This window comes from Ascaphus truei, chromosome 1, assembly GCF_040206685.1.
Source record: "Ascaphus truei isolate aAscTru1 chromosome 1, aAscTru1.hap1, whole genome shotgun sequence".
In the NCBI taxonomy this organism is placed as follows: Eukaryota; Metazoa; Chordata; class Amphibia; order Anura; family Ascaphidae; genus Ascaphus; species Ascaphus truei.
This window is the reverse complement of record NC_134483.1, coordinates 455,098,992-455,171,080: the sequence shown is the minus strand read 5'-3', so window position 1 is coordinate 455,171,080 and position 72,089 is coordinate 455,098,992. Positions and strand designations below refer to the sequence as shown.

Here is a 72,089-nt window from a genome sequence, read left to right as displayed (position 1 = left end):
TAAAGTGTAATCTTGTATCTGGATCTGAGGATCGTTGCTTTTAATTATGAGTTTGCTTGGCAAGGTTTGTGACGGATGGGGCAATGCAGCTCTTACAAGGAAGGTTAAGCCCAGATATTTCCCTGATCCGTCTGGATGCATGTACAGGATTTCCCTGTATTGTAGATCCATACTTCTGTGGCTAATCGGGCCAAAAACCTGTATAGTAATGTGTGTGTGTAAAAGGAAACTTATCAAAATGTGGCGCTCTAAATTATCAGTTAATACACAGTGATACTGGTGCAAAATATATGCGAAAAAGTATATATATATATATAAACAGTGATACTTATACAAATCAATGGTAAGATGCAGCTGTGACCCGGTAGAGGTTGCTCGGTCAATCCTCGTGATATGGAGTATGAAGAAATGTCCGGGAAGCGCAATATGTGAAAAGAAATACAAGTCGTGATAGTGCAATATTGTTAAGATTAAGATCTGGATTTAATATCTTGGCTCAATAGTTAATACTCACAAACGTGAGAGAGTATAAGGCACATAAAGGTATCTTTTAGATGCTGCTCACTCGGTGGACAGGAGATGCAGAACTCAATGTTCCCCCAGATATGTGGACTCCCAAGGACCTTAATAAAAGATACAACTGGACATAGTGCAGACCGTCTGTGCAATTTATAATGGATAAGTGAAAAAGGGAGTTACACTCACATGGTATCAGTTAAAAACAAGCATTTAGATCTCTCTGGATCTCGCTGGCCAGATGGATGATGTCTCCTCTTCCCCTCTCTCGTGGCGTGCGTTCCAGCGGTGCGTTCCACTCAACCGGAAATGATGTCATCCGCTACGTCCACTTCCTGGTGTTTCGGCCGGCACTGAAGAAAAACGTCACTCTACGCGTTTCACCACATAGGTTTCATCAGGAGTGACGTTTCAGTGGATGGGGGCGGTGTATATACCCTAATTCTGGGTCTCATTAGTCAGAAAAACACCTGATACTACTTTAACTCATAGTATGCATCTGTGGCTATAATGAGCTATACAAAATGCTATCTCTCTATTGCACACATATGAAATTTATAAGTTAACTCATATATGTTGTGCAAATAACATTTTGGTATACAGTTCTTAAAAATACAAATCATTTATACAATCGTTTTAAAATACATCAGGTTTGTTAAAAATATATTTGGTTAAAAATATATATATACTATTTAATCTTCAGTGCAAATATTAACAATAAAAAATGTATAAACTTTGAATATAAAATACACTGCATAAAAACACTTTAAAATAGTTAAAAACAGGTATTACAAAGAAATTATCTCTAAACTGGAGGTATATATGTGGAAAGTGCTGGGCAAGAGGCATATTTCTAAAAATGAAAAGATAAAATGTTAGTGCATTATAAAATCACAGGAAAGGTTTAAGATCAAATTCTAAATTCAAACCGGATGGAGATATAGTTTTTAGTTCGAACATCCAGAAGGATTCCCTTTTAATCAATGCTTTATTTCTGTTTCCTCCTCTCCAATGGGGCATAACTTGTTCGATTGCTTTAAATTTTAACCCCTTGGGGTCCGCATTATGTACCATCAAGAAGTGGTTTGGAACACTATGTGTGGTCATTTTTCGTTTAATATTTCCTATATGTTCCAAAATGCGTGTTTTTAGGGGTCTTATAGTTTTCCCTATATACTGTAGACCACAATCACATTCAATCATTACATTGTGTGTAACCATTTAATATACGGTAAAATGCTATGTTGCACCATAAAAATGTGATTGTGCACCATATAAAGCCTGGCCAAGGTCTCCGGACATGCGGGGCTGGTAAAACCCTTTGTCCCGAGAACTGGCTGGTGCTGGAGGGGGAGGAGAGGTGCAGGGAACAAAGTGAGAGTGGCCAGGGATGGACATTGGGTCAGGGGGTCATCCTTAAAAAGCAGAGCATTTGGCCATTTCCCCAGACATCCAACAGGGGAATATCCTGCCAGTCAGGGAAGCTGTTTTCGAGTGCATGCTGGGTAAGCGCTGCTCCGATTGGCCCATTGTATTTCCCCCCCGGCCCCTTAAAGCTACAGTTCAAGCAATATCCTACATGTCTATTTATTTTAAATAAATCAGTTCTGTACTATGAGAAATACTTGTAGCATTAAAAAAAAAAATAATAATAATAATTTCTAAAGACATTTTAAAAAGTATTATAATGTAACAAGCATGTTTTGTTTCTATAGCAACCATTTACAAAGTCACATCCCCTTCCGAAACAGGCTCTGACACACCCCTTTTTGAGACCTGCCCTCACTCTTGCAGTGAACCAATTGTATCTAGTGACTGTCTGGTCAAATGATCTTCCCCACAGAACTTTGCATCTTGGGTCCTCTTCTGCTGCACTGACTGCCATTTAGTGAAACCCTGAGCCAGATCTTCACCGATTGATCACAGGAGAATGGATCAATCAGCAACTTAGCTAATCACTCGCCAGTTTGCAGATTGTATTGATGCACATTTTTTTTTTAAACGGTAGCTTGAACTGCTGCTTTAACTTGCCTTTGTCCTGCCTCTAGCCCTGATTGGCCAATATAGGCAAGCCCTTGTGTTCTGATTGGTTCCTGTGGAGCATCCAAACTGCGATTGGTTCCAGCCCCGTAAACCATGCTTTTTCTATGGAGACGGGGGAAACTATGAAAGGGAGAGCCAATATGGGCTCCACAGCCTTAATCAGAGCTGGTGGGCAGGAGGACTAAGGGGTGAGCTCTGAGGCTGTGCCAGAGACACCTGAAACCGAGGTGTGAGATTTGAAAGTGTTTGGCTGGAACTTGCATGCAGTGCTGCCTGGAGACTTAGGACCATAACAGGAATGGAAGCTGCACCGGGTAAGCCATTGCAGTGGCACCAACACCTAGGATTACTAGGATCCCACATGTATCCCCTATTTTGAGTTAGTATAGCTCTGTTAAGTGATATTGTGGTGGGTCTGCTGGCTCCGATCAGAAGAAATGCATTTAATTTGATCTCTGTGTCCTTTCTGGTGCTTGATACCTGTGAATCGTTCTGGTCTCCCATGACAAGGTTATATTTCCTTCAATGTTGGTGATGCCCTAAAGTTGCAATCCCTTGTAATGGTGTTCCTTAAACAAATACATCATTATAATTATTCATTACAATTCATCATAAGATTAGTGAAAGCAAACATGTTAGAGTTTTTGAACATAAAACAATGTTCCCACCACTCATAAATGACAAATAAAAAAAGCAGTAAGCCAAATAAATTTAATAAAGAAAAGAACACAAAGCCCCAAGGGGTGTAGGTCAAAAACAGTGTATGTTATATGTGACAAGGGAGAAACGGAGAGGGGAAGGGTAGGAAAGGGAAACCTCAATGATGGGGTAGAAGGGTAAGGATAGGAGAGGAGGAGGGGGGCGCAAGGAAAGGGGGGGGGAGTGCAAACAAAATGGTGATGGAGGGGAAGGGGGGGCAATGTTTTGGGTTAAGACCCCTTCTTCAGGCATGTTCCCAAAGGGCAAAAAGGATGTCCAATGGTACTTCCCTTTAACCCTGTTAAAAACTCCCTACGTAATAGTGAAAAAACGTAAATAATGTCAATCTAAAAAGGCGAACTAAATGAGTCTAGCAACTCAAAAAGAATACTGAGCGATTTAAGGCTCCCGAACCACGCTCAGTGTAAGCCTCACTCAGTAAAAGGATGAGCTCCAAAAATCCTGGGTAGAACTCCTTACAATATCCTTAGCAGATACCTTCTCCCACTTCATTGAGGTTTCCCTTTCCTACCCTACCCCCTCCCTTGTTTTCTCCCTTGTCACATACTGTATAAACGTACATTGTTTTTGGCCTACACCCCTTGGTGGTTTGTGTTTTTATAAAAAAATTATTTGGCTTCCTCCTTTTTCTATTTGTCATTTATGAGTGTTGGGAACATTGTTTAGTGTTTATTGATTGTGTGGAGGAAATAGGATTCCTCCTTGTTCCAAATTGCACCATTTATTATCTAATATTAGCCACTTTGAGTGCTGTCTATTTTTTGTTTTGTTACATTTGGGTGTTTTTGGTTTCTTTGGAAATTAAAATATATTATTTTCCTCAGAGTCAAGCACTGCCTCCGTCCCACACCGTTTCTGTTCAGAGTATATATATTATATCTATATCTATTATATTAGTTTTTTATCTGTGCCAACTCCTGGCCAGCACATTGTTATAACATACAAAACAGAGCAGCAAGGATTAATTAAACCCTTCCAGCCATGTCTCACCTTTTACAAAAACATTATACAATTATTTAAAAATACTTGTAGGTGTGAGATTTTTGTTAAAAAGGTGTCAACTACAATTACTCCTTGAACATGTCACCGCCATTTTTTAATTTGGCTCTTTGAAATCTCTGCAGCTTTAAGCACAGATAAAAAGGTTCCAAAATTTCATTAATCTGAATCAACATTTTATATTCAAAGGTGCACTGAATTTCTGCTTACATTTGGTCTCATAAACAGTGGAATGTTTGTATAGCGCTATCTGATAACTCCGCAATAAAACTCGACTAACTCTTGGCATCCTCGTAAACTACATTGTAGATAAATGAACAGTACTCAACCTCCCACCAACAGCTACTTCACTCAGTAATTTACCAGGCGTCCAAAGCTCAGGATGATGTAAAGAAGTCATCGTGTTGGCCACCGTCATCACCACCCGTCACCCTGTTCAATTTCAGCAATTAAATGAATAGTGTTTTATTAAAAACAGTCACTATGTTTGTTTTATCTTTCTATTTTATGTTGTTAGAAACCGCAAGAAAAGCAAAGGCATGCCTCCCAATTATCCCAACAGCCTATAAATGTTCTAATAATATTAATATTGTTCTTAAATACACACAAATCAATTTTGACAGAAAATTAGGACACAAGTCCAAGACCTGCCGATCAGTGTTTTTCAACTGGGGTTCCTAGGAGCCCTTGGGTTCACGGAGATGTTCAGGTCATTGGAAAAATTGCTATTAGAGACTGTTGGGGTTCCTTACAATGCATCTGACCTCAGACACGTTATTAGTAGGGTTGCCAGGTGTCCGGTTTTGAACGGACAGCCCGATATTTTGTACCTCTGTCACGTATAAAATGAGGTAGTACCGGACATGTATGTGTCCGGTATTATCTCTCCCTGAACAAGCGGCGCCGGGGCAAGCATCCCGGCGGCTGCTGGGGGCCGACGGCCGGTCAGAGTAGTTACCGGCGGGCCCGTCTCTCGCCTACCCGCAGGATTCTCATAAACTGTCTGTCCCACGCCGAGGCCCCTGAGGCTGACGTGTGCCGGAAGTCAGCTTGTCTCATCTTGCCGACGTCACAGAGATAGGGCGTGCGTCAGCATCAGACACTTCGGCATGGGACAGATAGTGAGGGAGAAGCCTACAGGTAGAGGAGAGCCAGGCCTGGAGGTAACTATTCTGACCGGCCGCCACCATCGCCACCCTCCCCCCACCGGCCCCCTCCAGCAACCACCCACCGGCCCTCACCAGCAGCCACTCACCGCCCCCCGCCAGCAGCCACCCACTGGCCCCCTCCCGCAGCCACCCACCGGCCCCCGCCAGCAGCCACCCGCTGGCCCCCTCCCGCAGCCACCCACCGCCCCCCCCCCGATCTGAGACCATCCTCAAGGTAAGTCTGAATTTTATATGTATTGTGGGGTGGGGGAGAGGGGGGGAGAAGTGTATTTTTATTTGTATTGGCGGGGTGGGTGTATTTTTTATTATGTATAGGGGGGGGGGTCACATCTTTTACCATTGGGTCAAGTATTTTTGGAGAAGCCACCTGGCAACCCTAGTTATTAGTGAGGGTTGAGGTAATGCAGAATTTCACATTATAATTATAGAGTTCCAAAATAAGTTAAAGAAACAATGTTGTAGATCTTGCAATTTAATCTTAGTGTGTGAGGTACAGGGATATAAAGTAACTAACACCAGATCACAAGGAGGCGACACTTGGATTCAGACCCAATTGCCTTGGTACAAAAGCAGTGACATTACCACTTACAGTACTTGTACAATAACAATCCTGTTTTTTAAATCTGGTCTTTTTCCAGGTTACATCTCGTACTTTGAATGATTTTATGAAAAAACATGCATTGCTTGTCAAACCAGAAATGACCTCTATCCTGTATTTTGTATTACTCACATCCACGAAATCAGGTCAAACAGACTGCTCACTGTGCTGTGGGTCACGTGTCACGATGACCTACATGAAGTACAGCTAGAAGGAAAGAACTAGAGATATGGAATCAAACATAGAACAGGGCACTATTTCTACATGAGAGCCTCCCAACAGGAAGACGATCAAGAGTAAATAAGCTCAGTACACCTCACACCACAATGCTGTACAAAGTGTGAGACACACACACAAGAAACAGAAAATGTGATGAGGAAGAAAAGTCAGAACAAGATAGAAAATAATTGTGATGGGAGAAAAAAAATTGTGTAGGCCGAGCACGCGCATTTTAAGTGAAACTTCTTTGTCTTTTGTCACTGTTATGTCACAGAAATTGTATTTGTGTTGGCGATGTTTTTAATTAAAAATCAAAATACAATTTCATTGACAAAACGCTAAGAAATTTGACTTAAAAACGCACGTGCTCAGCACCCCCCCATTAGCTATTTCCACTAACTGTGAGTGTGTGTGACGTGACAATGTGGGTGTGACATGGTGTGTGTGTGTGTGAGACAGTGTGTGTTACACAGAATGTGTGTGTGATCTCGGCTCAGTGTCCTCTTTTTCTCTAGTGCTGCGGCTCCTGCCCAAGCGCGATGTGCTGACGAGGTCCAGAGGCCTCTGCACATGCGCGCCGGAGACCGGACGAGAATTCTTCTGCGCATGCGCAAAGGCCCGAGGACACTTCTGCACTGTGCACATAAGCTTGATCGTGGCATCTGCAAGCCGACATACCTGCACACGCGCAAAGGCCCGGGGATCCTTCTGGGTTGTGTTCTGCGCATGCGCCGAATGCCAGCTACTGCGCTTGTGCTAGTTGCCGTGGATGACTGTGCGCATGTGCATACTGTTGGTGAGGTAAGTGTTGTGAGGGCTGCTTCTGTGCATGTGCGGTCCGACGGCCTTATATGCCAGCAGTCACATCCATAACCTACTTCTGTCTCATGAAAAAGAGAATTGGTGTCTGCAAAGAAGTTTCACTTCACAAATCCCTGAAGGCTCTAACAAAAATAGTTTTGTACTCCCAGTTATGAATATCAATGAACAACAGCCTAGAACTATCATACATTTCCAGTTTTGCCCTGATATAAGGCAACTTTTCCCCCCCAATAAAGTTAAGTTGAAAAGTACATACACACCTTGGGGGACTGAAGCAGCCATGTTGATTGTGGCAGGAAGTTCAAATCGAGAGACAGACACAGACAGTGTGTGTGTGTGTAAACCTTATTCTTTCCAGCTACTACTGAAATGAGGGTCGTCTTATATTCAGGGTCCTCATATAATCGGGCAAATACGGTATTTTGTACTATCTATGTTAAATCAGTCACATATTAAGTCATGAAGTAAAAAAAAAAAAAAGTATATATATATATATATACCCCGTTATAGCACGATCTGCTTATAACGCGGTGTGAGCGTGGCTCCCGTTTTTAAAAGCTAAGCTTTTTTTTCTTCTCAGAGCTTTATTGCTAACGGACAGACAGACGGACTGTCCCCTGAGCAATAAGAACCTCTTCCTGCTCTGTCACTACTTTCCTCTCTCCTGCTTCAGAGGATCCTTGCCCTTTGCTTGCAGTGTGAGGAAGGATGAAGCTGGCTGCCTCCCTCTCATTCCTCCTGGTCTTCCTGCTCCCGAGGGGATTTGCAGACTGCCCATCCCGCTGCGATGTATCCAGGTGCCCGAGCCCCAGTGGTTATGTCCCGGACCACTGCAACTGCTGCCTCATCTGCGCTGTCACCGTCGGATCAACAAGGACAGTCAGGTCCCACGACGTGGGGCCTCCAATAATCCCCTCACTCCTTACGCATCCGATCCACCTTGTGAAGTACGAGCTCCAGTTGGAGGGTCTCATACAATGTCTATAGGGCCCTGGCCTGGTCCCTGACTGCAGGGCACTGCGTGGCCGTCCGCTCACCAGTGTGACTACAATGGAGCTAATGGGGAAATCTATCTAGGCCTTACCTAAAATACACAAACTAGAGGGGGACTCATGGCTTAGCTGGGGCCTAAGGGCAATACTAGGTCTAGTCCAGGGAAGCACAGCTCCTTGGACACTACCTGCTCCATTGTCCTCCTTCTTCCGACTGGCACAAACAAAGCCAGCACTCCAAACACATATCCTGCTTCTTGAGCCTTATTGGCTCTAACTGCCCATGTGGTGCCTACCCTAAAGGAGCCTGGGACTTGTAGTCCCGTGCGGCTCTTGCAGAACCATCTAACATGGCCGCCGCTCTCTGCGCATCTCCTGCATCGCGCATATGCAACATCCAAGATGCCACCGCCTGCATCGGAGCGGTCCCCGATCGCGGCACAGCAGCTCAGAACCACCCAGCTACCCGCCAATCCCTGCACCGGAGGTAAGAAGGAGCTCGGTTACACATTAAGTTATGTTACATATTCCCCACATGACATTGGGTACTAATTGAGTTTAGCTCCTCAGTACAATAGGAGAGGAAACTCTTCTACACGGACCTGGTATAGAAGTCCCTCCCACTAGCTGCAGAACAGTCTTTTTCCGGTCCTATTGTAGCAGTAGGTTTTTATTTTATTAAATTGGGACTCCCCAGGACTGTGTTAGTGCAGATCAATCCAGGAGGGTTCGTCAGCCTCTCTCCCCCTTAAGCTCTAGCAGAAGCACCATCTAGAATGGCCAGCCAGAGGCGCTGTGACCAGGCAGAATCCCTACAGGATGCATGCAGTTTGGAGCGCATGGCCGAGGAAAGCCACATGGATCCCTCTGTGTGCAGAAGGTAGAGAAACAAGGAGCATGGATGCTCCCACGCATCGTCTCTTAAAGAGGCATGATGCTTTGATGTCACGTGACATCGCCATGCAGATCCAGCCATAGTATATAGAGGGGCAATAACAACCAATGGTGCCTGATCTTCCTGAAGGATTTTTGAGGACTCAGGAGACTGCTATTTCTCATAAAATGAGTATGAACGTTGGATCAGGCAAGGGGTCACTGCCCAAAACTTCTTGGTAAGTTCCTAGATAGGAAAACAATTGTGGTACAAAACAGTGACTAATAATGGAGTGAAGTGAAGATTTTTTTGGATATGTTGTATTTTTGATTCAGTCCTGTACCTCAGGGTTCAGTCGGAAGAAATGCTGTCCAAAACAGCCATGGACTCCTTCTGCATAAGAAAAAGGTGGCTAAGAAAACCCGAATGTGTGGTTTGCAATAAGTCAACCCTCGAAGCAAAAAAGTTATGCGAAGATTGTTTAAAGTCTGTGGCCATGGAGCCCAATGATCAGATGTCTACTTTCCTATCTTCTATGAAGGATACTGTTTCTCACACTTTTGATTCAGCGGTGTTACAGGAAACTAAACAGACACAGAAGAGATCAAGGTCCCAAACAAGCCCGTATAGGAGAGAAGCATCTTCGTCTGAGGGATCTAATGTACTACAGCAGTACTCAGAAGGGGAGTACTGGGATTCATCTGATCATGATGTATTCAAAGTCTTAGTTTAATTTGGATCTAGTCGTTCCAATGATTAAAGTGATGCAAGATGTTCTGGAGCTGGAGGATCCAGTGGATGAGTGTCTAAAAAAGGTTAAACTTCTCCGCAGCTCTTAAGAGTCAAGAAATGTTCCATTACACTTAGTTATAAAGGAAATTATAAAGGCTGAGTGGAATCATTCGGTTAAAAAAATAATTGGTAACCCTAAAAATGTTTTTTTTTTTTTTAAATAAAATGTACCCCTTCTCCAAAGAAGTAATGAATTGGTAGAACCCCAGAATCCGGATGCTGCAATCATTTGCATTGCAAGAAAGACCACATTACTAGTGGATGATGCAGTGTCATTTCACGGCACAATGGATCGAAGGATGGAGAGGGTCCTGCAGAAGTCCTTTTTGGCAGAGGTGGTAGCAACAACTTCACTTTCCAGAGCTATGCGAATAAGGCTAGCCAATGTGGAAGAGGCTTTGGAAAGTGGTTTCAAGAGAGCCTCAATTCTGTCGGCCTTATCAGAAATCAAGTTAGTGATTAAATATCTGGACGTAGTGCCCCTGTCAGCAAGAAACATGGTCCGGTCTGTGGCAGCGAGAAGGGCACGGTGGCTGAAACATTGGGTAGCAGATTATACTTCCAAGAACACCTTTTTGATCTCTTCACTTTGAAAGTGAATTTTTGTTTGGGAGAAAACCATAATAGCTAAAGTATCTGGAAAATAATGCATTTCTTCCTCAGGAAAGAAATGATTTTTTTATGCCCTAGCAAGACATAATGCCTTACAGAGAAGCGAAGTCCTACCGGCCGGTAATTTTGCATGAAATGAGGTAAGCCCTGCAGTGTGCGGTTGGAGGAGGACTAGCTTAGTTCGCTACTGTATGATATCACGTCTGTAGGGGGGGGGGGAATCTACGGGGAGAGTAGGAAGTGCAGATTAACCCAGGGTTGTAGAAGATAGCTGGAGCAGGAATTCAGATCCTCAGAGCAGTGGTCTATAGAGAGTCCAGAGGGGAACAGGTAGAATGGTAGACAGATGAACGACTGTCAGGACAGGTGGCAAGCAGGCGAATAGTCAGATGGACCAATGAACAGGACAGGAGCAAGCAGCAGCGTGAATCTAAAGTGAGTGCAGGAGCAAGCAGCATAGAGGATCTAAAGGCAGGGCAGAAGAACACAGCAGAGTGGATCCAAAGTAGGTGCGCTATGGGTTGGGGGGGGGGGGGGGGGGGATGGATAGATGCTCCTATCATTTGTCCTGGGCCCCATGACTTCTGTTGGCAGCCCGGGCTCTAATATATTTAATACACTTGTTAAAATGTGTTATTTATCCAGTAAGACTCGCCTACTACACAAAGCTTTTTTTTTTGTTGCATTATTTCCCATTTTTGCAATTATTGATCTTTGATGACCAAGACATTGTGAGTTGCCCGGCTGTTCAGAAGTCCTACTTTTTAGTTGTCCAATATCTCTTTGCACGCTTTCCAGCATTTTTATCATCTCTTGGCAGCGCTGAAACATGAGAATGAGAACATAAAAAACAAACTATTCTGGAGAAATGTACGAGTTGTCCACCATACTTGATGTCAAATCGATTCATGGGGGAAGATTTTCTGAAGTGTGAAAGTCATATTTGCTCATTGGTGGCTATTGTTAAAAGTGGTCTTGAAAAGATGTGTTTTTGGAAACATTGTAAATTGAGACCATGAAGTTTCTCCAACTTCCGCTTTTCAGTTGTTAAAAAGGTCCAATCCCATAAATAATTTAATAGTCTAGCTGGCCTCCCGAAACAAATCTAACCATGGTAATAGCGAAGGTTTGGCCATTGAATTTTTTTGGGAATGAGTTACAGGTTGAATTTCTTAGGGGCCTCTGAATGGGGAAGCGTTTCTCAATCTGGCAAAAGGAAGTAACCAGAGGAAATCTAACTCCTTCCATGTCTCAGCTCACCAGGTTTACAAAGCAACTTGAACAAAATATTTACAGTAATACCTGTGTGCGTCAGATTTGGGATGTATCCTCTTAAATATGTCACTGGTAATAGAACACCTGGGAGGAATTGTGGATTTAAGTGGCACTCCACCCTCTCTTAAGTGGCACTCTCACAAGTAATGTTTGCTATTATCGGGTGGGTAAACCAAGATAAATAATAACCTTGTTCCTGTGACTAAAAAAACATAATGTGGTTTTAACTCACATTTATCACAGACAGTAGTTTATGTTGGTGACATGCAGGACTGCACCGTACAGTTCTACACTGAGCAAGGAAACCCTAAATAATGAAACAATTTTTAAAGAGGGGGATAAGAATGTGTAAGCTTTATCTCCAGATCTTTAAAGCTGTACTCACTCTCCTACTCTAGTTTTTTCCCCCCCTTCAGCAACATTAAAGGATCCTTTAACATTTAAATTTACACACCTATTCTCTCCAGTTTTCCTGCCTCTCTAATCTCTACAACATAATCAATACAAAATGGATATAAAACTATTTCTCTGACATCGGTCTGCTTCCACAAATCTATTTTCTGGCCTCACATTGAATTTCACATTACCTATACAATTATCCTCACCTCTCGTCAAGGTCATCTCCGTCCTTCTTGACATCTCTCAGGTAGCGCTCCCTAGCTCTGAAACTCACTTTACAATGAAGCATTTACATAACACTGGACAAAGCAGCCTACTACTGCAGGGGTGGCCAATTCAAGGGCCACCGTTAGGTTAAGGATATCCCTGCATCAGCAAAGGTAGCCATCTCAGCCTGAGCCACTGATTGAGCTACAGGTGTTGAAGGAAGGGATATCTTTAAAACCTGATCTGTTGGTGACCCTTGAGGGCGAGAGTTGGCCACTCCTGTACACACACCCTCTTGCCCAGACATTTCCATGGTCTTGTACCTCTCGGCATACCTGTTAGATCATACACTTATTTGTCCGTGTATTAGGTCTTATATAATATAGAAAATGTTGAAGCCAAGTAACTAAAAATGCAATATCACTGTGCACAAAATTTGCACTGCTTAGAAAACATTACAATTACTCATTTTCCTCTACGGTCTCGCGCATACCCATGTCACATGTAAAGTGCAGGTCCGTTAACTAGAACAAATGTAGCTCCACCCACCACCCCCAACACAGAAATAAAGTAGTGCTCTGTGAATGTCTTTCTAGTTTCATCCACTTGGATTTGCTGCTACTGATTAAAATAAATAATAAAATGACACTATATAATTATAAACAGTCTTCTAAAATGTCACAATGGAAAAAAAAACAACCACACAGACTTCCCTCAAGTAATGCAGTACACCCACAACAATGATCAATAGGCAGACTTGTCAGTTCTTCAGATTTGACGAATTGCTTGATGATTTCTGAGAATATTGAAATCCTGAAGATATACCAATTATTCATTGGATTCTTTACCCTAACAGATGGCCACAGTATGTGCGTCCTGTTGATGAAGTGACCAACTCCTTCCGTGCCACCAGGTAAATGGGGGAGGTGTATGGGTTTGGGCAGCTTACATCATGCACTAGAAGCATTTCTGGTACTGAGTGGTTTAAATCAAATATTAATGATTTCCATTCTCTTGGCTTCAGACAAAGTTGCATCAGATGCACTAGAAAGCACTTTACTCTTTTACCTTCAAAATCCTGCCAATCTGATCAGTGATGAACACATCACATTTTTGAATATTTTCAATTTACAGAAAATTGCCATAAATGCCTTTGGGCCATGATCACATTTTAATAAACGCTGTGTAATGTTAGGCAAAACGTCATTTTTTTTTTAAATTATGCTCTTCATCATGCGACAAAAACTTGTTTGAAAATAGGCTTTAATTATTCATTTATCAATGGAAAATTGTTACTAGACAGTAGATGGATTAACATGAATAATTTCTCATTTACAATATTGCTTGTGCCATATTTAAAACAAATGTAATATTTAAGAACTCTTTTAAATACAATAAATTCACATAAAAGTTCACAATTGGCCTAAAATGCTCAGTGTCATGTTTTGTTACTGTATATGAAGAATTACAAGGCAGAGTATAGACACCAGTCCTAGAGCCTGCAGGCCAAGGAACCAAAGCAGGACTCCAAAAAATAGCAAAAGCACAGGCTCCACAGTCCTTTCACCAAAATACATCCTGGAGAAACCGGCTCCAATCAGAATTTTATTGATTTCACCAAAGAGCGTCCCCATTTTTTTATAGTCATCCTTGATCACTGTTGAAGGGTTATTCTGTGCTGTTGAGACCTGCAGGACGAAAGAGGTAAAAATAAATAGATGGGCTGTTATTTCATTCTGCTTAAGGGGAGTGTATTGTGTATATAATATAGAATCACAGTGAAATAATCAACTATTTTTTAGCGATGACTGAACCAGCAGGGTTATTCAATTAAAGGCATATTGATCACCATGGCACAATAAATTATTTTGTGATTGCAGAAGGCCGTTGTGTACTTTTGTTTCCCCTTTCTTATATTAATATTATTTTTGGACCACATCAGGGGGTTTCCCCAAGATGATCGCACCAGCCAGATAAGTGTACCTGTTTCATTTTTGTTTTTGGACTGCTCAAGCTTTTCTATTTCCATACCAAAATATTAATGCAGCAGAAAACAAACAAAAAAGAGCCATGTATTATGCAGTCCTTGAGCTCTCAAAATCCATGCACATTACTTCTAGTTTTGTAACCATCACATTAGCAAAGGTGAAATTAAGCTCACTATAGCAAAGCATTTTGCTTGCGTAGCAATCTCTTATTCCTGGATGATCCGCTGACCGAAGAGAACGTGCATCTCCCCCTTATTAGGTTGGTCCATTTGCAGTGGATAGTTCTAGATAATACCTCAATAGCAAAGTAAAATAATAAGACAAAATGTGTTTGTGAAGCTGTAGAAACATTAGTACGTTTTAACATGACTGTGTTCTGCGCTGTTGCAGGAGAAGCAAAGCGTTCTGTTACGTGATGCCTCTAGAACGGGACAACATTCTTCCCCGATAAGCAGACTAACCAAAGCCCATTATCAGTGCTCCAAAGAAGCCCATTGAAGGCCTTGTGAATATTTAATGGAGTCAATGGTTTTAAAAAGAAAATTAAATAAACCACAAATCAATACCCTTACTGTAACTTCATAATCAATCAGGCTTTCTGGGCTGGTAATTCAGACTTGGTGGGTTTATTATTATATCTACTGAATTATTTCTGTTTTCAACCCTGAACGAACGGTTATGATGTATTTATTGTGTTAAACATTGGTTGGTTGGGCGTGGGCATATAAAGTCAGGATGAGAGATATTGCAGTTTTATTTCTGTTTTGTCTCTATTACTGCTGTTTAAATAAAAACGACACCCTTTTTAGAAAAGGTATCCTCAAAGCATTCGAAAATGCATACATGTACTCCGCAGGGTTTAATGATAACATGAGAAGTTATTCCAGTTTCTCAGAAATTAGGAGGCAGCTAACTGATGTAATGGATGATGCAGCACGGCTAAGTGAATTTACAGTCATTACCAGTGCATGTGGGCTCCTGCTTATTCTAGAACAGCAGTTGTTTTATATAGCCGTCATCTTAATCATCAGGTGAAGAATAAGGTGGAGAATTGGGAATGAAAAGAACAGGTTTATTTTGCTCCTCAATAAGCAGAGACCAAAGGAATGAGTGACAAATCACACTTCTACCTTCCTGTGTCCTCATTGAGGCACCGATCAAAAGCATGTGCATCCTTAAACATGAAAATACAAATATTTATTTTTTAAGCTGTAGTCGGCCTAGTAAAGTTAGAAAGTAGACATACATTTGATTACTTTATCATTTGCTAACCAACCCCCTTCCAAGAGTCCCAGCTACAGATGAATACTATAAAAAGCTTTACAAATTATATAAAATGTGTCAAACACACAAACAAAAACCTAAAAATCAATAAAGTAACAAAGGCTTCCACTTTCCTTTGAGACAGGAACCCGAGACACGAGGATCTACTCATTGTTTTTTGTCGATAGATAGACATATATATATATATATATATATATATTTTTGTTTAGGATTGCTCATTAATTTGTAAGACTTTATCATTTACAAAGATGGATATGGGCATTTTGTTTATTTACATTGACTTATGTTGCCAAGTGTCTATCTAACATAATACGAGTCACGAGATGGTACATAGAAATGGATCAACGCTGCTTTTAAAGAGGCAATCGAACCAGTTTTTTTCTCCTGCATTTTTTTTTTTTTTTAAATACATGATTGAATCAGGTCTTCGGAACAGAATCCCGTTAATTTAAGCTCCGGAGGACCCCTGCTTCTGGAGGTACTTACAGCCATAGTGGGTGCCGGTAGCCACTCCAGGGTTCATTTGGCTTCTTTTCAAAGCTCTGCGGGCCAATAAGAAGCCGTGACATCATCTCGTGTGGATTCCTATAGACCCATGTGACCGGGGGCTTTAAACTGCAGAAAACAGCAGGAGATACCGGAACCCCTTTCGGAGGTACGTCTCTCTGGAAGCAGCGGGTCCCCAGAGCTGAAATTAATGGGGTTCAGCTCTAAAGACCCCCTGCTTCAAATCTATATTTAAAAATAAATAAAACCGGCTTGGAATACACTTTTAAAACTAGCAGCTTATTTTCCCTAATGCGTGTTTATATTACATGACAAACCCCCACATAGATCATTTTACCTAAAGAGTATAATGTATGTATTGTAGAGCTGTTTTTTTCCATTTATTCAGAGCAGAAACAGGTTGTCAACAGGTTATATTTCTACTGTACACTGCAATAACCCCCCCAAAGCACACCTTCGTCTCAAGAGTTCAGCACCGCTGCTAAACAAACCATACACATTGTATATGAAGCCACAGCTTCCTGAGGACAAAAATATAACGCATAGCAGACAACACCCATCACTAAATACATGGCAATTCATCATAAGAGCGATTCTTAAAATTTCCCTTAAACCTCAAAGGAAAGTGAGTAATAATTTCACATGTATAAGGAAACCAGTTACAAAATGCACGAAACCAATGTGTGCTGTGACGGCACAGAATGCTAGTCTTCCAATTGAAGTTCAGCCTACACATTTTAAAAGAACTTGGGCCCAGATTTACTAAATGGTGAGATAACCATAACAATTATGGCTTAGCAGTGGAATAAATCTGGACCCAGGTCCTTTAATTTTGTGTGTATCTGTATCAATCTGGGATGCACGTCAACAGGAGAAAAGCAACAGAATGATTATTGTAAAGACAATAAACATGATATGGACGGTCAAAATCCAGCGTGTAAACACTGATCAGCCAAGAACTGTACATTATGTATTCGGACTTCACCGTGATTCATCATAGAACAAAACGTGTTTAACTGAAACATTGCTTATGGAGACGCGTACAATGTTTTTCCATCTGTAAAGATCCTGGCAAACTGAGTATTACTATATTTACACCGACCGGGGTGGCAGACTCCAGTCCTCAAGGGTTATCAACTGGTCAAGTATTAAGGATATCCCTCCTTCAGCATAGGTGGCTCAATCAGTGGCTGTCGACTGAGCCACCTGTGCTGAAACCATGATATCCTTAAAAGACGACCTGTTGGTGGCCCCTGAGGACTGGAGTTGGCCACTCCTGATTTAGACTGCAAGAGCGGACAATTATTTTACATAATTGTTTTAACAGTTATGTTTATAAAAAAAAAAAAGAAAAAAGGCCTTCTTTTGCATACAACGTGTAAGAATTTAAAACAACAAGGCTGCTGTGTTAAATGCCTCTTGTGTAATTGGTGTTCAGACTAATGCTGCACGATTTCCTGAGCTATACACGAGCACCAAGCAAGCACAATGGGGGTAATTCATTCATCTGCAATTAGGCGAAACTCACTGACTTGCATGGGAGTTTTCATGGCATAGTGCCCGATGGTCACTGTCAAAGTTGAATTTATAAATAACCTCTTATCTGCTTTATATTCTGTCGTTATATTCTTATCATGGTACGGTTTTCAGACTTCAATTTACAAAACAAAGTGGTATATTTGAAATGGTAAACAACCAAATAAAACAGGATAGAAAAGGGTTACAATGACTTCATGTTTGATATCATTTCAAATTCAACACCTGTTGCAAACTGTCAATACCCTTCATTTAACGGAAACTGTGGCCACAGTAAGGCAGAGGCTAAAGTAGTCGTGCGCGCCTGCCAGAGGCGATTTGTAGCCAAGGGGGAGACGTGACACGGAGTCGTGGCGTCACAGAGCTGGTTTTCCCTCATTGGCTGAACCGCTCACGTGACCCGGCCGTTGCTCTGGCGCACGTGTGCTCTATAGCTGTCCTTATTGGAGGTACGGACCACTGACCATGGCCGCGGCCAACGATGGCGTTATGAATGCTTAAGCTTCCACGTGAATGGATATTATTGCATTTATTTATTTATAAAATATTTTACCAGGAAGTAATACATACCTCTCGTTTTCAAGTATGTCCTGGTAAGTATGTCAAGTATTACTTCACGACTCACCATAATTGAATAGGGGTCCAAGATGTTACTTATTACTGAGCCCCCATATCATTAGAGGTGGCAGGCAGCTTGTTACAACAAACTATAAAATAGTATTCCACAGAGGAAATCATTTCAATCTCAAAATGCGCTCTGCTTGTGTGTGAAAGCCACACTTCTTTCTTTGCATTTTCAAAACTAATGAAGGAAACGTTCAATCTATGTGTGGTGCATAAAGTTGGACAAGGTTTTTGGGCGGAGAGGACGTCTGCTGGTTGATCTGGTGGGTAAGAGAATCATCACATTAGTGCATTATGCTGTTTATCGTGTTCACAAAATGGTCATAAGCGGTTTGTGTTTCCTATTCATGCGCACAGTCAACTTAACCGACACGCACACCTACATATACACACCAAGTCACGGAAAACAAAAAAAACAAAACAAAAAAAACAATTACATATATACATACATTATTCTTTCGCAATCAGCAGAGCTCTCAAATATGGAGGGTGGCTGACTGACAGGCTGCTACATCTGGTGAGTATTGCTTTTCAGCTCTCCCTTATCTGTCACTTCCAGGAGAGAGGAGGGGACGTAGAACAGAAATAATTTTTTCTTAAATTCAACATTACCAGCAAGAAGCAGTGAGCTCCTCTTGGTGTCCGCATCTTGCTGCCGCCCCCGAGACAGCCTACCCCTGCTTTTGGGTGCCTTATCCAGTGTCTGGCCTCAGGGCCGCTGACAGGGGGGAGTGCCGGGACAGATGTCGGGGGCCCGGGGCTACAGGGGGCCCGGCCGCCGGTCCTCTAGTTGCCCCCAGGTCCGGCTCTCCCACGCTGAGCTTCTGATGCTGGCCCTCGCTGGGCCTCTCCGACGTCGGCGCATGCCGGAAGCAAGCTGGACTCAGCTTCCGGCGTGCACCGGCATGAGGGACCTGGCATCAAGCTCAGCATGGCACAATCAGTGAGGGAGGCCTTTAGCTGGGGGAGAGCCGGCCCGGCAGCAACTAGAGGACCGACAGCTGGGCCCCCCTGCAGCCACCGGCCCCAGCTAGAAGCTCGAGACCATCCCCAATATATATATTTTTTAATGTACTGGGGGGGGGGGGGGAGGGGGTATGTATGTATGTATGTATATATATATATAGTTGGGGTGGGTTTTTGTTTTATATATGTATTTATTTATTTTTTGACATGTATGTATATTTGGGGGGTGGGAATTTTGTTTAAGTATTTTTTTTACATGTATGGGGGGGGGGGGGCGGGGAGGAGGGAGGGGAAGAGGGGAGAGAGGAGGCCCGATCATAACTAGTCCTGGGCACTGGGAAATATCTCTGCGGCCCTGTCTGGCCTAATACATTTTAGTCCGATTCACAATATTTAAACCCCAGGGAGTAAATCCTTTGGTTGTCAGATTTACTTCTAAACAGCAAAACAAGGGTTTTGCAACACAGATCCTTTAAATAAGAATAAGACATTGTTCACTGCTGGACAGAAATATTTGCCAGGGTTCTATACCACATTGGATAAACATTACCCGCTTGCACCAACATTATTTCACACCTATGGGTTTCAATAAAAAATAGTGTTCCTTCGATACTGTTTTTTTTTTTTGCCATTTCATACTGTCATGAATAGATTAATTCAGTCAAGCCACTATTTGTAATGATTTGGCTTCACAAATGGTTATCTCCAGCTTATTAAGTGTCGGAAGTTGAAACAACATTCTACAAAAACAGTGAGTCAGCTAAGCACACGAGTGGTTTCAAACAATTACTGTATAACTACAGCATGAGCCTTTTATGATGACACTGAGCGGGACGATTTGCGAAAGCCTAAAAGTATATTGATTTGTATATTTTGAACAATGTAAAGGATTCTTCAGAGTAAATGTATAGTGCTTGCCTATGGACGGAATATTCACTTATTTATAAGTTCTAGCCATGTTGAATTTCCCTTGATTGAAAAATGTATCAGTACAAGTGGAGAGAATAACTCTTGTGTAGGATGGCCAGCAGGACACCTCCAGTGATGTGAGCAGAAGTGGAGAAAGCTCCAGTCCTATTCAGAATGGCTTCACTGATCTCCCCCTACTACCCTACATAAGTAAAAGCAGGGTATGATGTAAGGGCAACCTAAAGCGTAACTACTACCATATATCACATGAACTGCAAGACTGGAAGTGCTGGCTGGTTATACAAAAGAGAAACCACTTCAAGTATCATGCAACTTTTTAATGTTATTTTTTTAAACGCACTATATTTTTGTACTGAAAACTAAGAAATCTAGCTCAGTTCATATGCCAATCATATTGTAAATGATTCTGGAGCATCTCTGGAAAAGGAGCCAGTCTCCTCCTCTGTAACAAAGACCCACTTAATGGGCAGCCCTGTGTTGCAAGATATAATAAAACTGAAACAGTACTCTGCAATAACATCACTGGTTTTTAAAAATGTTTTAATCTAAAAATGATTTATGAAATCTGAATTCGTTTGAAAATGTAGGCCTCGAAATCGAACTGAAAAACGTAATGTCATATCACAAAATATACAATGTACGCTCTAGTTATGATATCTTACACAACTGAGGAAAAAAAACACAGCAGAAGTATCCAACTTGCAGTGCTCCGGACGGACATATTAAGCAAGTCACAATGGCTGTCTTTAATTAGGGTTGTCAGGCGGCTTGTCCAAAAATACTGTACTCAATGGTAAAAGATGTAACTCCCACACCTCCGAATGCATATATAAATATACCCCCACGCCCCCGAATACATATAACAAATACCCAGAGACTATCGGTGTTTGGAAGACATCCTGGGTAAGCTAACGGAAATGGCACCCAGCAAATAGCGAGCTAGGATACCTCTCTCCTTTAACCCCTGTTTTGGCAAGTGTAAACCTGAAGCTATCATGTGGCTCCCCCCGAAATAAGCCTGCTTTAACTCCTTGGTGCATGCGATCCAGTGTAAATTGTCCTCGTCTACGTGACATTATAGAGACATGTTGGATACTACTAATGCAATGACAAAGGTGTCATGAGTATCAGTGGACTACTATGAGAAAGAAGCATGGTTGCAGGTAAGCCATATTTGGGCTAGAGGGGCAACTGAGAATGGATTAAATGGATCGTGGTCATATTAATCTGTTTGTTAGAAAAATCTGTTTCCATAGCTTCAGAACTTAAGTCTAGTGTTATAAATAACTTCACTGTAAATAAAAAGAACTTCAATCTTACATTTAGTTCCAAAAGATCTGAACAAGCTTAAAAAAAAAAATCATGCTGCCTTGTCTCACAGCAACGAGAACAAAAAATGCTAGCAAACCTGTTAAGTGATGTCCAGGCCTCTGTTTTGGTAAATGAAAGTACACAGATCTCTACAATACCAGGCAAAGCAAGCCTTTTTATTATGTTTTAAAATGTTCTTTCCCCGTGAGAGACAGACAGACGTGCACTTTTGGTAAAACATTGCCACTTCTAGACAATCAGCATGGGTTAAAGTGGATTTACCAGTCTCCAAAAGAAGAAACCTCGTGTTTTTTTTTCTTTTACTTCCCCAGAACCAGGAACTGAACACGTTTTAGAGTTCCAGGAACCTTAATAAAAATTAACATTTTTATGTTTACTGTATGTTAAAAAAAGGAGGCAATTATATGGTCCCATAAATTGGTGGCTTCCTATTGTACCTGTGAAGTAAAGCGGACTTGGGGGGGCCATACAGATTTCCCAAAATGGAAAGAGAGACAAAAATATTAGCATCTCCAATTCTTGTAGCTAAAAAGATCTTGTTTGGCTCTGGACAATATGAATGTTCTCGCTTTTAATTTATTGGAATTGCTGAAATATTCCTTACACCTATGGAATAGAACGTATAATGTGCCTGTTTGGAGACAGACTTTCTGGTGTAAATTTAAAAAAAAAAAAAAAAAGGGGGTCAAGAAGAATTCAAATACAAAAAGATAAAACATTGTGCGAGTAAGACAAGAGTTGGAGTTGAAAGCAACAACAAAGGATTCCAGCTGGGCCCAGACCTCACCTACACTTTCACCAGTCCGCAAACTTTCCAAAACTCGGCATGAATGTGTCAGAACGTGGACATCTTATTATCCTCCACAACAGATCTACAACACATCTTGTAATTGTTTTCTAGCACAAGGTAAATGACAAACTCCAGGTAAAAAGTTGTAAGATTTGTAAACGTTCAGTGTCCGTCTGAAGGAGCAGCACTGCTGTGTTGGGATCATTAACCTCCACTACATTCACACCCCCACCGCCCACCTTTTAATTTTTTTTTTAAATTAAAGAAGCATTTCCTCCCCCCCACCCTGATACCTTTCCCCCTCTCTCTCTCTGCTACCATCTCTTATCTCTGTCCTTTTTAAATCTATTGGTTCGGAGATACGGTTGTTACTCATGCGATACCAATAGACGCGCAGGATATTCACTATTTTGTTAGATGATAGAAACGTAATTTGTCACATGACTTGCTTAGTATAATCTTGTTTAGCATAAATGTACAAAATACCCTGCTGTAATTATGATGACCAATGTTACATGGAAAGAAAAAAAAAAAAAAAAAAAAAGGAAAAAAAAAAAAAAGTCAAACCCTGCAAAAACCAATAAGACAAATAAAGTTACAAAAAATCCTATGAGGTTTTTTTCCAATAACTCAGTTGTGTAGTATTCGATACTCAACTTTTTTTTAAATGTATTGGATTGCTATAGCAACTGTTTAGGAAGCTACACCACCACTTCTTGAAACCGGCAGCCATATTGTTGGCCCTGTGAAACAGGCTCTTGCTGATCGATCAAGGGAGAACTGATCGATCGTTAGCTTGGATAATTGCATTGCTGCCTTTATTAAAAAAACAGGATTACTACTTTTGAGCACATTCCCATGTCTCAGACAGTTCCGTAACCCTGCTTTTTACCATTGTCTTAACATAGTGCTTCCACTGCCAGGGAATCTGGGAAATGACATGCACATAAAATGTTTGCCCTACATTATCTGTTTCTACATTTTATTGTGCTTTTACATTTGCTTATGTTGTTCCCTGAAATAGTCCTGTACAAAGTCCTACAAACGAGATTGCACGGACAAGGACATATGGTTATTTCTTTTGTTTGCTTGCCAGCCAGAATTAATGACATAACTTTACCATCTGTTTAGCAATTCTGGAGCATATAAGACAGTAAGTAGCCTGTTTGTGCAACGGTGTTTTTGTGCTCCATGTTTCTATTTTTATTCTTCCAGAACGCTTGAAGCATACAAAGAATATGAAATATAAATCTTCAGTGATTATAGGGTTCAAAAGCCGGTAAAAGCAAAAGAGCTTACGTATAATAAACAAACAGCATGAGATAGATATCCTTGCCTCAGACAACGTATAATTTGGACTGGGCAGTGTGTAGCAGAAATGAGAACATTTAACATAACATTTGATATAAATTATACTGCGAGTAGGGGGGGGGGGGGGAGAAAAAAAATGTACAGAAGAAAAGGAGACGAGATCATGCAAGACAACAGATTTGAATGCATGTAAACTGCTTGAAATAAAGGTAATTTAGCTTGATTGAAGGCTTTATGTAGCAAGAAATATTGACTTATTTTTACCAACATAAGGACAGCACAAGGAATCTACATCTAAACCTTCAGCAGACAGAGCAGCGATACTCAAGCGGGGTTCCACGGAGTCCCTCCCCCCCATAGCCCACTCACAGTCACGCTCTAGAAGTGCGGCACTTCGCCCGCCGGATGTATGGGGGGGGGGGGGAAGAGGGAGATGCAGGGGCTGGAGAGATACAGTGGGGGGAGAGGGACGGGAGTGAGGGAACATAGGGGACGGGCAAATATGAGGGAGATGCCAGGGGTGGGGTGATATATGGGAGATGCAGGGGGGTGGGTATTTGAGGGTGATGATGGGTGCTGGGGGAGATATGATTTTTACCCGTATGGCCTGATTTAAAAAAAAAATATGTATTGGGGGAGGGGTGGGGGTCTTTTAAAAATGTATTGGGGTGGCGGGGTCATTTTTAACATGTATTGATGTGGGGTGGGTATTAATATGTATTGTGGGGTTACATGTATTTAGGGAGGTCGTTTTTTTTGTATGTATTTTGTGGGGGGGATTGAGAGAGTGGGGTAATTGACGGAAGGTAGGGGCGAGTGAGAGGAGAGGGGGGAGTGAGTGAAGAAAAGGAGGGAGTAAGAGTGAGACGTAGGGGAGATAAATAAATGCGAGGTGGGAGGGGGGCGGGGGAGAGTGAGTGAGATGGAGGGGAGAAATACATGGGTACAGGGTGGGAAATAGAGGTGGCTCGTGAGGTGTGAAATTAACCTAAGGCCGCGCTTATAGTGCAGGCGACACTGACGTCATGCTGCGGTTTCTGGAAAAATCAAATTGAAGTGACTTCCAGCGATCGCGACGAAGCCATCGCGCCGTCCTGTTGCTCCTACTGCAAGCGCACGTGACGGCGTCAATACATTTGTTGACGCGACATCACTAAGCGCGGCCTGATGTGTCAGCCAGATAGGGGTTCCCCGAGATTTTTCTAAATACTTTAAGGGTTCCTCCAAACAAAAATGTTTGGGAATCACTGGGGCAGAGCATACAATGTATTGCAGCCCTCACGGATAGCTGAAGAGTTAAGATATAGAATTACGATGGCAGTCTTTCTTTAAAAGGCTATACCTGTGTGATTATCCACAGGCTGTTGTGACATTAGACTTTTGTAGCCTTTAATCATTTGCAGCTAAGGAGTTAATTCAACGTTCTTGATAAATTTAGCATCTCATTTAATACTGTGAATAATGCAAAGTAATTTATCATGTTGCTCTTACTCTCCTTTTTTCCCCAGCAGTGATCGCATACTTCCATTGTGACCCAAAGGCTGACTTTGCAAATTTTCTAAAATGTACTGATAGTAAAATATGATCAACATAATGGAGTTAAAGGAAGCTGCAGTTATATCAGATAGGAACGAGTGCCTAAGGCCTCGGGCATGGTCAGCGCCCCATAGCCCCTGCAGCCGCAATGAGAGCGCAAGTCTTGGCAAAATTTTAAATTCAAGCGCTCAAGGGAGCGCAGGGCCGGTCATGTGAGCGGTTCTAGCGAACCAGCTCCGTGACGTCACAGCCCCCCCCCTCCCGACACGCCCCCGGACCAAGACCAGGGAAAGCACCCGCGCGCCTCAGCACGGCTGCAGTCCTATGGCCGCAGCCCAACAGCGAATCTTATTTTACTGTTAAACTTTGTGCCTATGCTTACTCAAACAGCAATAAAAACAGACTGAGGTACACAAACAGGAAAGAATGTAGTTACATGGCCAGGTGCCTCCGCTATCCTGATTAAACTGCATCTTCTGATCAAGTGCCCAGAAATTCAGTGACACCACCCTTCCTCTTAGTGTAAAGCAGTTAGCACGGTGTGAGCTCCCTGGCACTGTAGCCAGCTTCAGGCCACTGCGTTTACGTTCTCGTTGACATAGCCTTCCATGTTTTCATGTATTTTCCTACAGTTAAAAATTATTTCCAAGACATTTTCCTATGAGATAGATATAAAAAACATCTGACACTGCCATAGCGAGGTGAAGTTTTTGTTCTACAGTATTCATTCTACTGTATAATGCAAGGCATTGGGGGACACGACTTTGGGAACCAAGCTGGTGATTGACAGCTGTGCTTTGCAAGAGGTTGTTCAGCAGCTGTGGTCTTTCCTGCGCCACCCCCAGCAAGGGTTCGGTGCAAGCAAGTTCCATTTTTATTTTTTAGTCTTGCTTATGGGCTCACTATCAGGTCAGCTTGGCTCTGTACAATGCATCTGATCTCAGATGCGTTATTAGAGAGAGTTGGTGTTCCTCAGAATGTCACAATAGAATGATGGGGTTCCATAAAAAAAAAAAAAAAGGCAGCTTATAAAAAAAAAATTAAAAACTGCTTCAGTGTTAAAGCTGCAGTTCAAGCAGTCGTTTAAAAAAAAAGTTTTAAGTGACATTTCTTTAGTGGCATCTACAGAATCGATGGGTAAAAAAAAACTCTCCTGCATGGGGAATTAGATTGTAAGCTCCTCGGAGCAGGGACTCCTTCCTTAATGTTACTTTTACAGTATGTCTGAAGCACTTATTCCCATGATCTGTTATTTATATTTGTTATTTATATGACATGTATTACTACTGTGAAGCGCTATGTACATTTTATGGCGCTATACAAATAAAGACATACATACATACATACATACATACATACATACATACATACATACATACATACATACATGGGGACAAAAGTCCATCATGGAAGTGACATAATGGGCTGCTGTTGGTTGCGCATGCGCAGACGCGGCCTTTACATGCGTTGAAACGGGAATAAAAAGCAGTGACAATGCAGTTAAGTACGGCTCGTCTGCAGACGCGGTAGTTGGCAGCAGTCGCCTCCAGCACCACATGCGCATAAGCGGCGAGAGACAGAGACACGGACATATCTATAGTAAATACATCAGTACTCAGGAGTTACATTGGCCACGCTCAGTAGCACTTAGATATAGTGGTGGGTGTTGGAGTTAGAGCGTGCTGGGAATGTGTGCGTTAATTTAGTTCCTGACTGGCAACAGTTGTTTGGAGGTAGGTGGCCCCTCCTCCCAGAGCTCACCCCTCCCCACCTTTTTAACTTGGGAGGGTCTAGCATTTTGCTGAATGGACAGGACTCACTGTGGTTGCAGAGGTAAAAGGAAGGATAGCAGTTTAGTGGTAGGACCTGCACATTTGGTTATACCTTGACGTGGTATACGGGCTTATGACGCTTTGGCCAAAGGGTTTAACTAAATAACCAAGTAATTATTATTATTGAAGTATTTAAACTTTATACTTATTACGTTTTGTCAATTGGATATAACATTGGGTTCCCCTGTCTTCTGTTGTATGCATTGGCCACGCTCAGTAGCACTCTTTTTGACAGACAGGACAGACAGGACAGACAAGACAGGACAGACAGGACAGACAGGACAGAGACAGGACAGACAAGACAGGACAGAGACAGGACAGAGACAGGACAGAGACAGGACAGAGACAGGACAGAGACAGGACAGAGACAGGACAGAGACAGGACAGACGGGTGTTGGAGTTAGAGCGTGCTGGTAATGTATGTGTTAATTTACTCCGGAATTACACAGATTCAAAAATCTAATTACTTTGTAATGCATAAGGCTTACGTGCGAAATATTCATAACTAATCATGTTTTAAAACATTTAAATGCATTAAACGGCCAAGCACGCACGTTCCACGTGAAACCTTTGTGTTTTGTCACTGACAATTTTAATTATACTCTCAAAAGTCTTTCAAACAAAAACACCAAAATAGCATTTCACTGTCTTTTGTCAAAGAAGTTTCACTTAAAATGCGTGTGCTCGGCACACACTCTTTCCCCCCCCCCCATTCAATATGTGCATCAATACAATCTACACACTGACAAATGATTAGCCAAGTTGCTGATCGATCCGTTCTCCTGTAAATCGATCGCTGAAGATTTGGCTTGGGGTTCACTAAATGCATCCAGGGTAATCTTCTGCTGCACTGACAGCCAAAGTTCTGTGAGGAAGATCATGTGACTAGGCAGGCACTAGATTCAATTGGTTCATTGCTAGAGGGGGCAGGTCTCAAACAGGTGATGCTGTTTCAGAAGGGGATGTGACTTTGTAAATGGTTGCTATAGGAACAAAAATGCATGTTACATTAGAACAGGTGTGACGATGGAGGGGATTTGGCCCGGGATTAAAGGTGTTACACCCCATTTGGCCACCCCTGACCGCACCGGGAGACAAGGGGTTAACTGGGGTGATGTCCAGAAATGTGATGTAACCCTTGTTATGACAGGTAAATGCATGTTCCCCTGTTCCATTGTAATGTCTGGTTACTCAGTGTTTGCATCACACACACACACTAGAATCCATCCGGGAGCACAAGGGTTAATAGTTCTTTAATGATTATAGCTCTTTGTGTAATTTTCCCGCCTTTTCAGGCACCATTTTGCAGGTCCCCATTGGCCGCCATTAGGGCTCAATGCATTTCAATAGGAATTTGTGCTGTTTTCGTCCTGTTTCCTGTAGTGACCAGCAGGTGGCGTCCGAGAGGGAGAGCGGCGGTTTCCCATTGAAAGTCAATGGGCTCATTGACTTCAATGGAGATGCCTCGAGGTAACCTAGTTGGCTGCCGTCCAGACCGCAAACCGCAAAGCGGATACAATGTCCTTCAAAAGAGCTAAAATCACTGGGTCAAGTTCAACGTCAATTAGCGGGGGAATAAACAGTTCTAGGGCACCTAGGGATAAAATTCTTTTTGCCCCTAGTTCCTAGGCGTCCCCCCACTCGACCACCAACGGGTCCCCGAATCCTGGACCCCCGATAAGGGTCGAACCAGATAGAGCGGGTCGCGCCATAGGCTTTGCCGGCGGCGGCAGAAACGGCTCAGAAAAATGACTAAGTGAGAAATGCTGAATTTTAGGAATCCATATCTCCGGTTCCGGAGGGTTCAGCGGATCAGGGTTTGGGGTATCTGTAGCCACTGCTCCGGCATCGCTGCAGAACCATCCTTGACCCGCGTGGACCAACCCGACGGAGTATGGACCCCCTTGAAGTTCGGGACTTTTCCCATAGACTTCAATGGCAGAAAACCCCCATTGACTTCAATGGCGGCGATTTACCATTGAAAGTCTATGGCGGAGCTGCCCGTTGTTTTCAATGGGGATTTAGTGAAAAGCTGAGATTTCTTTTTCAATGGAGATTTTTGTATTAAAATGATTTAATGTGCATTGGTGTAACTCCGGTTTCTTAGGTCGTAGCCAGTCGCTTTTTGGACCATATGGTGTCCCAGTTCTGGCAATGCGAACTGGGAAGTTTGGACCTGCTAAACCTAACGGAACCGGATATTTTAATACGTTTATGTTTTATGCTTAATAGTGTATCCTAAGGTATGGATAAGTTCAAAAGGAAATTCTTTTGGGCCATAAGGTAGCAGATGGCCCTGGAGACCCCGCTATGTCTAGGATTTAAGTGCTGTTCAAAGAGTTTTATCACCCTCACTGTTTATCCGAAGCCCAAACCAGGGCAGGTCTTAAGTGTTCCAGTTAACACCTTTCAACAAAGGTTTTCCTGCCAGAACTCCAAATGGTAGACTTTCTGGCATTCCTGACGTAAATGTGGGGCTTCAGAAATGAGACCCCCAGAGTTCTACTGCGCATGTGCCAACTAGCAGGGGGGCATGGGTCAGAATGCTTTCCCACGTTAGTGAGTGGCTGGAGGTAATTGTAAACCAATCCCCTGTGCTTAAGGTTAAGAATAGAAGGAGAATGGTTTATAAACTGCTGTCCACCCATATATCTTTTGTCTTCATTTTTGGTCGCCATGCAATGTCTTGGGCTGATTGCTGGATGAAACTGCCAGTTCAGATGGGACTGTTTTCATTATTTTCATCTTTTACGTAAGTGTCTATATTTTGCCTGTTATTGTATAATCTGTTGTGTTCACCTTTATCAAGGAATAAATTCTATTTATCATATCTAAGTCTCGTCCCAGTTCAAACCCAGGTATATATATATATTTATATATATAGTTTTTGGTGTACAATTACAGCCTGTCGCAAGCTCTCGTGACAACAGGGGAGCGCAATTTTTTTCCCCTGCACCCCCCTGCCCCCTCTCCTCGCGCCCCCTGCTTACCTTGCTTCAGACGTCCTGGCGTCATGACGTCACACAACCCAGCGGAGTCATTTGACGCCACCTTGCCATGGCGATGCGTGACCAGGAGCGTCCGAAACAAGGTAAGTACAAGTTTAGAGGTCCTGCAGCTCCTCCGGCATTAATTTAAATGTATTTGGGAAGTGTGCGGGGGCCTCTGTAAACCCCACGCCCCCCACTTTGCACACCGCTGCATTAGAATACATTTTTTAAAAAAGTCTTTAAAATATATATTTTTTAAATGCTACAAGTATTTTCTAATAGTACAAAACTGATATATATATTTTTAATAAAACACATGTAGAATATTGCTTGAACTGCAGCTTTAAAGGATTACAGCAAATAAGCCACATCACTACACCAAATATTATGTATACAACCAACACTGGAGCCAAACAAAGCAGCTAAAAATAACATGGCAGAAGAAAGAATTAGCTCAAGTGGGGAAAAAAATTGCATGGCACTATAGCAACAAGTAATACACACTAAAATCCTGGGGAGAGAAATTAAAGGCAAAAGATTGCCATGCCAACAAACGTAATACTAGTACAGTACAAATATAAGAGTTTGACGGCCACCAGGCTGTGTACAAAGACTGTGCTGCGTGTCAACTGAATGTTACCGTGCACTGCTTCCAGCAGATCCAAATTAAGTTATTTTAGGTCATACTATGTGCAGAAATAAAAACAGTCATGTCTCTTTATAGCAAATGAGGGGTAGAAATATGTGACTTCATTTAATCCCTTTCTCGGAGGAACTAGTGATGCATTGCTGATCCCACTGACAGGGAAGGTGTGAACCTCAAAAATCCACTCGCCTCTTTTGCAAAATGCAACACAAATACAGAAAATGGTGCCCATCTGGTCAGACCATTTTTCCTATGGCTACAAAATCAGATTCTTAACAGCATGAATGCCCTTTCCCTGAAACATGCCACCACTGCAGGGTTGCGCTGTCTGTGCCAAGTAGGTTTTTAATTCTGACTGGATTTGCCTCTAACCCGTCCCTCTAGTAAATGCTTGGAGCAACCTTCCAATCTGGCAATAAGAATAAAGTCCCCAGGCTACAGTACTTGAATGATTTAACTTTATACACAACAGCACTTTCATACCATCACAACAATAAAGTTTAGTCTAGGTCTCTAGGACATTACCAGTAGCTCTCGGGAGTCAACATTTCACTGCACATAGACATGGAAAACAATTTATTAACCCCCCTCCCGTCCCTTGTTATCCTTCTGCTCCGGCTGGCGATACACCCCGTTTTGTCAATGCAGAGTACACCAGGGCAGTCATTCCTAACCGGGCAGCACCAGGAGACTTGAAGCAGCAATGCCCTCCACTTAGCCCAATTTATAGTTTTGTGATGTCAAGGGGCACCAAAAAAGGCTTTAAAAAAAATGGCTCAAATTAATAGGAAGGACAAGAGTGACAGAGTAGCAACGACTGGCAGATACAAATAAAAAAAAAAAGGCAGTTGGTCAATGTTATAATATTCCACTATGTAGACTTTTAAATATGATTTTATTTTTGGGTCCAACCCACAAACCTGGGTCATCTATCCCAACATCAACATTTTTGCACAATACAAGATATGTCATGTGCCACAAAATATCCGTGTCACATACAGCACACTGTGTATGAGACAAGGGTTAATACATCCAGCTGATTCACTCATATCCAAACACGGTGCCAAAAATTAGCTATACCTCCCCTCAACCTGTCACACACGGCCACCACCAAGGATAATGTGTGAAGGTCTCGACTCTAGGGGTCCTTGGTCTCCTGTTTGCTAGAAGAAAAAAAAAAAAGTTGAACGATTTTCGCAAAATGTGTCCTAAAATTCGTTTAATTTACAAAAATGTGCTAGATTCATTTATAGCTTAGAGACAGTACTTATTCAAATCTAAAATGTAATATACAAAAATATTACAGGTGCTTAGTTACAGAAAAAAAAAAAAAAAGAACAAACATACAATATAGTAAATGCAGACAGATGAATTAAATAACAGGGTAAAACAGAGAAACTATATGTTAACAATGCACATCAGTTCCCTCCCAACAGTACTGCAGCGTTTGGAATAAGATAATTCACGTCTTGCTGGCATAAAAACACACCTCTTGTTGAATTTTTATTTCAAAATAGAAAGGAAAAAATTTAAACAACTTACCGTAATTTTCTTTTCCTGGAACCATGGCAGTGGGCACATAGGCATTAGACATACATAGGGAGGGTAACTATGTGCCCACTGCCATGGTTCCAGGAAAAGAAAATTACGGTAAGTTGTTTAAATTTTCTCCTTTCCTGATCATTCTGGCAGTGGGCACCATTGGGACATACCCAAGCAGTGCAAATTTTTTAGGGAGGGATACATCAGAATAGACAACACCAGTTTAATGTCTTATCAGTTCAACCTTTATTAATACACTTTACACTTTATTTCACTACGGTTTCTAAGACTCTACGCCCAAAGCTTGCGTCAGCTGATGATTGTACGTCTAGTCCGTAGTATTTCAAAAATGTATTGAATGAGGACCAGACAGCTGCTTTGCATATTTGCCCTGGTGTAGCCTGGGCCTTGAATGCCCATGAAGTAGCCATGGCCCTTGTAGAATGGGCTTTCACGTTCAAAGGTTTATCTTGTCCTTTGCTTTCATAAGCTTTTTTGATACAAGACACAATCCACTGTGCAATTGTAGTCTTTGATGCTGCTTGTCCTTTCTTTGGTCCCTCTGGAATGACAAATAATTTGTCTGACTTTCTGATATCGCTCATCCTTTCTAGGTACACTTTAAGACATCTTACCACGTCCAATTTGTGTAGCCTTTCTTCTTTCTTATTTTTTGGTTCTGGACAAAATGACGGAATCACAATCTCTTGATTCATGTGGAACTGTGATACCACCTTTGGCAGGAATTGATGTACCGGTCTAAGAACTGCCTTGTCTTGATGTATGATTAGGAATGGTTCCTTGGCAGATAGAGCCTGTAGTTCTCCCACTCTCCTTGCCGAGGTGATTGCTATCAGAAACGCCATTTTCCATGACAACCATTTTAGACCTATCTCCTGTATCGGTTCAAACGGAGCTGCTGTTAATACATCCAAGACTAAAGACAAGTCCCATGTAGGTACCCTGTTCTTAATTTGAGGTTTTAACCTTTTAACTGCTTGAAAGAACCTGATCATCAATCTTTCCATTGCCCGATTTCTTTCCAACAAAGCTGATAGTACAGACACTTGTACTTTCAATGAGCTGAGACTGAGACCTTTCTCAAATCCTTTATGCAGGAACTCCACTATAGATACAATTCTTGGTGAAAGGAAAATTTCTCTCTTTTTCACACCAATCACAAAAGCAAAGCCAGATTCTATGGTATACTCTTGATGTGGATCTTTTCCTTGCTTGTAACAGGGTTTGAATTGTTTTCTCTGAACAACCCTTCAGTCTCAATGTCTCCCGCTCAATCGCCATGCCGTCAAAGCCCATTGTTTGGTATTCGGATGACATATTGGCCCTTGTTGCATCAGGCCTTTGCGATCTGGTATGTGCCATGGTGTATCCACTGACATATTTACCAGGTGTGTAAACCAAAGCCTTCTTGGCCAGTATGGTGCTATGAATATCACCTCTGCTCTGTCTTCCCTGATTTTCCTGATTGTTTTCGGAATCAGAGGAATTGGAGGGAACAGGTATCCCAATTTGAAATCCCATTTGAGACTGAGAGCATCTGTAGCTTGTGCGCTTGGGTGAAACTGTCTGGAACAGTAGTTCCTTACTTTGCGATTCTGGTGTGTCGCCATAAGATCGATGTCTGGTTGACCCCATCGCTCTACCAGTTCTTGAAATACTCCTGGATTTAATGCCCATTCTCCTGGGTGAATGATATTGCGACTTAGAAAGTCTGCTGTGACATTTTCCAGTCCTGGGATATGTATGGCTGTAATATCCGACAAGTGGCACTCTGCCCAACCGAGTATTTCTGCTGTGAGCTTCATCAGCTCTCTGCTCCTGGTTCCTCCTTGTTTGGCTATATATTTGACCACAGACCTGTTGTCTGATTCTATTTTTATACAGCCACCTCTTATTTTGTCCTGGAAAACTTCTAGGGCCTTTTGTACTGCTTTTAATTCCAGCAGATTTGATGGTAGGTGGTTTACCTGATTTCCCCAGGTTCCTTGCACCACTTCTTCTCCCATCTGAGCCCCCCAACCTGTCTTGCTTGCATCTTGTAATTTTTAACCAGTGTACAGGTTGTAGCGTTTTCCCTTTCTCCAGGTTTCGGGTATCTTCCCACCACTTTAACTCTTGTTTTGTCTGTGGGTGTAACAAGATTCTTTGTCTTGTGTCTTTGTGATTCCCGTTCCATTGTTGCAGAAAACTGTTTTGCAGAGGTCTCATATGTAACGCTGCCCACTTTGTGACGCTTAATGTTGAAGCGAATTTCCCCAGGAGTCTCATGTATTCTTCTGCTGAAGTCCTGGTAGCTTCTCTGAGCCTCCTCGTTCGTATGGCTATGTCGTGCCTCTTTGACTCTGGCAATCTCACTTCTCCTTTTTCTGTATCGAATTCTACCCCCAGAAATCTTAACAGCTGAGTGGGTACGAGATGGCTCTTGTCTCTGTTTATTAACCAACCGTGATGTTCTAGGAAGGTTATTACCATTTTCTGGTCTTGTCGGAGTTTCTCCCGATCCTTTGATTTTACCAAGATGTCGTCCAGGTAAGGGTATATCTCTACCCCCCTTTCTCATTTCTGCCACTAGAGGGGCTAGAACCTTTGTAAACGACCTTGGGGAAGTTGCCAGACCAAATGGTAGTGCTGTGTACTGATAATGCTCCTGATTTACTGCAAACCTTAGGAATCTTTGATGCCCTTTTGCTATTGGTACATGTAAATAAGCGTCTTTTAAGTCTATCGCCACCATCCAGTCTCCTGGTTGTACCTCCTGTATAATCAGATTTAAAGACACCATCTTGAACTTTCTTATCTTCAAGAATGAATTTACCCTTCTTAGGTCTAGGATTGCTCTGTAATCCCCTGTAGGCTTCTTTACTAAAAATATTCTGGAATAAATTCCGCTTCCTCTGTCTTCTTGAGGTACCTTTTCTATTACTTCTGCTTGTAGTAATTTCCTTAAAGCCGTATTCATCTGTCTTTTCTTTTCTTTGGACTGTATCCATGTTATTACGCCCATATTTCTTTTTGGTACCTCCCTGAATTCCATACTGTATCCTTGACGAATGGTTTGTAACACCCACTCGTCCTGTATTGTTTGGGCCCATGTTGTGGAAAACTTTCTCAGCCGTCCTCCTACGGACAACTGCTGGGCCCTCTGACCTTCATGTGGATTTATTCTTTGCAAATGATCCTCTTCCTCTAGAGCCACGAAAAAGCCGGTTCTGGCCACCTCTCCATGTCGTTTGCCTTGGAAAAGCCCTACCAGGCTTGTATGCCTTTGCTTCTTTATATTGATTTCTATTCATCTGTTGGAGACTGAATCTCCTGGCTCTGTATTCCTGCGGTAGAAAAGTGCTCTTTCCACCTGATGCCTTTGTTATTATTGCATCTAATTTGCTGCCGAATAGGAATTCACCTTCAAATGGTAATGCACATAAGGTGTTCTTTGATGCTGTGTCAGCCATCCACTGCCTGAGCCATAAAGCCCTTTTTGCTGATACCGCCAGTGCCATAGACTTGGCCGCTAATTTTACTGCATCCAATGAGGCTTCTGCTATGTAATCAGTTGCCCATTTCACCTCTGACAATGCCTTAAGAATAGCACTTTTTTTACATCTTTGTCTATTGCCTCTTCAATGTTGGCAATCCACACTCGCATAGCCCTAGCAGTTGATGTAGTTGCTATGGCTGGTTTGTAGGCTGTTCCTGCCGTAACATATGCTTTTTTTAATGCATAATCCATCCTTTTATCCATAGCGTCCCTTAATGACGCTGCTTCCTCTATGGGGATTGTGGTCTTTTTTACTATTCTGGAAATAGCAGTATCCACCTTTGGGCTAACCTCCCAATTTTTCACCTCTTCTTGTGGGAATGGATACATCTTCCCCAATCTTTTAGGCGCAAATATTTTGGCATCTGGTCGGGCCAATTCCACCTGAATAAGATCTTTAATTACTTGGTGAATAGGAAAAACTCTACCCTTTCTTTGTCTTGCCCCAAAAAGCTTATCTTTCTTATGGGTTAACTCATCAGTGTCTTCTAGTTCCAACGCCTGCCTCATGGCTTTAATAAGTGGATCCACTACTTCTACATCAAATTCAGATTCTTCCTCCTGAACCTCTTGCTCTGATGAATCCATTTCTCCCTCTGATACTTGAAAACAAACAATCTCAGACTCATCTGACGAAAAACCTTTCCCCCTATCCAGACTGGTTTGGGATCTAGATCTTTTTTGCGTAGGGTTAACAGCTTGCTGGACTGCTTCATCCACACTCTGTTTAACTGCCTCCTTCATCAACACAAGGAAAGTGCTCATCTGTTCACTGGTATCACCTGCTGCTGTTTTAATACAATCTTTGCATAATTTCTTTCCTATAAGAGCTGGTTTCTCACAAGCTGAACACCACTTCGTTTTTTTAGCAACCTTTCTGCTGCTTCCTCTATTTTTATGTTGCAGGGATTCCCCAGTCCCTTTAGAAGATTCTGCTTCTGGGAGGTTAACAAACGCACTAAATTATAAAAACAAAATAAATGCTAAACATACACCCTAATGTATATATACCATCTCTCTTTCCCATGCAGAACTAAAACTAAGGACTCACCTAGTCTTGGGAACTGAAGTTTGGGTGTTTCCATTTTTGAATCCATATCCAGCACTTGGCTTCTCCCTGCTGAGCGTTCCATGCTGCAGCTTCACTCACACACACACCGTGTGGCCGTCGCTTCCCTGACGTCATCTAGTGCTCGTGCTCGTGCACGGCTCGCGTGTCTGTGCACGCATTTGCCGGCGTGCCGTGACGCGCGCGCTCCCGAGCGGCCGCGTGCACTGTACCCTTCTCCGCAGTATCACAGATACACATGCGGTCCTCTGAACCTCCTCGGTTCACAGCGGATTACTGGGGTAGTTACCGCCGCGTTGCTACGCTGTTGCGGTTCAAAGAGCCTGCTCTGCTCGCAGCCATTGCTGCTCCCCCTTCCGCGTGTGGCGGGCTGCCAGGTACTTTACCGCAGCGTCCATGCGCTTATGCGGTGAGTCTGGGCCTCCATGGCTCCCAGCTGCAGCTGCTGTGCGCCTACGATCGGTCCTGGGCTTTGCACTTAAGCTTCCCCTCGCGGCTGCAGCTGTTTTCTCCCCCCCCCCCCCAACAGGGGCTCCCCCGACTCTAAGGGGTCTCCGTCTTGCCCCCCTTAGGGCGCACCGCGGAGCTTCAGGGCAGAGAGAGGTGAGCCCTGTTAAAAATAACAAATCCTACACCAAGCTGTGAGGACAGGAAAAAGACTGGTGTGCAGGTAGAGGGAGGGGCCTTATATGGCCTACCTGCAAAAGTCTACTTCCTGTCCTACCTAGAGTGAGAAGGGATTAACCCAATGGTGCCCACTGCCAGGGTGATCAGGAAATTAATGTTTATCTTAACTTTGCCTCTCAAAGATGAGCCAAACGTTTAGTGGGTGTGTACAGTATATCAAGCTAGAAGCTTAACAAAATACTATACAAATAAACTACAATTATAAAGCAAACATTTACCTACTGCACAGCCTATATAAGGAAAGGAGAAGGATAAGCAACATTGAACAAGACTTTCTTCTATCACATGCTTCCTATTCTCCTTGGTGGCTTGGAATATTCCTTGTATGAATCCAATAGATAGAACCTATATAGCCACCTATATTGTCTGTTGTAATTGATACTTGTTTATACTATCATTCTCTTAATATATAAAGTACGTATAATTTTAATTAGCATGTTCAATCATTCTCTGTCACGTTGCAGAGTAACACATTGTTTTCATATTTTTTGTGACATGTACTGCCTCTATTGGAATGTATATTGTAGAGAGAAGCTCCGGCGAATTGAATTTTATTTTTTACACATCGCTGATTTATATCCAATAAATTCTTAAAATTGATATTTATAAGCTCATAACAGATCACTTTACACACTAATATTGGATTTTACTATTCTAGATCACCTACTGAACACTGTATTTGAGTGGCACCAGAAACTTTTTTTAGAATAAAAAAAAAAAAATTACATGCCTATTTGAAATGGTCAAACATGTTGAAAGTGCAGCCCCACTACAGTAATTAAAAGCTTTTTTCTTTTCAACACTGGCTGTCAAAAATTACACACACTGATACACAGTCAGTGTACAAGAGACCATACAGTACAGGGAATTATAATACATTAAGTGCAACAAAGTCAGACAATAGGAAAGGAAATCCCTGCCCCGGAGAGCTTACAATCTAAGTGGTATGTTGGGAGACTTGTTTATACAGCAGGTGAGGGAATAAGTGCAGCAGATGGCAGTGCATGGGCACAATGGTTTGTTGGTGCGATTGTGGGACAGTAGCTATGAGTCCAGGCTATTGAAATGCTTCATTAAGAGGCGAGTTTTAAGGTTTGTCTTAAAAGTGGGGAGAGGGTGCTTGGCGTATGGTGAGTGTTCCTCAGGTAAGGGGCGGTGAGGGGAAAGGGTTTAAGATTAGAGAGAGCAGTAAGAGATGAAAAGGGTGGAGGGGGGACAGTTATGGGTAGAGAGCAGGAGTCGAGCAGGGCATAGCGAGAGATCAAAGCTGATCTGTAGGAAGGAGCAAATGAGGAAAGGAGAACTTTGTAGACGATTCAAAATTTGATGGGAAGCCAGGAGAGGGATTGAAGTGCATCTAGTAAAAGGTTTCATTCTCTTTGGCCATTCACCTAATATGGAATGAAGCAAAGATTTGTCCAACAGAAGGAAGTATCTAAAGAAACAAACTCCATTTCAACTTTCAGTATACCATTATCATCTTTTACATGCATGGCGCCAACATATTCTGTAGCACTGTACCAAGGGAAGGGAGAACAACACTGTATAACAAAAAGAGCACATATACAGATGTAGCAGTTTTACCCCACCCCTCCCCCCCTTGCCGTGAAATAACGCACAAAATAACATTAAATAATGCATGCCTTCTATCCTTAAGCATTGTTTTCAATGGTCCGATCGTTTAATAATGCGCCATTAGACCAAAGCATCATAAAAAACAAACAAAAAAAAACACATCTGCTATATCTGTAATTAACACAGACATGAATTAGGTCCATGCTCCAAGGAGATACAATCTAAAACACATAGGTGTAACCCTCCATGCCTGGTTCTAAAAGGAGTTTACATCGGATGGACTATCAGCATGGCATTGCCCAGTGTCTCATACCTTTTCAGGGTGCTGGGTCAGTGCAGGATGGGCGTGGATATGCAGATAGAATAATGATGGGCGCCAAAACTTTTATAGTTTAAAAAAAAAAAGCGAGCTTTATTCACATCTGTATAAGGCTCACCATACAAGGACAGACTTCACTTTAGACATTAACTGGTGGCTCTGTGCTTCTCCCCCAGGTAGCTCTCACTCCTGTGCTGGGGGGGACATATGCTTGTTTCCGTTAGTATTGCTTAGATAACATCTCATGTTGGGCAACACACTACTCTCTGGGATCATTATCCCGTTACTGTGTACTGTAATCCAGTGGGGCTGATCTCAGCGTAGTAGCTCCGTAGCCTAATCAGAACTCCTACTGAGCGCATGCTTACTCCTCTTCCTGCACCAGAACAATTTTGGGGAATTACTATGGGCGCTATCTAAATAGGGCACGTTCCTCAAATAAAAACATGGTGGTTGAAAAAAAATGGTGACAGGACATCCTTAGAGCAGCAGTTCAAGCTGCAGCCCCCGCCCTAAATATGTGCATCAATACAATTAAGACAATGATAAGTCATTAGCAAAGTCAAAGATAAGTCAAAGATCTTCGCGGATCGATCAGCAACTACTCGGCTCTGGGGCTCACTAAATGGCTGTCAGTAAAGCAGAAGACGACCGAAGAGGCAAAAGTTCTGTGGGAAAGAGCATATGATCAGGCAGTCACTAGACATAATTGGTGCACTGCTAGAGGGAGAAAAGGGTTGTGCCAGCGCCTATTTCAGAAGAGGAAGGGGATGCGACTTTGTAAATGGTTGCAATAGGAACAAAAAAATGCCGGTTACATTATAATACATTAAAAACGTCATCCAGAGTAAAAAAATAATAAAAATGCTATAACTATTTTCTCATAGTACAGAACAAATGTATTAAAAAAAAAAACAACAAAAAAAACATGGAGTATTGCTTGGTCTACAGCTTTAATACACGATTGACTGTAAGGCCCTCTAACTGAAACACCAAGAAACCCGTTTCTAGAAGTGGGTGATACAGACACACACATCCCTATGATGACGCCACTTGTCACAAGGCAGCCTACATCACATAGTGAGGGGCAACACCAGAGGGCTCCCACTTAGTTAACCCATTAAGGCTATTAACCCCTTACACTAATTGGTAGTCCCCAGAGGGGTGCTACACAGGCATCTGATTATTGTTTGTTGTTCAACCTCCCAGGCTCAACCCCCTAAACATGTAACTTGCACTGAGAGTGACTGAACTGCATTATAGAAATATATTTGCGTATCTACATGGATCATGATCAAGACAGTCATTGCCAGTGCCGCGCCCTTCAGTACTGTGTTTTGAAGTTGCAATAGAGTGAAATTGTTCCTGTATATATATTTCCACCTAATCTATACTATATTTAAAGAGTGACATTATTGGACCAGAGTGGAAGCCGGAGGAGGTATTTTACCTTGGGAATAAAAGTGGCTTTGGAAAGCCTCATTTTTGCAGCAGTGACCAGCAGTCTGCAGGGTCAGCAGCCGACCACAGAGCTGTGAGTTTGGGACAGGGAGGTAAATGTTCTCTATCATACAAACTACATTTGTGGTGTACCCTTGTTAAAGCCCCAGTGTCACATACATAGCAACATTTACAGAGTTTTCAAAACAGAGAAAGCACTTTGCAAACGAACATCCCATCTGCCATTTTAACTGTTTCATAAATGAAAGGTGCGATCTCATCAAAATCAACTTTAAAACTAAGCATATGAAGAGAGGCCAATTACAAATATTATCATAATTTAAAAAAAAGAAAATTTCACAATCTACTGATTTATAACATAGTTGTGCAAAGTCACGCACCCGAGTGTCCAAGGTTTGTTATCAGGCAACTGGAGCTTGTGGACGACATGTGTCTACTATGAAACTATAGAACTCTAATAAAAAAAAAGAAAAAAAAAAGTTTTCCCCTGCAGGCTCTTAATATGAATCTTAAATATAAAGATTTATGAAAGATTCCTACTGTATCAGGATTGCACAATGGCGGGATTCCCTGCTTACATCATCCTACAGGCATACCCCGCATTAACGTACGCAATGGGCCCAGAGCATGTATGTAAAGCGAAAATGTACTTAAAGTGAAGCGCTTCCTTTTCCCCCACTTATCGATGCATGTACTGTACTGCAATCGTCATATACGTGCATAACTGATGTAAATAACGCATTGGTAACAGGCTCCGTAGTATCCCCGCTTCGGTACAGGTAGGGAGCCGGTACAGGCAGTCCTCGTTTTACAACGCTTCGTTTTACAACGAATGGCTTATCCAACGCTATGCAATACATACCCATGTTCATTTTTACAACGCCAAAACGGCTTATCCAACACTCTTACGATGCTTTGCAAAGTTATTTATGTGTATATAATATATATATATACACACTGTATAATATATAATATTTTCATATTATATTATATATTATGTTATATTATATATAATACAGTATATGCACTATATAATTTATGTGTGTGCTGCATATCTTATTGTCTGCGTAAAATATTTTGTGTATTTTAGCATTAAAAATGCCTTCAGGAACGGAACCTTTCATTTAAACAGTGTTCCTATGGGAAAACGTGTTTCGCTTTACAACGTTTCGCTATCCAACGCCATTTTGAGTAACGCATTGTGTCGGATAACCGAGGACTGCCTGTATTGCTGTTCAGGACATGCTGACAGGCGCATGCACGAGCTGCCGTTTGCCTACACTCACGAGTGTACTTAAAGTGAGTGTCCTTAAACAGGTGTATGCCTGTATTTATTACCTCCGCCCCAAATGATCTCAATGACATAGGACTGGAATTCAGCTTTATCTATTAGCCATGTTGTACTAGTCCAGGCAGAGGGATTTTCACAAGAACGTATCCCACGTGGGGAAAGTTAAAGTACGTTTATGAGTGGCATGTTTTTAAACGGTAATAAAAAGCCCTTGAAGAGCGCCGTTCCCCCCACACGGCCGATGACACCGCCGGCACCGCTCCTAAAGGCCGCCGTTCCCCGCTGCCATGCTGCGCATGCGCAGTTGTGATGGTGCCGCTGATTGATGCCACACATGCGCAGAAGTGGCTGGCAGTGGCGCCATTCCCCCCACACGCCCGAAGGTTTGCCCAAATTAAAGATGGCTGCCCTGCGCGATTGCTGTGAATTGCGCATGCGCCGCAGATCTGTTGAGAGCACAAGGCAGAGACGCATTTCAAGGTAAAGTTCATAAATAGTGGGCCTGGCGAGGTGGAGAGCTGCGCAGCCGCAAAGCGGCTGCTGAGGCAGAAAGGGAGAAGGGAAGAGCCTGGAAAATTCAAGATGGCTGCGGATGCTATGAAGCCTGGGAGGGGTAGGCCGTGAAACCCACACACCCTGGGACAGGGGTCCGCACAGGTAATACAACATAGTGTGGGGGCCTGCTGAGGGGAAGAGCAAAGAGACCTTACAAGAACCAGTGACCCCATACATCCAGCTCAGGCTCCTTATAAAGGGTCAGTGACCCCATACCTCTACCGTGTGCACTGACTGCAGCCGTGTGCGCATCTCCGCCAGGGGGAAGAGAGTGGGGGCTGCTCCGGTAATGTACCTTTGGGGGGGGAGAGGGGGGAGGAGAGAAAGAGCTGCTCAGGATACTCAAACAGAGCCGCCCCGTGTCCGCAGCTCCACCGGGGGTGGGGGGAGGACACAGACAGAAAGACACACACACACACACTCTGACTCTCATACCTCCGCAGGGGGGGCTGGCTGCCGAAGAACACAGCCCGCAGCTCAACCAGGAGGGGGGGGGGAAGAGACTCAGACCGAGTCCCTTGTGTCCGCAGCTCCGCCGGGGTGGAGAGAGTCAGGAGAGGGGGGAGGGACACAAAGAGAGACATACACACCACACACAGAGAGACACACACGGAATTCAGTTACTATAAATATAGACCTGCAAATAGCTAAAACACGTGGTCAAACTTGTGTTTTGGAACTGAAATTGTGTTTTGATTTTTAATTAAAAACATCACAAATACAATTTGTGACAAAAGACAAATAAGTTTCACTTACTATGCGCTTGCACAGCACACACAGCTTTTTTATTTAAATAAAAGCAATGTGCTACAATAATTAAAAACTATATGGGCCATCTAATTGGACAGTGGTTTATAGTATTTCATAAATTAAACATGTTTACTACCGTAGCAACTTTAGGCAAATATATTGTAGAAATCACAATTAAAACCATCACAGATTACAAAATACCTACTGCTTTTGTTGGAAACCAGCAGAGAAAAAAATAACTATTATACAGCCAGATTACAGAAAAGGAGGCAACTGTAAGACTAAAAAATATATGTATATTGTGTAAACAGTACTTCTCAAACTAAATACTGGAGTAGCTTTAAAAACAAATAGCAAATCAGTGATTTTGCATGGAAGAGTCAATATCTTTAAAAAAAACAAAAAAATAACTATTTTCTCCCACACAATTTACCGTGATGCTCAAATGTAGCTGGCAGGTCTGACCTGCGCTTACTATTTGCTAGCGGTCACTTAGAGCCCCGATCAGAATGAAAGCACCAATGCATCTTATTTGGTCTAAAAAATAATAATACTTGCACTGGTCTCTGGAAATACCATTAACAAAACTGCACATTATTCAAGTGTTCTCTTGCAACTTACTATATCTGGCAACATAGTGCACTAGGCTAGGATGTTTGTGGGGGGGTGGGGGGGGAGGACTGCTTTAATCTCCTTGCAAACGATAAAACTTCACACTGAAAAATGCTGAAACTAAACAAATGAGCAATCCTGCACCAACTGGAAACTCCCAAGTGTAGCTGCATAAATAAAGCTAATAAAAAATAAGTTTTTTTTTTTTCTTTTTTCATTCCCCAGATTTTTTAGGACAGGCATTAAAAAAAAAAAAAAAAAAAAAAACCAGAAGACTGCTATCAAAGACAAAAAAGGATTGTTCCTTTTCAGTAATAGACACAAGTTACTCCATCCTCCTGCCAGCTGGGGAACACAGGAAATGTGAATTTTCCACCAGGTAGAGGAAGTCAGACTGCGCCAGAGCAGGCTTTATAAATCTTTACCTTGAACTTTGCTCTATTGTACGTGCTTGAGGTCGACCGACAAGAGGAAGTTCTGTCCCTTTCCAGTTTACCGCTTCCTGTGCCATGCAAGCGATTAGCCTGGGGATGGACTCCCTCCTCTCCCCCAAACATCTTTTGAAAGGGAGATTCTCTGACATTTCTCACTTGCTCCATCCACGAAGGGAGCGCTGAGCTGAACACTGCAACTAAAAAAATCCCTGTGCAGAAATGGAAACAACCCCTGCCCCCATTTTACTACATAGTGAATACATTTTTTTATTATTTTTAAAGCCACTATTTTTAGACCTGCGAAAGATATGCATACAGAGATTATAGTCTTTTTGTTTTGCATTGATTTCAGATAAAAGCAATATTAGGAATAATGTAAATATGGCAAACTTTTTATAAGCACCCATTTGTCGGGCAGTTCACAATAACACAATGGCCCCTTTTGTATTGCTGCATTGCCATGGCGTGCAGGATAGAAACCATGCTGCTTCCGATACATCCTGAGATAGTATGACGGTCAGCAGATAGCTGGGAACCTGCTGGCAGCAGAGCAGTGATATACATTACACGAGAACACAGAACATATTCGAAGCCATGGACGGGAGAATCTCCTAGAATAGATTCCAGATTTAAAATAGACAAGCAGCGGCCTTTGGATAAAAATCCCGGACACTGGGAAGCGAAAAACCTGAGCTGAGTCCCACAAGGTTCCTCAAACCTTCCACGGGCAAGTTATGCTCGCTCTCTTTGCTATGTCTGTCTCAGCAAAGACTGTGGCTTTCGGGGCACGATCATGCAGAAACTCCCATTGATGTCAATAGTGCCCCGATCTGCACCATAGCAGTTTAATGAATCTCCCTTTCAGGATCCTACAATCTTGTCTTTAGTGACATACAATAACTGGCATTGTGCTGGCAAATTCTATGAACAAATGTCGCAAAGGACATATTAGTAAAAAAGTATAAACACTATCCCACAGACCATTTGAACTCTCTCTAGACTGGTAGTTAGAGAAGTGCTACTTTAATTGGCAGAGCGCCCATTCCAAGCCTTCGCTAAAGTAACAGCCGTATTAAGTTTAAACTAAAAAGGCTGAAATGGGCACTCAGCAATTATAAAACCGCTAAGGTAGAGGCTTAGATCCACCCCTAAAGACAGAGCTTATACTACCTGCGCGACCGCGCGCACTCCTGCAGCGCCAGCGATCTGGGCACTTGGCTGCAGGAGATTGGGGAGGCGATGCGGGGGCATGGCAGGTGTGTGGCGGACGCGTCACAAAGCTGGTTCGCCCTGATTGGCTGAACCAGCTCAGGTGATGCTGACGTCCCGCAGCAGCCACCCGAGAAGACAAATTTTCTTGTCTTCACAAAATGCGGTCGGGTCAACGCACTACATCGCCTGCAGGCGCGCAGGCACTTTAGTAACTGCAATAGCCAAATACATAACTGTGCTTGACGGGCGCGTGCACGTAGTGACTCTGCTACTATAAGCTCGGCCCAACACTGAGGATAGACTGCCTCGGACTACAGTGGCTGTAGCAGTGATGTCATCCACGTGACCTGACGCACATTTCACATCAGTCTGACGCTTCTTTGTAGGTAACCCATGGGCTGGCTCAAGGTTTTAAATAGATTCTAGTTACTATGGCAACAAATCAACATAGCGGCGCTTAAGTCTCCGTTGGAGGGACCTGGAAACAGGGAAATCAGTGATAACTAATGTATATACAGTACTTATCTATGGATGTGAATTAAATATACACATCTTTATAGTAATGCTCATAAGCAGTTCCACATTCTATTTAAAAATGATTACGTTATATTACAAATAGCATGTAAACAAACTTTTAAATAGACTGATATTGGCACCAAATCCGATACACTGGAAGTGCAAATGACGAATATCACCTCAATAAAATACAACAAATTATTTCCAATTTCAAAAGGACACAATTCCAATACACTACTACCACAGTGTTTTGAACAATAATAGTAATGCTATAAAAACATTACCAACCTTTATAAGTTAATTGAGCTTTTGGTGCTATACAGAAACCGGAAGTGTCATCGGTTGAACGCACGCTGAAACGCAAGCAGAGGCCAGCAAAATTACATCACCCGGCCCAGAGCTTAGAACTCCCAACACATCGGTAGAACGAAGCGATAGGGAGGTGTGACACAAGCTGTAGTTGCCCAACACCAACAGGCAACACCCAAGTGGATCTGCCCTGCAGCAGGGACAATGCCATGTGTGTCCACTGCCAGCTAATTTCTGATACAATTATAGTGAAATTCTGATACCATTAAAGTGAGCAAAAAGTGTAATTTTATATTAAATGTGCTAATGTGTAAAAAAAAATGCAGGAGTGAAGGAAAAGAATTGTATTCCCAATCAGTGTCCCCGCTTTTAAATGATTTTGATAACCAAAGAGGTAATCTAATATTGACAGATTTATTATAAAATCATTCTTCCTGGTATTGCACAGGTTATTAAGAATTTATATTAGTGTTAGGGACCCTTGAAACGTGGTCTGTCGTGCAGTTGGCTCAGGGGCTTAACACAATTTGGCCAAAATGTTAAACTAAAAGACCATTTTATTTAATAGATATCTATACATATATATTTAGGCACTGCACCGTGTATGAGTTTCACTGGATGTGCACTGAGCTCTGTCTGTGTTTTATGTTCTGTCTCTGGTTTTGTATATAGAGGAGCTTTAATGTACTTACAATTTTATCACAAAAAAAATCTATATAACTATACAAAAGTGTCTATTATTTATGAAAAATAGCCTACAATAGTAATAATCCCCTCAGAACAGGGCATTACTGGCCAATAATGCCCTGGCTGGGATAAAGTCCCTCGGGTTCACCTCAGACCTACAACTCTTCCAGTCAGGACATTATTGGCCAGTAATGCCCTGTTCTTCAGGGATTATTGCTTAAATAAACCATAGTTACGGTGACCAGGCGTCCCAGTGCTCCAATAATTGTCAAAATGTCCCGGTTTTGAAAGGATAGTCCCGGTTATTAATAAGCCGGTGTCCTCCCGGTTTGAGCGGGTAGGAGGAGAACTGAGGTTGGATAAGATCAGAGGATGCTGGCTGCTGAGCTGATCACAGAACAGCTGTAGTCAAAAGGGAGGGAGGAGAGAAGGGCTGTCCGATTGCTTAACCACTTCTGGGCAGCAGGTGGCGCTGCAGAGCATAGCTACTCCTCTAGATCTCCTGGTTCCGTGTGTGTGTGTGTGTGTGTGTGTGTGTGTGTGTGTGTGTGTCCGTAGCCCAAGCGAAAGTTGTAATTTGAGTTTGGGAGAGGTCTCTAGCTACAAGGGGAGTGACAGAAGGCAGAGGGTGGGGACAAGAGCAAGGGGGAAGGCTGAAATGGAGAGGAGTTCCAATTTCTGTTTGTATGCTGAATTTACAGTACTTTTACTTTAAATTACGGGAGAATTTACTATTTTAAAGTTGTTCATATAGTGTTTCACCACACACACACACACACAATATCCCCCCCTCCCCCCCCCACACACACACACATTTCCCCTCTCCCTGCATCAGATCAGAAGCTATCTGATTGGTTACAGCCTTGTCACATGAGACCGTCTCTGTAAAAAAAAAATCAAATTCTACCGACTACAGAGATTCGTCGCTCCGCCTCCCCTACTGTTTTTGTTGGGGAATGGGAGGAAAAAAAAAAAAAAGATGGGGCCCAGTTTGAAATTTAATTTGTTTTCTAAATATTTAATGCATCCCGGTTATTTCATTTCAAAACCTGGTCCTAACCATAGTGATATCAATAACATTCTTAATATTTTCTTGAAAGATCTTAAATACGGCCAAATCACAATTATACTGGCCGCGGCGGCGCGAACCACATGCCTCAAACCTGAGGCTGCCAATAGTGCGCGCACAATGAGGCACGACGGCGTTTGACACACATCCATTTGTCTTTCCAAGCGACGGCCGCATGACGTGAAGCGGCTCAGCCAATGAGGGCAAACCGCTCATGTGATGTCACGGCCACGGCTCCCCATCGCCTGAAGCACAGTTCACATTCGCACCAGTGACAGGCGTGATTGACGTGCACACACAGGGAGTATAAGCTCAGCCTAACAAAGCACAAAAACCACTCATTAGATTTCAGAAATTTACAACAAATTTGCCCTCCCTTGAAAAGTATATGTTCAAGTAACATTGTTGTTAGTAGGTCAGAGATCCAAAAAATGAAAGCACCGAATAAAAATAGACTCACAATTAAGGTCACTCTATATAAAAGGCACGAATAATGGATTCAGAAATAGAGCTAAATTATGGTAATGAGCAACAGTCATGTGAGGACAATGACCTATAATTAACTGCACCCAAAAAACATACCGGTAATTAAGATGCATAACTCAAATGCCCATGTGCTTATACCACATTTCCAAATAATGCTCATGACTTCAGTGATTATGGACTATAATTTGTGTTGTGTTTTTTTTTCTTCCTTCAAAAGCAGCAGATAATTATAGTTCAGTAAATAAATTATTCTGTTCACTGCCAACTCATAATCCAGCGCACGCCATTTGATTTCTTCAGGGAGTTGTCTACTGTCAACGAAGAAAAACAAAACAAAAAAAATTGGGTCATGGGAATAAATGCCAAGTGATATTTACTGGACCCAGATTAGTCATGTACCCAATTCCTTTTCTCTGACTGTGAGACATAATGTTAGTCATGTAAGTTACAAGCAGAGTGATGTTCAGTGTTGCCCCTTAGTGCTCAACTACATCACGCCACCATATCAGATGCAAACACCAACATTACTATCTCATATGTACGGCGCCAATTTTTTCCATAGCGTGTTTAGTATTAACATCCACTTTATTATAATCCTTCTGATATGTCAATTAGCCTCAGGGGTTGTATCTCATGTTCCACCAGGTTCTAATGCCAAGACCGGCCGGTCACACAGGTGTGAGGCTAATTGGTTGCCTTCTCACCTGCGGTTAGTGTTTACTCATGAGACATACGCAGCATAAGGGGCAGAGGGAATATATGATTTTTAATAGAGGTGTCAGCCACACTTTATTGTTAGTGACTCAGGACTGTTTTATTCTTTGTGTTTTCTGTGATGTCATGACAAATACATTTGATATTTTTGTACATTGGAGTGCTTATGGTGAGATACATACATACGAGGTAAAGTTACTTGCTAAGGTCACAAAGAGAGCCGACAGATTCAAACTGGGTCAACCCACTTCAAAAAGGCAGTGAGATCACCACTTTACTACACATGCAGATGCATTTGTCCCACAGTCTAATTGTTGCAGCGCATCCACGTCTGTTTAGCATCTGTCTGATAGTAAACACCAGTGGGTAACAAAGTTTCAAAATCACTCTAAATACGATTCCCTGATAGACGACAATTGCACATGTAGGAATGGTCATTTTATGAAGTTCATATATATGATTATTTCATAAAGAACTATTTTGCTATGGTTTCTAAGGAAAAGCCAAATCAAAAGAAGGTCAGGGCTGTGGCTTTTTGCAATTGCATTTCCGAGAAAGAAACGTAATAATTATGTCAAAGTTTTTTGTAAATAGTTTTCAATGGTATATATATAAAAAAAAAAAAAAAAAAAAAAATCAGGAAGTTTTAATACAGAAACTCACTGCAAAGGCTCCTATTGATGCTAACTAATAGTAATAATTCACTTTAGCAGAACATCCAATGTGCACAACTCTGTATGAATATAGGCGAGCACCAGATGAGCTTGCAACCTCATTTTTAGTGCACTGAGAGCAACTGACTTTCCTGAGATCACTTACACCAGGTGCTGGGCCTTATGCCAGACATGGGACCTTAGAGCAATTGGAGTGCTCGAGTTAGGCTGCTGTCCAGAGCACAGAGGAACACATTTCGAGGCATGTAATCACACAATCACTTCTGTCAGCTACTGTAACTTCAGATCAATTGTGCGACCATGATCAGATCCTGGTTTCGTATTCTGGTTAGTATCTTTGACACAAGAGAGCAAAACATGGAGAGATCAGCTTGGGTCTCCATCACAGGAGTTAAGTACTTGTGATGCTACAGCCATGATATCTGTGGAACTGTATGCCTCTAGAAATGTTGTCACCGAGTTAAATCTCACAAGCACACAGGCCCCCCCAGACCAGCTGAATGAACTATCCAGCAGACAGGAATAGGAGAAAATTGACAACCACTGACCAAATAAGATAAAAATCCTGAAGCGGGACTTCACCTCTAAGAGTAATAGGAAGCATGCTATTACATATAGTAGAACTTCTTTTACATTCAACGTAGATCTGCATTCTCAGCGAGGGTTTGGCTATCAACATGAGGATTCTAACACACACCATTCCTTGTGTCTCCATTCAGATTCGAAGCTCGTTGGGTCAGGGACCTTCTTCCTAACGCCTCAGTTTGTCTTCGTATAGATGTACTCATCTGTCACACAATGTTACTGTCCTCCCTCCCACATTGTAATGAACTGCAGAATATGTTGGCGCACATAAAGAATAATATAGAAGCATACTACTACATATGTTCTGATATTTGTATGAGGAGTTGGTGCTTTCAATACTGCTGATCATTTATATTCACACAGCTCCTTCAGAACAAGCTGCAAATCCGTTTCCCAGTGCTGGACAAATAGATCAATTGCATTAAATTCAATGAGGCTAAACGATACTCCAGTTCAGGGAAGCCGCTTCACCGCATATTGAATAAGGGCCATTGAGTTTTAAAAGTACGAGTTTGACTCGATCATTTCAACGGTTGGCAATTTAGCGACATCCCAAAGTACAAGCCTAAGGTCCTTCTTATATATTGTCTGAAACGACCGTTATTGGCCTGAAAATCCATAGGCAAGTCAAAATCCGGTTTGTTACTAGGCAGGATATAAAATATGACTGCAAATTAATAAATGAGAGCAAAGTGAGCACAGGGAGTTTGCAACAGAGATAAAATCTGGATAACACTCCTTTATATCACAATCTACCATAGCACTGTGTTTTTGCTCGGTTTGGCCGTAGCAGTGTGTGTATGTGTGTGTGTGTGTGTGTGTTTATATATATATATATATATATATAATGTGTATGTGTGTATGTATGTGTGTGTGTAGCTTAGCCCCATTCACTACCTAAAGGGCCAGAGCAAAGCTTTACAACATATTGCAAGGCCTCTGTAGCAACACGAAAAAGGCTTAAGTTACTTGTTTGTGTCTTGTCTTTTTTTTTTTTTTTTTACATTCCCCTACTAAAAATGTACATAATACCTTTTACAATGATACTTTGCACACCTCAATCACCTCAAAAAGGACGACTTCTTCGAGAAAATAGGAGTGAAGTAACCAATATACGCACAGTATCTAGTCCTTGCCTGTAACGTTACCTGTGTGCTTGTGCCATCTCTACCTTCTTCCCAGCAGAATGGGATTTCTATCAGTGTCTGAATAGGACTCGGGAAAATAGGGCCACACACTGAGGGAGTGTGATATTTACAAAGCTTTTGTGTATCCTATTTTATAGTTGGCTATGAAGTTAGCTGAAGATTTGGCCAGTTGCTAAAACAGTCACCCATATTTTAAAAGCAGCAATCCTTCTCTATCCCCCAGTCTATACAAGTTTAACTGAAATCATGTTTGCATCTTGTCCACTGACAATGTACCGGTTTCTTATTTTTTTTTTTTTTAATTATGGATTTCCTTAAACTTTAGTTTCTACTGGGCTCTGGGGAAGAGCTCCATTTTAACCTCCTAGAAACGTAATATTTCTAACACTTAAATCTCCTGAACGTAGAATCAGATCTGAAAATTAAGGGAAACATGGTGATCAGTGCAGACAGCTGCCTTAAATTGAAGCATAGGAAGTATGTTGGCTGTCCCAATATGGGACCATACATGTGCGTACAAAGCCACTGAAATTTCAGCAATCAAGGTGAAAAACAGGTGAGTACTTTCACATCATTGCAACGATAACACACAAGGTCACTCACTGCATGCAGTAGGATTTTTCTTTTAAAGAAGGATCCAAGAAGATAAAAAAAACAAAAAAAAACAAAAAGTTTAAAATGAAGACAAGACTTTGTTCTCGAAATAACATGACCTTTGTTATAGTTATGTTTAGTCCCTTTGCCTTACATTTCAAGCAGCGTGACTTTGGCTAAGTGTTTGTATTTCTGTGCCTGCTTTTTACTGTACAATGTTATCATGATAAACAGCAATCCCAAATATGCATACTATATGTATACACATACATATATGTTTTAAATTTCTACAGCACTTGAATTAGGGAGGGGGGAGATTCCTTTGGAGATTAACTTGTTTAAGCTCCTGGGATCCCGGAGATACTCACTGGTTTCATTTTGTGGATATTTACATTGTCATCCAAGGCAGCCACAACATCATCCCCCCAATGACATGGAGGGGTCATATTTTCTTGCATGAGCAGCATGATTTGGCGTCCATTTTTATTTCCCTGGAGGGAGCAGAAAAAACAATTGCTAAACATGTGTGGGATCCTTGCAGCTAAAATTAATACAGTTCAGCACCAGAGAATCCCCTCAACAAAAGAGTGTGTGTGTGTGTTTGTGTCTTAAAAATAAAAATAAATAAATAAATAAAAGTCTACTTATGCAGCAACTGGCTCTATAACCTCCTCCCTCCCTTATTTAGCTGGCAATGATTTTCTACCAAGATTATTAGGGCTTGGAGAGTGCTAGTTAGGCAGCAAATTTTGAGTTACGGCTACACAAGTACAAGTACGGGCCTTATTTACTAGGCAGCTTGTAATACAAGGGTGAACCACTGTCTCATTAGCACAGCTCACAGGTAAATAGCCTGTGCCAACAAAACCCAAAGAAATGCTATATATGCAGGATTACTGCTTCAGGTGGGCGTAGCACTTTTCTTCCAATTAGTGTATAGGATTATTCATTTATTTCTGACCAGCTCCAGATAGCTCCTCACTGCTAAACAAAGTTCAAAAGGTGTTGTATTCATAAAGCCAAGGTTATTCAATTACTGAACACATTTACAACTAAATGTTGCCCCTGCAAAATGTAAATGTCAGTTGTGGGTTATACCTCTATCATACCAGTTAAATCTTCAATGTGAAGTGTTGCTAAAGCACAACTACTAGTGTTTTAGATTGTGTTGAGGTCTGTCTGACAGTAAAGAGGAAAACTCATCTCCGAAGACCCCAGTCTAAGGGCTGTTCTATAATGCGTGTGCGCGGCAGTTATAGTTGGCTGAGGTTAGCCAGCCTTTCTATAATGGTGCCGCAGGCGCACGGCAGTGTGCATAGAACCGGCCGACAGGGGGAAGATGAGTAAAATAAAGAATTTGCGCTGCTACCGCCGCTGAAATGTGTGTGTATGCATGTACAATGGTTAATTTGTTAACGTATTTATTTAAAACGTATTTATAACACACACTACCTATCCAGCCTGTCGCATGGACTATACACACAAAAAGTGTGCGTCACGTGCACGCGCGTTCGCACACTATAGAACGGCCTTAAGTCTAACCACCTCCTCCTGCAATGAGAAGCGCTCTCCTTTCATGTTAGTTCTACTTCCCTGAAGCTGAACACAAGCGCTTATCTTTTAATCTAAGGTGGTATAAGGGTTCTTAACATATGCGCAGAACTGAGCGACTGGGACATGAAAGCAACACGACTTTCTGTGGTGGCATCATAATGTACGTATATCTATTTATATAGCGCCATCCCAGTACATAGCAGTTCACAGCAGTAATACACGTGACATAATAGAACACAATGGGAATAAGAGATTGAGAAATAAAAGTAACATTAGGAATGGAAGTCCCTGCCCTGAAGAGTTTACAATCTAAGTGGTAAGTAGGGAGAATTTAGAGAGACAATAGGAGCGTGTTCTGGTAAGTGCATCTGCAAGCCACAGGATAAGTGACAAACTGTACCGAGTTTCACAGTCAATTTGACAACACACGTTGCTCCTGCTGATGTCCCTTCCTCCTCTCTCCATATGGTGGCCAGGCACCTTCTAGCCCTACTATACATTACGCTAGTGATAGTACAATCAAAGCTCCAGGCACATTTGATTGATATGGTGCCTCCTATACATTAGGGAAACTGGCACACCAACACTTTGCATAAAGCCCACATCAGCTACAGTACCCAAGCACAACCACCCCATACATACTGATAGCAAGCTCTCTGTATATGCAAGCAAACCTTCACCCCAATATATAGGTACATCATATCCCTTTCCATATAATACTCTATGCATAATGCAGATCCACCAGCAACCCTTCCTCAAATACAGGCACCCCCATGCAAAGATTCCCAATCCTCCTATCGCCCTAAATACAAACACACCACTATATATTGCTGCCTCCGATCACCCCACTAAACACTTAGCCCCAGCAATGCTTGTGACACAGGAAGACAGACACAAGAGCCCCCCGCTATGCCCCACTCACCTGCGGCTGTGTGCTGTGCCCGCTATCTGCACGTACAACTCGGGGTCTGTGCAGGAACACGTCGCTGCAGCTGTCTGCAGTGCCGCGCTGCCCTTCCGTGCACCTGCTCGCTGCAGCTCCGCTGTGCTCCATCGTGCGCTGTCACAGGAACGCTCTTTGCATTACCACCGAGCCAGGATGAGCAGCAGCAGCGATCAGTCGCGGGTCTGGATTCCAACCTCCTCCTACCGCAGCCAGGCGCTCTGGCTCCTCCCACAGCACGCGCCTGCTCGCTATGTAGGGGTGAGGGTGCGCGCGCAAGCGCAAAGTCCTGCAGCAACGACTTTTCTGTTCTCAGCGCGCGACCCCACTCCAAACGTTTTCAGATTTCGCACGTGACCGCCTGACCGCAGCCTGCGCCCCTTTTCCTCCCTGTCAAAGCTGCAGAGGGAGGGAGAGTGACGGGGTGGGCGCGCGCACAGAGACTCACTAGACGACTTGTTTCCCGCACGCGACTGGCGAGGGCGCGAGAGAGCAAATAGTGAAGAGCAGAGCATGGGCATTGAGACCTGCATGTGACTGTATGTGGAGGCACGCTAGTTTGTTTGGGAGTATAGGAGGCGTTGTAGGTTGCTTGACCTTTAATGAGACTTCATAGCTGAAATTGCTTAGCACATGTCCTGGTTTGCACAGGTCTGTAGAAAAGCACAATTAGGTCAAGAAGATCATTGTGAACTTTTATGTTTTAAAGTATCACAGATAGAGAAGTGAGGCAGTGCTAGGGTGACAAGTATAGCATAGCCTCCCGGCCGCTACGTCTCTGCCTGGACCTTTCCAGCCTCGTCCAGGGTGAAGCGAAGAGCGGAGCGACCGAGCGGGCTGGCGCTCATGAGCAGTGACGTCACCTGCATGTAAGCAGGAGACCAATCTTGTCCTGCTTAGGGCTGCGTCCAGGGTGAATCCAGCCGGCCGGAGGCGCGCTGAGGCTGAGGGAAAGCGGGTGCTTTCCCTGGTCTTAGACCGCGCCCCGTCCGGGGGCGTGTCGGGGGGGGAGGGGCTGTGACGTCACGGAGCTGGTTCGCCCTCATTGGGCGAACCGCTCATGTGACCGGCCCTATTTAGGCGGACTAAAATAGTCAAACAAAATGGCTGCTTAGATCCTAATGCTGTTACGTCAGACCCCCTAATGTCTCAACTTTGTCAGTCCCTCCTCTGATTCTTTAAAACATTGTTTTTTTTGAGAATTATTGGCATGATTTTAGTCCAGAAACATGTTGGGAGGCACAGGGGTGCTCTATCATCTGATAATGTTTGAGGGTATAGGACAGTGCAAGAGGGTGCCAGCCAAATGTAGTCATAGTCTCGTATGGCGTTGCGGCCAATTTATTTTCCAGAGTTAGAACACTGTGCTTGACATCTTCTTTCTTCAAGGGACTGCTGTAAATTGGATCTGCAAATAATGGCATCATGTCTGCAGAGGGGGTAGCACATTTGTGGATCATGCCTTTGACAAACGTGACACAAACATAGATGACAACGAGTCATCAAGCACACACATTACTGGATTCAAAAATTTTGCTCCTAGTGATCCTATCAATCCACTCAGCCCCAAAGGGTCCCAGTCTGTGTCACCTTCTTTCCTGAATTTCTATCTTGTCTAACTCATGCTGTACCTTGCCACTATGATCTTGGATGAAAACACAACATTGTTCTTTAATTAGGGCACATACACCTCCTTTTGATGCTAAAATGTAATCTAAAGCCATTCTGTTTTGTATGGCCATAAGCCTGATCTGAACCTGTTCTTGGTTTAGTGATGCAATGGCTGTAGTGGTGAGATTGATGACATCATCTAACACATCTGTTAATGTATTAAGCCTGTCATATAGTAACCCAACTCCTACATTTAGAACTAAACTAACCCAAAATTGTTCTTTCCATAAACTACTTTTAGCCCTGAAATATTTGGTGTTTTTCTCTTGTTTCTGGTTGTTCTGGAGGCACTTAACCCATGAATGATTGGTGTTGCTAGTGTGTAAAAATGGATAAAAAAAAAAGCTAAAAACCTTATTTTAGGCAAGTGACCTTTCTGCTGCTAGTTAAAGAAAATGGTATCTACTGCACCGACACACTTTATTCGAGCAAATATCCAGTATGTACCTGGCAGATACCTGGAATGCGCCGCTCCTCACCTCTGACAAGCCCCGTTGTGTTTGCCATCCCAGCCTGGGTTCATGCCTGGCTGACGGGCGGCTGATCTGTTAAATGATAATGATTAGGATTTAATAGGCTGCAATGCTTCGCGTGTCTACCAGATGGCATAAATTCATGAATTGTAATGCAGTATATATATATATACTATGCAGTATTGCAGCCAGTGGGAATAAAATGCTTCAATCCCTGCCTGGAAAATAACCCAATGCACTCGGGCAGAAAACAGTCACAAACCTCAATACACCCGGGTATACCCGAATTCGTGGGACTAGCCGAGCTCGAATAAAGTGTGTCGCCAGTGTATCTCTACCATCATATATTTTGAGAATTAGCACAACATTCTATTATTGAGAATTGAAGGGGGTTGGTATCTGGAAGTGAATGCATGATCATCACTCCTGCACGCATCATATACATCATTCACTCAGAACAAAAAATGTCTGCGATGGTCAAAAATGGTAATGAGAAGCTTGTGGGGAGCGCAGGTGTCACCATATTTGTAAGGAAAAAAATAAAATAGTGTGGTATGTCTAAACAAACACAGCAATCTAATCAGGAATCATGAATGGGGACTCACATTCTCCCAGTTGTAATACTGCATTTGAATAGCAATAGATGCAGTGGGTAGATTCAGCAATGTGCAGGGGGGTCTTGCTTGTAAACACTCCCTGATGTCAGGAGGACAAACCCTCAACAGAATGAAAGAAAGACAACTCTAGTGCAACACTGTATGTTCACTAATGATATATTGAAAAAGGCAATTGATATTGCACTTACATGATCAACATGTGCTTAGACACATAAAAATCGATGCGCAGCATTAGTGTACTCCATCCACCCCACTCCCGAGGTCGCGTCACTTCCGGTCCGGCCCGTCACTTCCGGTTTCGTCGGCGATCACAGAATGGATCCACACGAGTTCTGGGGCATGTATGGCACACTTCTGAACTGCTGCAGGTTCACTCAACGCGTTTCGCTGGCGTAGCAGCTTCGTCCTGAACCTGCAGCAGTTCAGAAGTGTGCCATACATGCCCCAGATCCCGTGTGGATCCATTCTGTGATCGCCGACGAAACCGGAAGTGACGCGACGGGCCGGACCGGAAGTGACGCGACGCGACCTCGGGAGTGGGGTGGATGGAGTACACTAATGCTGCGCATCGATTTTTATGTGTCTAAGCACATGTTGATCATGTAAGTGCAATATCAATTGCCTTTTTCAATATATCATTAGTGAACATACAATGTTGCACTAGAGTTGTCTTTCTTTCATTCTGTTGAGGGTTTGTCCTGCTGACATCAGGGAGTGTTTACAAGCAAGACCCCCCTGCACATTGCTGAATCTACCCACTGCATCTATTGCTATTCAAATGCAGTATTACAACTGGGAGAATGTGAGTCCCCATTCATGATTCCTGATTAGGTTGCTGTGTTTGTTTAGACATACCACACTATTTTATTTTTTTCCTTACATATATATGGTGACACCTGTGCTCCCCACAAGCTTCTCTTTACCATTCAAGATAGGAGAAACTGGATCTTCTCCCAAGAGGGTTGAGCAGCAAAGTTTGCCATCTTTTATTATATTTGAGCACTCTTGTAATTTATCACATTATCTTTATTTATATATATTTCACCTTCATAAGTAGCGCCTCACAATTTTTGTTTTTCACTTGATGGTCAAAAAAGGCTGACTTATGATCCTTTCCTTGTGGCTGACACACACCCCTGGGTGACCCCCTCCTCTTGGTGGGGGTCCAACACACTTCTGGATCAAAGTTTTGCTGCACATGACACATACATAGAGAGTGATGAGTACTGCCAAACACATACAAGAGCTTTCACAAGCTTCACTTCCAGGGAACCAATGGACTTTGTGATGTTTGTGGGTGAGCTGTTTAGTGTAGTGTTACCTTGACCATGGTGATAGATATCTGCAATGTATAAGGAACACAGGCAGATGAGTATTGTTGACAAAGCTCCACAGAGCAGCATCATGACAATCCTGTCATCTCTCTGTGGGTTATACCTTTGCAGACCCAATGGTGCATACATCTTAAAATTCTAACTTAAATACACTCTAAAAGAATAAAAATTATTGAGTCTTTGAAAAAATGAAATGTTTTGATAAAACCAGGCTTCAGTCTGGTGTCTTATTTTCCTCGTTGGTTAACGGTCAGAGTTTAATGACTAGTCAAAACGTTAACTTGATGCGGCTGTGCTTTAGATGACTTTGGTCTTTGGTGTAGCTGGAATGAGTTTTATGTGAGCCATGTGGATCCAGGAAGAAATCTCTGACACTTTAATTGCGGTATTAGTGGTGAGAAGTATTTGAAATGGTCTTTTCATCTGGGATGAAGAGCGTGCTTGTGTAGGAACCACTTGACCTTTAACTCCGTCTCGCGTAGGTGCACTTTTATCATACCTTATGCCTAGAGAGACTCAAAAAAATATTAGTTGCATAAAATACTTATTAATTGTTTTATTACCAATAGATGGTCCTCCTTAATTTGTTCCTTTGGACTACTGATAGTCATGAGTCATCCCATAAGTGTCTCATTAGGAGATAATTTATATCGAGGAATAAATTCTTGTATCAATGTGTTTACTACTGTCTTAACATCCGCATATAGACAGAGGTATCTCTTATTAATGCTCCTCATATTTAAAACTAAGCAGCTAATGTGGACTTGACTGTACTACAATCTAAGTTCCTAAGACTTTGGGGCCTCATCCATTGTCAAACCAATTGCTTCCATAATCAACTCTATCCTGTCTGCGGGCCATATCCCTAAGACCTGGAAAACTGCCAGAGCTATCCCAATCTTCAAAAGTGGGGACAAAACACTGTCTCAAACTACAGACCAATCTCTCTTCTCCCCATACACACTTGCTCTCATTCATGCCTCACTGTCATCTCCTCTGATGCAAATGATATCAACCTTTTTATTAAATACTAACTAACCTTAAAACTTGCCCCACAAATCAAGCATCCCAATAGCCTGCAGTCATTCTACAAATAAATAATAAATTAGCAACTAGGATGTTGTTTGCTTAATCAGCAGAATTAGAATTATATTATACAGTGATTTTAACAATAACTACTGCTTATAATAAAATAGGACACCTATGGAAAAAATAAATGGTTAGAAGTTATAAAATACATCACATATTCAGTTGATAGTCAAATGCTTTTGTATGGGACTTCACACTAATTTCTTGTAATATAATCTCTTTGCACAGTGCTGAGCACACTGCCAGCTTTATTTTTTTAAAGACACTCAGAGAAAAGAAAATTCAGAGCTTGTTTATCTTGGTCAATAAGCCAGCCCGGGCGTTTCGCCAAAAAGACCTTGAGAGTGCCTAGCAGATAACAAAACAGCTTCTCCGTCTTCTAAATATTAATTACTGGATTGAAACTTCAGCTTAAAGTTAAAAATGGAGCGCTCTCCACAGCAATAAAAACGAAAAAATTATGGCCTCTCTAAAATAAAAACGGGACAATTATACAACTGAGGTTAGATACACACCATACATAATTTAAACAATACGTGTGAGCTTAAAATATTTCCAACATATCCTAATCCTATAGAAATGCAATTGACGTGTTTTTACTGGTTTACACACACAGAAACCACAATACAGACACACAAAGAACATAGATACAACTTCTCTCATACACAGCCAATCAACTTCTCATAAATAACCTGCTTTTAAAACTAATTTTTTATGCTCTGGAGCTTTTGAGTTAATTTTCGTATCTTTTGCACATTCCTTTGGAGAAAAGGGCGGGTGTCGCGGTCTGTGCTGCTGTTATTCTGATTCTCTTTCTAGTTGACATTTGAACAGAAGGAAAAATAATATTTTCTGGTTTAAAAGACCTATTCGTGTGGCCAGTACGAACAAACCTTTTAAATTTTTACCAGTTACAGGGCTACTTTCTCATATGCCCATTCTTTTCTGTTCTCTTCTCTCTCTCTCTCTCTCAGGGCTGCTCTGCAATTACTGGTAAAATGTCCTGCCTTTTTTTTTTTTACAATTATAACACTTTCTGTCCCTTCCAAACAATATATACAGTCTCTAATTGTATCCCAATTTCTGCATATAAACCTTTCATAAAAATAACCCTCAATATCTACTTCCTCAACACGATCATATGCCTTGATTATCTATTGGCAAATTCACTTGCTATTTCTTTCCTATTCACTTTCTTGTTCACTTGCTATTATATTAACTTCTGTCCTGGCAATGGTTAAAATAAATGCAGCAGGACCCTCCTGTCCCTCAACAGAATTCTTTTGACCCATATTAACGTAAGGTATGTTTCCCTGTGGGATTCAAAAACACGAGACGGCGCTCCCTGAGCTTCTCAATCTCACAGAAAAAGACCCCTCTTTCATTTAAACATCTGCGCAAATTGTCGATAATAGTACAAACAGTGCCATTCTCTGGCCAACAAAATATATTTATATTGTCTCTTTTCGTTCTCTATATTCATTCTTTATTATTTTTGTCTGCAGACACAATCTTTTGAGAATTTTTGGTTTCCCATTATTCCCCTGTTACAGCAGATTTAATTGACCTGTACAATACTCCTGATACAATAATCAAATTTAATTGACCTGTACAATTTAGCGTTACAATAATCAGCGCTAGCTGATTACGTACAACTCTTTTGGCATGTTATTGTTCTGAATAGTGTAAATATGCAAATAAGGACCCGTCACGAGACTGTTCCCCAATCATATTTTTTCACCATAACAATACCAAAGAAAAACTTGAATCACTTCAGCGGGTCCACCCAGTCCTGATAAACTTTATACTTTTATAACATGGACACAGATAAGGCCTTCTAAACAGATATCCATGAATAAACTCATTGTATGTTAATGACAAGACAGAGCAAATGTACAATCAGGGACCCGTCCTGCTCAGACAACAAAAATATTTATCACAACCCAGGATGGTCTGAAAACAATCCCTTAAGCATACAAACACTCCCTCTCTTCACCAAAAACACCAAAGCTTTTAACGGGACTCTCACTTTAGCCCCTAACAACTCTTAACAACTCTTAGACTTTAAAATGAATACAGGAACAGATAATAATAAACTCACTTGATATAAGTTTCCGTCACTCAGAGAAGACACCCTTTAAGGACCAGCTCTCTACACAGCACTCAAACAATTTTAAATTCAGGCTTTCCTTAAAAACGTGCCTTTTACATTGATTCGTATGAGCGCTCAGGTTTGAGTGACTGAGGAGTGGCCTGTCCAGGTGCTCTGCATCCGAGATATTGGAAACCATCCTCTGCTACCATCTGTAAAAGCTGTAAAAATGTTACAACAAAAATTTAGTTATCAAATGAGTTTATTTCAGGTGCACACAGCGGAGAGAGCTTTTTGTTTTGAAGCTGTCTCCGCTGTGTGCACCTGAAATAAACTCATTTGATAACTGAATTTTTGTTGTAACATTTTTACAGCTTTTATAAAACCATACGATACCGTTTGAAGCACGAGATCAGGAGACAGCACTCTGGTAAGTTTGATCACAAGTTTTTGTATTGAAAAAGACACAAACCGACATTTCGGTCCCCCAGTGGGACCTTTCTCAAGGTGGTACAATGAATGCAGTGCAGAGTACATATATATAGCCCCAAACCCCAGTGCTGCTGAAAAACACCAATCACAGAAAATTAGCATCACCTGCCTGTGTGCCCTACAAGCAACCTATCACAGGTAGAACGGTGCCCATCTTGAATATATTAAACTGGTAAGTAGTACTAATGTATTAATGAGCATGCGCATAGTCAATGACCCATGTGAATTACAGTAACTGTTCGCGGGAACAGGCTGATGGGTAGAACGGCTGGCAGGGAAGCAATTACCGTGGAACACCTAATGTGCTCACCAAAATAGTGCAGAGAATCGTGTAGGGATAAAAAAATATATATACAAGGATGACGAGGCTGTATGGAATTACTCGTGCGCTGAATCCATCAAGTATTGGGCATGCAATAGCTAACAGTGTGTAAAACTTGATATATATATATATATCCCCTCTTTCTCCCCCTCCCCCCTCCCTTCCCTCCCCTCTCCCACCCCCTCCCTTCCCTCCCTTCCCTCCCTTCCCTCCCCTCTGCCCCCTCTTTCTCCCCCTGCCCCCTCCCTCTCCCCCTGCCCCCTCTCTCTCCCCCTACCCGCTCTCCCCCTGCCCCCTCTCTCCCTGCCTCTCCCCCTGCCCCCTCCCTCTTTCTCCCCCCCTCCCTCTCTCCCCCCTCCTTCTCTCCCACTCCCTCTCTCTCTCCCCCTCCCTCTCTACCACCCCCTCTCTCTCTCCCACCCCCCTCTCCCCCCATCTCTCTCCGCCTCCCTCTCTCCCACCCCCTCTCTCTCTCCCACCCCCCTCTCCCCCATCTCTCTCCCCCCATTGCTCTCTCCCCTGCTCTCCCACCCCCCCGCGCTCTCTCTCCCGCCCCCCCTGCGCTCTCTCTCCCACCCCCCCTGCGCTCTCTCTCCCGCCCCCCCTGCGCTCTCTCTCCCGCCCCCCCTGCGCTCTCTCTCCCGCCCCCCCTGCGCTCTCTTTCTCCCGCCCCCCTTGCGCTCTTTCCCGCCCCCCCTGTGCTCTCTCCCGCCCCCTTGCGCTCTCTCTCTCCCGCCCCACCTGCGCTCTCTCCTGCCCCCCTTGCGCTCTCTCTCTCCCGCCACCCCCTGCGCTCTCTCTCCCGCCCCTCTGCGCTCTCTCTCCCGCCCCCTGTGCTCTCTCTCTCCCGTCCCCCCCTGCGCTCTCTCTCTCTCCCGCCCCCCTGCGCTCTCTCTCTCCCGTCCCCCTGCGCTCTCTCTCTCCCGCCCCCCTGCGCTCTCTCTCTCCCGTCCCCCCTGAGCTCTCCCGTCCCTCCTGCGCTCTCTCCCGTCCCCCCTGTGCTCTCTCTCTCCCGTCCCCCCTGCGCTCTCTCTCCCCTCCCCCTGCGCTCTCTCCCCCCGACCCTCCCCTCTCTCTCCCACCATCCCTCCCCGCTCTCCCCCCTGTCCCTCCCTCTCCCCCTTCTCTCCTTTCCCCTCTCTCTCCCTTTTCTCCTTTCCCCTCTCTCTCCCCCTTCTCTCCTTTCCCCTCTCTCCCCCCTTCTCTCCTTTCCCCTCGCTCTCCCCTTCTCTCCTTTCCCCTCTCTCCCCCTTCTCTCCTTTCCCCTCTCTCTCCTCCTTCTCTCCTTTCCCCTCTCTCCCCCTTCTCTCCTTTCCCCTCTATCCCCCTTCTCTCCTTTCCCCTATCTCTCCCCCTTCTCTCCTTTCCCCTCTCTCTCCCCCTTCTCTCCTTTCCCCTCTCTATCCCCCATCTCTCCTTTCCCCTCTCTCTCCCACTTCTCTCCTTTCCCCTCTTTCTCCCCCCTTCTCTCCTTTCCCCTCTCTCCCCCGCCCCCCCACCACTCCGTTTGCCACCCCACCACTCAGTTTGTCGCCCCCACCACTCCGTTTGCCGCCCCCACCACTCCGTTTGCCCCCCCCACCACCCCATTTGCCCCCCACCTCCCTGTTCACATCTCTCCGTTTTCAGTTTCGTGTCCCCCCCTCGTTTCGTGTGTCCCCCCTCGTTTCGTGTCCCCCCCCCCGTTTCGTGTCCCCCCCTCATTTCGTGTTCACACCCTCGTTTCGTGTCTCCCCACCGTTTTGTGTCTCCACCCCATTTCGTGTCTCTCCCCCATTTCGTGTCTCCCCCCCCGTTTTGTGTCTCCCCCGTTTTGTGTCTCCCACCCCCCCCGTTTTGTGTCCCCCCCCCGTTTCGTGTGTACCCCCCCCGTTTCGTGTGTGTGTGTGTCCGTTTCGTGTGTGTGTGTGTCCCCGTTTCGTGTTTGTCCCCCCCCCGTTTCGTGTGTGTCCCCCCCATTCGTGTCAGAGTACAGCAAGCAATGCAATACAATACAAGCTCACAATGCTTGTATTGCATTGGTTTTGCCTTGCTGTCCTCTGATTAGGTAAAGTAGGTCATGTGATCTGAAGTCGGAGCTGCAGATTCAAAATTTTGAAACTCTTGAAACTGAGCTCCGACTACAGCTCACAGGCACATGCAGGAGGGAGCTCACGCAGGTCACACACATTGTCTCAATGTGTCTCATCGTGGCGAGTGTGAGTGCCTGCACCAGCTCAGCGCCATCCTGGACGCAGCCTTAGTCCTGTTAGGTGCAGGCAGTGGAGGGGTTAATTCCTTCTTCTAGGCCCTGTGTGTTTTGCAGACTTGGATATGTATCCAAGGGAGGGCCTTAGCAACTACCAGAGAGTGTCAGCCTGAGGGAAGGATACTGATTGGTTCATCTATAGTGAGTGAAGGGGCAGGGTTACAATCATCCATCTCCGGTTATAAATAGGGGCACTCTCCTAAATTGGGTGATGCCCTGGTCTCATTCTCTCTCCTCCTCTGTGGAGTGAGGACAACATCAGCCCTCCACCTCATAAGGAGATGGGGGAGGGGTACTCCAGGCCTGCTCTAGACCCAAAGCCTGAAGCAGGGCACTATCATTGAGGGAGCTGATGACAGAAATGTAATGACTCTGAATGATCTGCATGCAATAAAACCCAGAAAAGACAAGGAGTGTGATTACTATTTACTGCTGGGAAAGGAGAGTTGTCAGTTTGGGCCATTCCCTGTTCAACACAGAGGATCCACACTGTCTGGAGGCGCTGCATGAGGAAGATCAAGGTAACCTGTACCCCTGTCCTGGTTCTCCCCACACCATCGTGGAGCACTCAGCCCTCCTGTTTACCAACAGGTATACAGCATAACACCCTGAAGTAGTAGTCAGAGGAGCATACCCACCCCAATCTCACATGGGGGGGGGGGAGTGGGGTACAAGGGCTACACAAGATTTGCCCCGGCAAAGACCGGGGCCACAAGGTACAGCCTTCTATGGGGCAGGCCCCAGTCGGGGTGTGTGTGTGTCAAAAGACAAGATTTGTATCTATTGGCGGCTGAGCATTGGTCACAGTGGTTCAGCCAATGAGTGAACCAGCCGTGTGACAATGCCACGCCCCGTCACGCCCCCCGTTGCGATCTGCTTTTCTCCTGCAGCTCAACTGTAGATCACGGCTTTCACCCATGCACGCTCCACCAGTGAACACTGGGGCCATGTCCTAAGGCTGAGCTTGCAGTGCAGGCTACATTGATGGCGACGTGACAGGTGACATCACCCGTCGTCGCAAAGGTTGTTATTGAGCTTTTGCGATGTTGCTGGCTTCAAGGGGCAGTGACGTCAGGTAGAGGCTATGTGATTGGCTTATTGCAGTCACGTGGTGCGGCCGTTGTGTTAAATATGAGAATGATTGATTTCAGCAATTTTGGTCGTTGTTTTGCGCGGTCGCGGTTATGCCCATTATAGACGCACGCAACGGATTACATCTATTTGCTTTGGCACTGCGTGCTGTCGCTGGCACTATAAGCGTGGCCTAAGCAAGACACTGATACACAAGGAATTACACAGATTTGCATATACACACAAGCACGCCCACAGACCCAAATATACTTCTATACTGGGTGCTACCTCCTATTCTAGTTAATATCATTAATGGCAGTTAGGACGTGCCAAAGCTTGGCACCCTTTAGTGAATATGGACCTTAGAGTTGTCCCCGTCTATGGGGTAATTCTATATACTCCATAGTTATACCAATTTCGGGTGAAAAAGGCCTGATGAGCTGCTTCTGAGTATATAAAATAACCTCTTATATCTTGATTATATTGCTGGCTCATGTTAATCTGTCCAGACTGACCCTTCCAGAAATTTGGTAGCTTTATCTATAAAGAATTCTCATGTTAAAAGGTTCAGATGTAGCAAGCCTAAGGGCTGTAATATAGTGCGTGCTCGTCAATGGTTATTTATTTATTTATTTTATTTATAAAATATTTTACCAGGAAGTAATACATTGAGAGTTACCTCTCGTTTTCAAGTATGTCCTGGGCACAGAGTTAAGACAAATAATACATGGTTACAAATACAGTTACATAAATGAACAGGGTATACATTATATACAAGACATTGCGTGCACAGTTAAAGAAAATATATATTATGAGCGTATGAAACAGTTACAGACCAGGTTAAAATGTGAGACAGCTTTAGATTTGAAAGAACATAAACTGGTGGTGGATGGTTGTTCCAGTCCTGGGGTGCACGGTAAGAGAAGGAGGAATGGCCGGATACTTTGTTGAGCCTTGGGACCATGAACAGTCTTTTGGAGTCAGATCTCAGATGATAAGTGCTGCATGTGGTAGGGGTGAGGAGCTTGTTCAGGTAGCTGGGTAGCTTGCCCAGAAAGTATTTGAGGGTGAGACAGGAAAGGTGAACTTTGCGCCTAGACTCTAGTGATGACCAATCTAGTTCTTTGAGCATTTCGCAGTGATGTGTGTTGTAGTTGCATTGGAGAACAAAACGACAAATTGAATTGTAGAGGGTGTCAAGTTTGCTAAGGTGGGTTTGAGGTGCCGAGCCATATACTATGTCTCCATAGTCAATAATTGGCATTAGCGTCTGCTGTGCGATACGCTTTCTGACCAGGAGACTTAGGGAGGATTTGTTCCTGTAAAGTACCCCTAGTTTGGCATAGGTCTTGGTTGTCAGGATATCAATGTGCATCCCGAATGTTAAGTGGGAGTCAAATCATAAGCCCAGGTATTTAAAACTAGTGACAGTTGTTAGGGTGGTGTTAGTGTTGGTTCTAATCAGGAGCTCAGTCACTGGAAGCTTTAAAAATTTAGTCTTGGTCCCAAATACCATTGTTACAGTCTTGTCAGTGTTTAAAAACAGTTTGTTTTGGGAAATCCAGTTTTCGAGTCTCAAAAAGTCAGACTGAAGTATGTGTTGAAGGTCAGAGAGGCTATGGCTGTGTGCGTATAGGATTGTGTCGTCTGCATACATGTGTATTGAGGCTTCCTTACAAGCTGTGGGAAGATCATTAATGAACACTGAGAAGAGTAGGGGCCCCAGAACAGAGCCTTGCGGGACACCACAGGTGATATCCAGGGGGTTGGAGTTAGAGCCTGAGATGGACACATGTTGGGATCTTCCTGATAGGTAGGACTGAAACCAGTTTAAAGCATGCTTCCCTATTCCAGAGCTCTGGAGTTTGTTAAGCAGGATAGCATGATCAACTGTATCAAAAGCCTTTGCAAGATCTAGGAATACTGCACCAGTGAGTTGTCCTCGTTCCATTCCACACTGGATTTCATTGCAAACTTTTAGCAGGGTAGTTACGGATGAGTGTTTGGGACGAAAGCCAGATTGGAATTGGCTAGGGAAATTTGTCTTGGTATAGTAATCGCTTAATTGGGAGTGGACACATTTTTCCATGACTTTGGATACAATTGGGAGAAGTGAGATTGGCCTGTAGTTTGAGACAATGTTTTTGTCCCCACTTTTGAAGATTGGGACAACTCTGGCAGTTTTCCAGGTCTTAGGGATATGGCCTGCAGACAGGATAGAGTTGACTATGGAAGCAATTGGTTTGGCAATGGCTGGGGCACCAAGTCGTAGGAACCTAGATTGTAGTAAGTCAGGTCCGCATTGGCTGCTTAGTTTTAGTTTGAGGAGCGCTTGTGTAATCTCCTCTTCAGATACTGGGCCAAATTGAAAATTGTGGGCAGTGTTGGGAGGGGGTGGGGCTATGTGGGTACTCCCAGGATGAGATTCAGGTTTGTGGTTTGGGCTGCGTTTACCTAATAAGTTAGTGGCACACCCCACAAAGTAATCATTGAATGCATTTGCAATGTCAGTGGGGTTTGTCAGAGTAATATCCCCCTTAGTGATATTACTTGGTTGTTGATTTTATTATTTATTTATTTATTTATAAAATATTTTACCAGGAAGTAATACATTGAGAGTTACCTCTCATTTTCAAGTATGTCCTGGGCACAGAGTAAAACAAATAATACATGGTTACAAGTACAGTTACATAAATGAACAGGGTATACATTATATACAAGACATTGCGTGCACAGTTAAAGAAAATATATACTGTATTATGAGCGTATGAAACAGTTACAGACCAGGTTAAAATGTGAGACAGCCTTAGATTTGAAAGAACTTAAACTGGTGGTGGATGTGAGAGTCTCTGGTAGGTTGTTCCAGTTTTGGGGTGCACGGTAAGAGAAGGAGGAGCGGCCGGATACTTTGTTGAGCCTTGGGACCATGAACAGTCTTTTGGAGTCTGATCTCAGGTGATAGGTGCTGCATGTGGTAGGGGTGAGGAGCTTGTTCAGGTAGCTGGGTAGCTTGCCCATGAAGAATTTAAAGGCAAGACAGGAGAGGTGAACTTTGTACATAGATTCTAGTGTTGACCAATCTAGTTCTTTGAGCATTTTGCAGTGATGTGTGTTGTAGTTGCATTGGAGAACAAAACGACAAATTGAATTGTAGAGGGTGTCAAGTTTGCTAAGGTGGGTTTGAGGTGCCGAGCCATATACTATGTCTCCATAGTCAATAATTGGCATTAGCATCTGCTGTGCGATACGCTTTCTGACCAGGAGACTTAGGGAGGATTTGTTCCTGTAAAGTACCCCTAGTTTGGCATAGTTCTTGGGGGTACTTTACAGGAACAAATCCTCCCTAAGTCTCCTGGTCAGATGGTTAGGAGGCTGGAATATATTGTTGATAACCTTCCAGAAGTTCGCTGGGTTTGATGTATTCTGGTGGAGATTGTCAGAGTAATATTGTGCTTTTGCATGCCTTGTTTGCCTTGTGCACATGTTCCGCATGCATCTGTAGTGATTGAGATGCTTGGTAGTGCCAGTTACTTTGTAGCTTTTCCACAAGGTATCCCTGAGCTGGTAGAGTGCAATAAGGTCAGTTGTAACCCATGGAAGGTGGGCCTACCGTACCCTTATTGGCTGTGTAGGCCTGACGTTTGTATGATGCGGGCATGGCCGTGAGCGAGGAGCGGCAGATCAGAAAAAATACAAGAAAATTGTATTTTCGCGCAGATGCCACGTTACGCTATGAACCAATCACAGCACGACCTAACGCTGTGACATCATAGCTATGCCTCCTAGCCACGTGCGTCACCGCTTGCGCTATAGAAACTAAATGCGCACGCCACGTGCAATGCCGGGTGCACGCCCGCAAGCGCACCAGCGCGTACTATATAACAAGCCTAATAGTCTTGAGGTCACTCGGTTGCAGCACCGAAGTATTAACCCTGCAAGGGGTCCCATTCAGAAGCATGGGCCCCCCTGCAGCGCCATCACAGCAGCACTTTCCCCAGCATTGTGGATTTTTGCTTGTTCATCCATGGCGCCAAGTACAGTAAGTCTTGCTACATCTGTAATGGCTGCTTAACCATGGCTGCTATTTATGGTTATTTTCTGGCATTTATATTTTCCAATGCTGCCACCTATCGAGATTCAGCCATAAAAATATAAACTTTTTTTTTTTTACATTTTGGCCTTTAGCGCTGAAAATGGTGAGCTTCTGTGCTGGCCCACAGTGTAGTAAAATGGTGATAACTCCAGCTACTTTGGGATTTTAATCTGATCCTTGTTTTCTAATTAATCCTAGTGCATTCTGGTTCACAATAGTCCTGCATGTTCATGAGCAGTGGAGATTTAAAGATGCAGCACTGGACCAAAACTTCATGATCATACAGAGGTTTACAGCACTAAACCCATAAGTGGTTTTACTTTACCAGAGGCATCTGTTGATGCAATACAATGCTACCTCTCAACTCAAGGGAAGTACCTTAATACACGTGTAGCCATGTTTAAAAATGGTATAAAGTTCTCTCTCATGTTGGCAGTAAACCTAGTAAATATACAGGATTGCCAGCATCAATCATGGAGGTTTGCCCTCAAACCCTGGTGAGGTGTCATACTGCACCGACACACTTTATTCGAGCAAATACCCAGTATGTACCTGGCAGATACCTGGAATGCGCCGCTCCTCACCTCTGACAAGCCCCGTTGCATTTGCCTTCCCAGCCTGGGTTCATGCCTGGCTGACGGGCGGCTGATCTGTTAAATGATAATGATTAGGATTTAATAGGCTGCAATGCTTCGCGTGTCTACCAGATGGCATAAATTCATGAATTGTAATGCAGTATATATATATATACTGTGCAGTATTGCAGCCAGCGGGAATAAAATGCTTCAATCCCTGCCTGGAAAATAACCCAATGCACTCGGGCAGAAAACAGTCACAAACCTCAATACACCCGGGTATACCCGAATTCGTGGGACTAGCCGAGCTCGAATAAAGTGTGTCGCCAGTGTATGTACATCAGGGGAGTGGTAACACACCTTGTGTCCATTGTTAGTGACACAGGAGGTGGAGCTATTCCCTTTGTTATATAAGACACAGCACTGCCCAAAGTTAGGTGTTAATCTGTATGGTTCAAGGTCAAGTGTGTTAACTAGGAGTACAGAGAGTGGTTCTACAGCAAGTAGTCAGATCTGCAGCAGTAAGGCTGGCAGGGCCTACACTGTGTCCAGGGACCTGGCACAGGTGGTGATCTCCCTGAAGGGAGAGGTGATCCAACTCCATTGGGAGGGCAGATCTTCTGAAAGGAGAGTGCTGTACAAGATGAGCAGCTAAGCTGTTTGCTGCAAGGGGCAGTCTGCCTATATCATCAATAAAGATGCCCTCGTTCACAAGAACCCCCATGTGTGAGTGTGAAGTTACTCCACAGAGGAAGGCACCACTGAGGAGTTCCTCATCAGAACCATCTCCTTGCGGACGCAGAGGTCCTGATGAGGTGGAGGCGCTGCACTGTATGTAGGTAGGACTCACGCACACTACCTCAGCTGCCTGTCTGGGTTGACATTCCCCATACCAACATCATGCGGGAGACTCAGGAGTCCTGTAGCCAACAGGTGCACCACCAGACACATCCATGTAATGGGGACCGGTTAGACCACAGGGGCCAATCTGAGATTGGGTGGGTCAGGAGTGGTCCAGAAAAACAGTTACACACGTCAATCACTGCAAGTTATAGCTTACACTATGTATGTCTTGGAATAACCCTTTCCCTCAGAAAGCATTGAGACCTGAATTGTACGACGCAGTTTTGTTCACGTAAATGCAGCATTTCACTTTCT

At 43.2% G+C, this 72,089-nt stretch overlaps 1 protein-coding gene across 2 annotated transcripts; it reads right to left on the bottom strand.

Moving 5' to 3' along the window:
• Nucleotides 1–13,483: 13,483 nt before the first annotated feature.
• On the bottom strand, nucleotides 13,484–55,135 carry FAM241A (family with sequence similarity 241 member A). 2 transcript variants are annotated; one of them, XM_075565107.1, is made up of 4 exons: nucleotides 54,834–55,135; nucleotides 52,726–52,848; nucleotides 31,590–31,672; nucleotides 13,788–13,925 (listed from the first exon to the last, which is right to left on the bottom strand). In XM_075565107.1, the coding sequence occupies exons 1-3, from the start codon at nucleotides 54,963–54,965 to the stop codon at nucleotides 31,604–31,606; spliced, it is 324 nt and encodes a 107-aa protein (XP_075421222.1). In that variant the 5' UTR covers nucleotides 54,966–55,135; the 3' UTR covers nucleotides 13,788–13,925; nucleotides 31,590–31,603. The 2 variants fall into 2 exon arrangements, with proteins under 2 accessions (XP_075421215.1, XP_075421222.1); XM_075565100.1 differs by lacking the exon at nucleotides 31,590–31,672 and having other exon boundaries at nucleotides 13,484–13,925; nucleotides 54,834–55,103.
• Nucleotides 55,136–72,089: the final 16,954 nt, after the last annotated feature.

What these genes read in the sequence shown, in the direction of transcription:
- FAM241A (XM_075565100.1), bottom strand. Translation starts at nt 54,965, where the DNA reads ATGGAGCACAGCGGAGCTGCAGCGAGCAGGTGCACGGAAGGGCAGCGC. An exon ending in GGCACAGCACACAGCCGCAG is followed by an intron (nt 52,849 to 54,833) that starts GTGAGTGGGGCA and finishes TGCTCCCTCCAG; the next exon opens with GGAAATAAAAATGGACGCCA. An exon ending in ATATCCACAAAATGAAACCA is followed by an intron (nt 13,926 to 52,725) that starts GTGAGTATCTCC and finishes TTCGTCCTGCAG; the next exon opens with GTCTCAACAGCACAGAATAA.